Raw genomic sequence first — 72,089 nt, forward strand, 5'->3', positions numbered from 1 at the left:
TCTGCAGACGCGGGTCGGGCTGTGCGGCGCTACAATTGCCCCTGGATCTCACGAGCACTTGATGTGTGTTGTGTCATGTTTTGTATTACGTGAGCCCTAAAAGCAATCCACACTTCAGCCCCATTCTGCAGAGGCTGTTATTGCTGGCAGGAGACTCTCCGAAACATGTCAATACCGCTCTTTAATAGCCTATTCCCACCAAGCGTGGAGAAGGAAATGAAATCATTTTTATGAATATGAAATTTACAAGTTTGCCTACTAGGTTTGGCAGGAAGTCTTTGTTTAATAGGATTGCCAGAATAAATGTTTCAGGATTTTTTTTTTTGATTGATGACCAGCTGCTAATAGGCGGAACCTTGACTTGTTCCTCATCCAGGACTCATTAGATATTCTTCAGCTTCTAAAATTAACTTAATGCCAGGGAGCTGACGTAGGCAGAGAGCTGACACCGAGGTCTGCGCCACCGGGACCAGGAGCCAGAGTTACGGCAAATAAACCAGCACTCCCTCCCTCTGGTGACACAACGTGGTCTCATGAACTGGACTGAACCTGGACCGCATGTGTTCTGTATCATTCTCTGATGGGTTCCATGTGTGTCCGGATTCAAGCCTGAACTCCAGAGGACGGAAAGGGGGAGGCACAAAAACCCTCATCCCATCAGCCCCGTGAGAGGTGGCAGAGAGAACCGTTGATTTCCCTGAACAAATTTACCCATAAATCCTTGTTCTCATAAGTCCTCAAATCTAGGATAACATCAGTGAACAACTCAATGACAGTTCTGTCTAATAATTCATTATGCTCAACCGTATGAGTTGAAAAAAAGAAAAAAGAACAATAAGATCTTTAATGGCGGAATTTCTGCTTCTATTTAATAATTACAAGTGCAAATTTAATTAAAATCAATTTATATTAAACCTTTCAACATCAAAAATAATAAATAAACCACCCCTCATTATATTTGTATAGATCATTGGTGCATAGCCCTTTTTCATTGCTTTGCGCATTAAAAATAAAATAATAGAGGCAGAAGTTCAAGTTTCAAGGTAAAATGTGTGTTCTGTCATTTACTTTGCCTTTGCGATGAAGCTTGAAAATTTCACAAGTGTATTAGTTGGGTTGGGGATGCGGTGGCGCAGTGGGTTGGACCAAAATCCTGTTCTTCAGTGGGTCTGGGGTTCAAGTCCCCCTTGGGGTGCCTTGTGAAGGACTGGCATCCCGTCCTGGGTGTGTCCCCTCCCCCTCCGGCCTTACGCCCTGGGTTAGGCTCCGGTTCCATGGGACAAGTGGTTCTGAAAATGTGTGTGTGTGTGTGTATTAGTTGGGAAGAAAAAAAACAATAATTAATCAGAGTGGTATATTTTGCATTATTAATCCATATGTTTATTCTTTCACAGTGACATTTCCATCTGTTCTCATTTGAGGTTATTTCCTGGAAAAGGGTGAATATTAAGGCTAAATATCGACATGACCTTCACTCACAAAAGCGTGCTGTTCAGTGTGATGTCGACACATGCTGAAGAATACACAGAGTCTCTTGGCTGTTTTTTTTCTGTGGTCACTCTTTGTAGAAGCGGAGGACCGGGGCATAAAGAGGAAGGTGGGGAGCCCTCGCGTGAGTCCAAATCTCCACATCTGTCCCTGTCACACACACCCGTGACAGGAATGGAACCAATGCGAATGCCAAAAGTGCCAGGCCCGTTGCCCGGCGGGCTGGAGACAGCATCCATGTGGGGAGCGCACCTGGGCGTACACGTGTTCATCTGCGCGAGCACACACAAACACACACATTCATGCATGCATGCACTGATCCTCTCTGCTCTCCCACCCCGTACCGAGGGTTGGCAGATTACAGCGACAGATTCGGAGGAGGGGTCCAGACGAAAAATGGAGGGGGGGAGGGGGGGCATTCAGCTCTTGTGGCACCAGTGCTGGTCACATGGATCTACATGACAGCATCTGCCCTTGCAGGTCCATTATTATACCCCCTACCTGATATTCCACCCTCACATTTTATTCTTATTTGAAAGCTGCTCATTGAAAAAGACAAGAAGACCAATAAACTGAGAGTGCAGATGCAGGTGCATTTACATATTGGTCTGTTCTGAAGGATGTGCTGTGGCAGTACATCCTAATGATGAAGGAAGCAGAAAGCGGCATTGCTGTTGCTATGCGGAATCTCTAGAACTGAGACCAGCTGCCGTCAGGATGCAAATACCAGCCAGGATGCTTAGTTGATCTTTCGATCTTTAACAGACAAGAAGACATTCAGCTAAAGGCTGTTTTCGAGCACATCTTCAGAGAATGTCTGTGTCTTGAGCTGGCATTTTTTACTCTGCAAATGTTGTGAAAAGTAAGCGTATGAAGGGCCTATAGAGTGTGCCACTTCAGTTGCTTCTGGAATGTTCTGGGCAAAGCTCCTACTCAACAAGTGAAACGTGAGAGAGAAAAGTTTTGTCCACAACTTAATAAAGGTTCATTTCAAGTTGAGCCAATGATCTTCCCAACTCAGTAATGGATAGAGAAACCAAATCATCTCATCATATCAGGTGATCAGTGAATGAGGATCTGATGGAATGGACTGTTGGAGGATCCTTGGAAAATGTAGCCTATTGAAAACTGGCAAGGATGGAAACCCATATATAGGAAGCATCAGGTCCTAACTTCTTTGTACTCCAGAGTTCCATAACATCTGGGAAAGTGTTTGTTTGTCCCTTCCCACCCAGGAACTCTGTCACATATGCTGAGGGTTGGATCAAATGAAACACAGCCCAACAAAATTACAAGAGCAGGCCAGTCGCCAGGGCTGTGTTTAAGCAGGCTGATCGCACGACAAACAACGCGAAAACGATCAAATCGATAAGGAGCCAAAAAATGTAAGAAGGTGGCGTAGGTCACGTCCACTTCTATGTGCAAAGCAGGAATTGGCCAACCCAGAGCCCATACTCTGCTCTGCGGATTTGAGAGGAGGTTATCAGTGCTCTTCAATGACTGATGAATACAGGTTGAGCGTCATTAACCTGTGGTAATGAGGTGGGGGGGGGTAGGCTGGATTCAGAGGCAACATGTGCTCCTCAGTGTGCTCTATGCTGTGCAACAATTAAGTGCTGCCATTTAACACGGCATTAATGTTGTAATGTGAAAATAAATAAACAACTCAAAGTTCAGAAGAGTTTTACCTCCCTACAGTGTAATCTGCTCATCTCAGATCAAAGATCAAATATTCTTACCCATGTCCTTGTGTCTGAAGGTCAGCATCCAGAAATGAGGGCAATGTGTCTTCCTCTTTAGAAGCAGCAGATGGTATGAACAAAGATTTCACACTTATTACTTTAGATGACTCCTTTCTCCAGTGCAGCTTACAGTGTTTACTATGCTACTTACAATTTTTCACCCTTGTATACAGCTAGGTAATTTTTATTGGAGAAATTTAGGGTAACTATCTTGCTCAAGTGTACTGCAGCAGGAGTCCTTTAACTGCAAGGCAGTGGATGCTAATCATCATAGTACTACCTGCTGCCCCAAATCAAATGAGGTCCCATAAAGGGTCAAACTCATGACCCCTGGTTTTTAAAATTAGTAAACAATGAGCTACTGAGCCGATGTTGTTGACAGATGTGGTCCACCCATGAAGTGGGATCGTCTCCAGTCTCAACAACTGGACTCTTACAAAAACTGCTGGGCCTTGGTTGTGCAGATAGCAGGATCTCAAGTCATGCAAAGTGTCAAGCATGGGTTTAGGAGAAGGGCACAGATCTCCATAACACCTGAGGACTCAGAGAGAAGTTTCTTTACAGTTCTTTACTTTTCTTTACTCTTTTCCTCAAAGCAATTCCATACCCACTGTTTTCTGTGAAACTTGTGTCAGTGCTTTGAACTTGAAACTGATAAAACGAAACACCTTTGTTGTCGAGAAGCGTTACTCCACATCTTCTGGTGGAAGAGAGCTCCAGATCTTCTGTTGTGATGGAAGCGAGGGTGTCTACTGTTACTTTCGCAATAAATACAGTCATGTTTCACTCTTGAGAAGATGCAGATGTGTCCACCAAGTTATTACAGAACAGCATTGCACAGAACCAGTGGACTGTTCAGAATCAGGCTTTTTGTTTTGGACACAAGAATGCAAGCAGGAAATATCTTGATTCTTTCCAGGCCCCCGCCTGTAATAAAAATAAAGATCCATAAAAACATCCAAGACTTGAAGCACATGGGATTGTTTGTACCTCGATTGTGTTACTATTGTTTAATCTGCAGCGAGAGATTAGCCGCCGGCACACTTGAGCAGCTTAGGCCTGCATCCGTCATGCTGTGTGCAGGCAGGCCTACGGGACTGGCTCATAGCAAACCCATGATGGACGTGTGTAAGGCTGAAGAGGTGGCCAGACAAGGTCAGCAGAAGTAAGCTCTGATGCAGAACTATGTCATCAGCCGGTGTCATTCCTCTAGGGCTGGGGAAGTGGAAATTCTCGACTGTCGACAGCAGAAGCACCCCATAGTCCTAACGGCAGATACCAGAGAGTCCGACCTTCAATGTGCATCGCAGAAACCGTCCAGAAGATGCTGAAGGAGAGAGACAACGTGTTTCCCAAGAGCCAGGAAGGTGGCAAAATGAGAGGTAAACACACTCAACTCAGGCAGTGAGTAAAGCAAGCTGTGACAGTGGTGGTACTCCTGTCCCGACACTGGCATGAGCCACATTGATGAGAGGAAGGCAGAAGAACATGCGACTCTTAGCTTCTGGAACAGTCTGGCACATTGCAAGAAACGACATCGACTTGACCATGAATTGGAGACATTGATAATGAATGGCTTTGTCACTGACAGGTTTCAGATACAACATAAATTAAATACATATACATCCTCATACAGGTACCATGTCAAATGCGTCAGTGGCAGTAAGGAAAAAACAGGATTTCGTTTGTTTGGCATCGGACTCAAAATGCCCTCAGAGTTGCCAAATGTGCCATGAACTGAACATTTACTCGCTGAGCTGATGTTTTTCTCCAAAGCGTCTTATAGCTACTTACCCATTCAGGAAGCTGGGTAGTTTTCCTGGAGCAATTTAGGGTAAGTACCTTGCTGAAGGGTACTAGAGCTGGAGGTGGGATTTAAACCTGCAGCCGCTGGATCCAAAGGCAGCAGATCTAACCACCTGGATCTCTCTCTAATCGGTCGGCGTGCAGTTATTTGTCCCAGGTACTTAGGTGTACGATCCACCCTGTATGGACACTGGCATTAAGGTAGCTGCACCTCCCGTCAAACCCGAGCGCAGCCCTCTTCGAGGGTGGGCTATTATTCGCCCACACCATGCCCCCCATCCTCTCTGACCGGCTTCGGTCTTGCTCAAGAACACTCTGCATAGCTTGCGGTTCACTTCACAATCTGCTTTGGCGGCAGAGGAAAAACACAATTACATAACCCGTACGTGCGAGCGTAGAACTGCTTGACGGTTCAGCCCCGCATGTGCCGTGGCGTCCTTCGCAGGGCTACGTGTGTGCTTCGACTGTCCGTGTGTGTGCGTGTGAGCTCCTGCACACGTGTGCCATTTCTTTCCTATTGACTAACACACCTGTCCTTGAGACTCCTGTTTGCTCAAGTTCCACTCCGAGGGTTTCCATGGGAACCATCCTGAAGGCACTATGCTTATGTGTGTTTGTGGTGTGTGCGTGGTGTAACAGGTAAGACTAAATTATCACCTTTACAGAAAAACGAAACCCTCACTTGTTCCCCCATAATACACTTCTTCTCTTCAAGCACAGCACACACACACACACACACACACACACACACACACTCAGACACAGACCGAGAGAGAAAGAGAGCCACGCACACATACACACTTCTGCACATTCCCCAGACAGTAGGATACTCATTAGAAGAATAATGCAGTCACACTGCCGTATCAGATGCTTCTCGTGGTAAAAAATAAGAAGTTACTCTGATAATACACAGAATGTTGTGGTACTTCTCTTTTGTCATAAGACACACCAACTATTTTATAACACCTTCCCAAGAGTACAAGATATGCGGAATTTGAAAACGAGTGATATTTCCTTGTCATGTTTATATATTGCACGGTAATTCATTTCAAAGATTCAAAAGACAACTCTCATTTTTAGGTGCAATTTCACTCAGCGATGCACAGAAGAGCCACACTCATTTACAAAAAAAAAGGGGAAATTATTCAACAGATCTGAAAATGCCTTTTTAACAAGCATTTTCAGGTTTTGCAATGTATTATTTCAAGTTGTGATTAAAAAACAACACCTTCAGTCAGATCAGCATAGACCGTTAAATGTTACAAAGTAAGGTGAATGCATGGCTCACGGCACATTAATAGAGTTTGTGGAAGAGGAATTAAATTATTTCTATTTTTTAGAAATATTTATTGGAGCAGCTGGTAATGTAGTGGGTAACAGAGCTGCCATTGATCCTACAGGTTGTAGGTTCGAAGCCCACCCCCAGCTGTAGTACTATTAAGTTAGGTACTCACCGTACTGTGAATTACTCCATTAAAATTACCCAGCTGTATAAATGGGTAAATCATTGTAAGCTGCTTTGGAGAAAAGCATCAGCTGACTGAATAAAAGCAGATTTTCTTGAACAAAAAGGAAATTCAACCTTGGAAGATGGTAACAGCAACCTCTTTGTAGCACAATGATATAAACTCCCTTTTGGCTCATGAGAGGTATGGATCCTGCACAGGACTCACAGATTTAACCTCTGGCACTTATTGCTGGATAGTAAAGTACAGATTCACATACTTAATTGGATGCTTTAGGCCTTCTTCTCCTGCTGAACATATACTGCTAGTCAATACCAGTGTAGCGGTTGGTGCTCTTGCATGTAGACCCAAAGGTTGCAGGTTCAAATACCCCATCCAGCTCTAGTATTCTTGAGCAATGTACTTACCCTAAATCACTCCAATGAATTACCCAGCTGTCTAAATGGGTAGAGTTATAAGCTGCTCCAGGGAAAAAAAAAAGTTAACTAAATTAATGAATGTAATTTATTAATCTACTTCTGTAGAAAAGTCCAGATTCACATGCTAAAGTGGGGAACTCTTTAGTCCTCTTTGAGGCTAAAGTTGCCCCGTGTCTGGACAAACACTAAGTTTGCGCCTTGGTCATCTTTCCTCAACTCTGATAGTTGGCTGGCCCCCCGCCAGCACCCGAAAGGACAATTCCAAAGGTTTGTTTTAGACAAACACACAAGTAGCCCGTAAATATTTCATGAACAGAGTGTTTGAAATCTTGAATGAGCTAAAATTGATTCATTACTTTTTAATGTTGTCTGGGCAAGTGCTAACATTTAGAATAATTTCTTGGCATTGTGGCCTGGGCCTGTGTGCTGTTAGGTTTTATGCAGAAATAACTTGCAAAGAGAGGCGCCCGCTTCTTTCGAGGTGTACTGCTCCGGATGAATACGACAGCTAGGATTTTGGTGTTTACACATGAATTAAACAATCCTCCGGAGACCGTTTGCATCTGACTGGATTTGGTTTCACGTTAAATCATTTCAGGTACCGGAAGTAATTAATTAAAATGGCTAAATCTGAATTGCATTGTAAACTAGCTAACTCTATGCAAAGACTAACTTGCAAGATGAAAGGACCTTTGGATAGAAGTATTGGTTCAGCTGTCGAACGACGTGCTGTTATTTCTTTTCTTGCGTCAACACTTTGACGTCCACAAGGAAGCCGACACTCATGGAGAAGAGCCCCAGGAATCTCCTGTCCTCATCCTTACCTTTGATCACACGAACACAAGCCAGATGAAATGTGATTTTCATCTCAGTTTGGTGACGCAAAGCGGTTCTAGGTGACATGGCTCCGGGGGGCGCCGAGATTAATGGGACGCCAACCCATGACGATTACAACACGGGTTGATTACACCACCCCGACTCTGAAGCGGTGCTTCCGCTATGTTGGTCCTGGTCCAGAATACACAAAGTGAGAAGTGTGTGCCTCCTGCTCCTTGGTGCGTCCCAGAATGCTCTAGTTTAACATGCCAGATCTATAAAGCGAATAGCGATGACCAGAAACGCAGTGACCCCGAATGATGATAATAGCAGCTTATTGCCTTTGGAAATTGCGCACATTAGTGTTGGAAGAGCCACAAAAAGTTGAAAGCCAACCCACCGTGAAACAGACCCTCCAACCCCACAGAAAAACGTTCTGACAGAAAGGAAACCGTAAGCGTGCAGGCAATATGGAGCAGGGTTTTAGTTTAGTCACATGTCACATTTTGTAGCCATGTTCTCCCTGAGACTGCTGACCTACATCATCTGAGACTCCATGGTGCTGTCTGGTAGGTCACAGTGAAAGGTTTCTTCAGCCTGCTAGCTCGTGATCTCCACCATTGTTAGCGTGGAGCTCAGCATCACTTTGTTCACTTGTCACCCCCCCGCCTTGTTCCCTGTGGTTTCAACAGGATTCTCACATTATATCTTCTTATTTAGCTGACACCTTTGTCCAAGACCATTTACAACATTAGTTTTAGGGTGGCAGTAAGGGTGGCACAATGTCTGCGCTGTGCAATTGGACATAAATTCAGTGCCTTCCCACTGGGGAGATCATCTGGGTTTCCTTCAGGTGCTCTGCTCTCCTCCCACAGGGCAAAGACATGTTCATTGGTGGTTCCAGTTTGCTCGTAATGCGTATGTGCGTTTTAACTGGCTCTTGCATACAGACTGAAAATATAGTGCAAGATTGTAGGGAGCGTAGGGTATCTATGTCACCTTGGAAAAAATGTGCCGGCTAAATATTACTCAGTGATCTTTGTCTGCTAGATGAATAAATGTTTCTATACCGAGTGGCAGTAGGTAGAATTATTTACCAATTTATAGAACTGTATAATTTCTGCTTTATCAGTTCAGGGTTCGTATCTTAATCAGAGGTACTACCTCAGGAGCGGGGTGCAAGGCAACGGCTCTAACCGCAACACCGCAAACGTCACCCGACCAAAAAAATCACAATCTCACAAATGCTGAACGGATGTTCTTCGAAAGGACTGGCAGCCATCAGAAGGTATGAAAACACTGCAGCGCTGGTGGACTTCGTTAAAACAGCACAGTGGATACGAGAGAATAACATGTAAGGTCACTACACCCCCCAGCTGTGTCGACAGCTTAACCCAGAGCCTGCCACAATTACGAATTAGGATTTTGGCTTGGAATTCCTAGACTGAACATTCCATGGAAAACAGCAGTTGGATCCAATTATGTGGGTAGTATTATCAGACGGTGATGCTTTATGTAAGTCTCGGAGACTTATGTAAAGCAGTGGTTTCTGTCCGATAATGCTGCCCACATTAATTGGATTCAACTGTTATTCTCCGTAGATGTTTTTTGACTTAGGCAGGGCAGTTGTACAACATGAAACATCTATGTTCGCATCCATCTTGGATGCTACGTTGGACAGCACTTTGAAATGCAAATGAATGTGCCGAGCTTCATCCAGAAGCTCGGCGCACGCAGGCCACCCGCGTGGGTTCGCTTCTGCGAGAACACGCGGTTCAAACAGAGGAGGGAGCTCGGCGCACGAAGCAGGGCCGACCACCCCCCCCCCCCCACCACACACACACACACACACACACACACACACACCTCGCCGCACCCCGGAGACGGCCACTGGAAACTCTTCCAATTCAAAAGGGCCCTTCTGATTTTTGAAGGTCACGTCTTCATAATCGTGCGTTTACATTCACGCGATAGGTCCTGAGATGACTCCACATAAAGAAGCCAAGCATCTTCTGAGAGGACGTCGGAGAACAAGAGGCACCACGCATTCTGAGAGACCAGAACCAAGTGGAGCATTGTTCCCGGTTTGCAAACCGCGACTAAAGGAAGCTCGCCGGGCATTCTGAAACGCTCTTTAAATGCCACCGCGTGCCTTTGTTTCTCACCACAGCGGAGTCCGACGGGCGCCTCGACCTTGGAGCAGACGCAGCCGCGTGCGCTGGAAACGGTTACATAAGGGAGCCGCTGCACGTAATTAAAAAATAGGCCCCTGCTTTTGTTTTCCTGGCGCGGCGCGACCCGCCGGGCCCTAGCCTTAAAGCAGGTCGGCTAATGCAGACGCAAAGCTGCTCCTCAGACACACGCTCAGCTGCCGAAGCTGAAAAAAAAACTATAAAATGTTTATGGTGGACCCAGGTAGACGGGCTAACTCAGCCCAGTACGAGACATTCATTAGTGGAGTGAAGCCTGTCTGACGGTGGAGCTTAAGTCTTTCATTTCAGCCACTGGAGATGGACTCGGGAACATTTCCATGCAAAACACTCCAGGCAACAGATGAAAAAGAAGGAAAAAAAAAAAAAAAAAAAGAGAAAAACTCACACATGCACGTTTGAATTTTCTGGCATTATTTGAGTGAAGCAACAATGGTGTTCGATTTATATCAAACAGTGAGATCGAGGAATGGAACCACCCCTTGTAATTCTGCACAGCGAGGACTGAGCTCTGAGTGAACGTGAAGGAGTGGCCTTGGGTGGGCAGACACCCGGAAGCCATGTTTGTAATAGTCTCCAGTTGAGCTAACCAGCTGGCAACTGGAGTGACAGATGCAGTAGATGGGCACAGATGCGTGGCCTTTGGAACAAGATTCAGGAAGAGTGGATAGACCCCCATCGCAGCAGTGGCAGCGAGCCCCTTGGACAAGGTGATGGTGGTGTTTTAGGCCAGGATGGTGAGAACCTCAACAGCAGAGGACATACACTGGTCTCTAGTGGACCGTTTAGGGAGGAAGACTATTGATGAAGACAACTAGTCTGGTGGTTACCTTAACGACGTCACATACCTTCAGAAACTTGGGTCGCCCAACAATTTCTGGACCTTGCACTGTAATTTTTCCTTACGTATTTGCAGCAGATTGTTAGGGTTCACTTACCCTAAGGTAACTTCAGAAACCAGGTCCAGGTTTGGAATAGAGAAGAGACCAGGACCTCATGTTCACAGTAAGACCTGTAGCTGCTCTATGGGGCTCAGTGGGTGTAATGACCATCTCCTATAGCTCCTATAGTGCATGAACAAAGCCAGGATCCCCCAGCTGTGGCATTTTACTTTTTACCAGACAAATAAAAAAAATATTAAGTGTATTTACCCTTCCATCTGGTCATGGTCCTGTGTGCACACTCCATCCCCCAGCTGCCAACTGTGGAGTGTCACCTACTTTGAGAAGACAGGAAACACATGACTTGGATGCAGAAGGGAACTCGAATAAATGTTTATTGAGAGTAAAACAAAGGGAATCCAAATCTAAAGATCGGTGTGCAGAAGATCAGCTACGCTTCACGAAGCCACGTAACACGGAAGAGAACAAAGGCAGACAGAGCAAAGGGAAGCAGCCGACACCCTTCCCAGCCACTTTGATGAGTCCTATCGCCTCCGTATCTCTTCTCCTCTCCTCGTCTCCACTCTCTCCTCCTCTGGCAGCGTCGCTGCTCCTTCTCGATGCTCCCTCTCATTAGTGAGACCAAAGCCAGCTGTGCTACATTCGCACAGGTCTGGGTTCTGGAGTTTAAAAGGTGAAGACAAAGGGAGACAACCCAGCTCAGTTGAGAAGATATTTCTTCGGCGTCCGTTGCTCACCCAGTTTATCTCAGTACATGTATGGATTTCATAATGATGCCGTGACTCCTTGTTCCCATTATAATATGACTCAGAGACTACATGCTCAGAGGACACTGTCCATCTGCTCCCTTGGACACAGGTTATTGTGAACAATGTCATTTCCTCTGCTGAGGGAGCTTGCTACGTTGAGGAAACAGGACAATGTGGTTGAGCACCATCAGGAAAGTTATCCCACTGGCCCCTTTACCCATCCACTGGAGTGAGAGGCTATGGCCCGAGGGGCAGGAGGCTACCCTGAGCCAGGCCGTAGACCCCGGTCCCTTATCACACAGCCATGTCTTTGATTGCTCCAAAACCTATTAGATTGCTTATGAACCTTAGAGAACATGTCCCCCATTTGCCCCTATAGCTGTACCTGGCCTCATACACTGCAACACGTTTCAATATGACCACAGTTTCTTTGAAATGAATATACTGCTCTTAAAGTTTGACATATTACGTTAAATATATTCAAATGAGGTGTGAATACAGCGTATTGCATATTTTCTTTCACGCATTTTTGAGTGATTCTAGAATTGTTGAATAGATCCAGGCAGTATTGTATCACTTCAGTGCAGGGATAAGGGTGAAGAGTTTCTTTAATCCATGTTTTAAAAAATAAACAAAATGTTTAACCATAATAGGCTGCTTTTGTAAGACTGCTGCACAGAGAAGCTGTTTGGGATGTAAAACTATACCATTCCAATCGGGTGAGCGCATCAGGCGCCGAGATGGTCGCAGCTTGTCGGAAATGCCTTGGTCGTGAATGCGCTGCACCTGGATGTTCAGCGTCCAGAGAAACGATCTGGCCTGGGTCCTGAGATGTTAAATTTCACGTGTGCCCTTCTGAAGTGTGGTAAGGCTTGCGGGTTTTGCTGGAGTAAAAGAATGTTATATCCTCACATTCAAAGGGGAACTGAAAAAAACTCTCAGAACTCTGAAGGTTGCCACTATTATTTGCAGCCTGCTTGACAGATTCTGACAATGTAATGTATTTTCCTGTTTGTTGGAAAAAATAACAACACCAAGTAAAATGAATAAAAATAACTAGAAGCACAGGCAAGGAATGAAATCCTCAGCTGCATTCAAGCCAAATGAATGGATCAAACCCAACATATTTCTCTCCATCAAATGCAAAGAGATTTTGCAGAACCAGTCAGACCCAACATGTTTCTCCCGGTCTGGACCTATGAGGAATCCATTATGTCTTGCCTCTATCTGAACTGCATTCCTCTAAGAAACACCAACATCTGCTACAGATGAAATGTTGGGATCTCTGGGATGCTAGGAGAACAGTCGTGACAGATACAGGTCCCATTGCAAGGTATAGTACTGTGCAAAAGTCTTAGGCACTTAGATGTTTCAGAAAAATATTTGTTTTATATGGTTACTCAATGTCTTTTGCATTAGTGTCAATGGAAAAGAGCATATTTTAGATTTCCAAGCATTCCTTTTGCAAAAAGTTGCAGTATTACAGTAAGGACTTTTATGTTGTTAAAGAAAGTAGACACACACAGTCTGAGACTACTCGTTCTGAGCGGGGTCGCAGCGAACCAGAGCCTAACCTAGCAGCATAGGGTGCAAGGCTGGGGGTGGAAGGGACACATCTAGGACGGGACGCCAGTCCATCGCAAGGCACCCCAAGCAGGACTTGAACCCTAGACCCACCAGAGAGCAGGACTCGGCCAAGCCCGCCACGACCCCGCTCGGGACCAGTGGTTGCTGACGATAGATGGTTACTAAACTTTGTAGAAAGTTTATGACTTAAGAGCATTAGTTTTGGAAGCATTCTCACTTTAGAGCTTTTGCCCCCCCAGTGCCTAAAACTTTTGCACAGTACTGTAGCTCATAACCCGAGAGAGGCAGTTCCCACCATTTGGGAAGGGGTTAGTGGCTTCCGTACTGCGTAGAGCCGTCACCTTTCAATCGAAGGACCCAGATTTGAATCCCACTTCCCACCATAATACCCTTTATCAGGGTACTTTTCCTGAATCGCTCCAGGAAAATCTAGCCTGATCTACAGACTAGTAGAGAATTGTAATACATTTTTTCAAACCTGACGCTGAAAGTCTCATAACTATTACTTAGAAGAAACCCTTTCCCAAGGTATCAGCTAAAGTACGGTTCATAATTTGCCACACAACATCAACTACAAAACAGGATGCGTGTTAATTAGAGGGCTCCAAAACACTACCACTTTCTCTCCTTCTCAATGTTGAAGCCTTCAACTTCTGAACCAGCACACACCGTCAGCTCCGCTGTCATGGCATCCTGTCACAAAAAAAAGATCCCAGCAGTACTTCAGTTCCGCCTCCCGAACATGAATGGTTTCTTGGCCACCAAACATCTTCTCTCCCGAGGCATAGACTCATCTTTTCCGCAAACTCTTGCCCAGTACAAGATCACCTAACAGACAGCTTGGTGAAGGAATGAATATAGATGTGAGACGCCGACGATACTGTGGGCACGGCCCTATTGGCCAGTCGTACCCGCCAACATCTCCTGACTATTTCACCTACCAGACACCTTCGCAACCTCATTTGTTAGCATCAGCAGCAGGAATAGAGATTCAGAGCATTAATTTTTGTACAGGGAGCATAAACAGGAGGCACAACATGTGACCGTCTTACTGTTGTATAAAATCTGTACCAGTTGTAAATATATAAACAGTAGCTTAGACAGATTATAGCCAAAATGGATGTGAAAGCAGTGGCATGGGGTACATTTGGCCTAAATCCACAGAGCTCATGTGGATACTGAAGTAGTGAAGGTACACTTGACCCAGGAGCAGGGCTGAATTTAGGTGGAGGAAAAGGGTGAGACGGGATGCCAAACGCAAAATGCGGAAAGATTAAGTTTTGTGGAGGTACGGAATTTTGTAAACATTTACGAACGCTAACAAAGCACCAAGCAACAACCGCCATCTGGATTTCTTCTCTGAAGAGCTGTGGACATAAGGACAGGAGCGCAGTGCATTCATCCAGACCCAACACTTCAGCCAGCAAAGCCAGGCCTTTTCTCCATACTCTACAAGAGTTCATGTCCTAAATATGAATATAAACATTCCAGGGATTAACATAACAATCCTGAATTCTGCTGTTGTCTCTTTTGCCCCAGTACACTCCTCAACTTCTGTGTACATCTGTTGTGTGTGTGTGTGTGTGTGTGTGTGTGTGTGTGCGTGTCTCAGTGTGTCATATGGAGGGCTTTCCAGGCTTCGCTCCTCTCATGCAGGCACACTGTAGTTCCATGGGTCTCCCGCCTTCATTGGACTGGGCACCAACACCAGGCCTGTGCTGCTAACGCTAACAGATCATTGATCATTCAGAGTTTATTGAACACAGTGTATTTTTGCAAGAACACTTCCAGAAAGTACTTCACTGAACTTAACTGGTTGGTTTGCTGTAAATGCAGAACTTTGGGGCTGGATTCAGAGAGCTGGATCAAAAGGTTCGACTAGACTTCGTTCCTCCCTCTGTGTATAGGCTGCTGCCGCAAGCTCAGTGTTTGGGTTTTGGAGATGATGAAGGAAGAAAGAGCAAAAACAAAAGTTCTCATCTTTCGAGTGTATCTGGCAGCAGCAGAAGTAGCCAAGTCCAGTTGGTGCACCCCCGATGAGCTCAACTATGACAGCTTAATGGAATAATATGCAAAGAAGATAGAGATCCAACATCCAAGGGAAACATTGAAAAGATGGACTTTCACAATGTGGACCTTTACAAGAGGACAGTGTTATACAGACACAGCTCGCTTCTTACCTGGCACGGAGGCTCCCGTCAAATCAGAAACGGGAGCCTTCAGCCTCCGTGTCGGTGTCTATCAGCACTGCAGTATCTCCTGCCCGTGACTTCCTGGGGTTTCCATTTTTTCCAGTATATTCCAGTGATAGTGGACAACAAATGTGTAAACAGGAAGCACCTTTTCAGGTTCCCTCCAAAATCTCGTTATTTATCAACCTGAAAAGAACGTGTCAACTAATCTGCAGCAGGTTAAGTAACGGTCATTGAAGCAGTGGTTTTACAAGTGGATTTTCCTATTCCATGTACCTTAAAATGTAGTATAACGGTTGGAAAACACATCTAGTTTGTCACCATCTTTACACCTTTCCGTTTGAATAGTAATTTCCTCTCACGTGTTACATATACCGGATAGCACAGATTATTTTAGATGGCAAATGTCTGTTTCCTGTTAAATGTAGTACTTGAACATTTTTATGGATTTCATGCAATACTAATTCATGTTTTTTTTTCTTTTAAATATAACAAAGGAAATGTTTATTACATTTCCTTAGTTGTATTCTGATACCCATACTTGGCAGAGACACTTAGCTCAGTTGACAGCATTATCTCATCCAGCGCTTGACCAGTCAGCACTTTACACTTACATTCTTGTTTTTGTGTTCATAAAGAACACAACACAGCACAAACACTTTTTTATAGTGCTAGGTCCTGAAGAAAGACTCGGAGCACATTCAAGAGGATACAGATAAAACAGATGACAAAGCATCACATGTAACAGTCATTTGCAGAAGATATTTCACATTAAAGTAACAAATACAACTAAGATAATAGGAAGAAAAGTAAACAACTAAAGGCAACGAAACAAAAACTCCAGACTAAGGTGAAAGTGAAGAAAAACCTTTCGAGAGCCACAGTGTAGTTGCACAGAGGTCAGCAAGTGGGGACAGCTGGTCATGTAGTGGTTTGAGTTCATGCCTTTGGATCCAAAGATCACAGGTTTGGTTCCTGCCTAAGGCTATAGTACCCTTGAGCAAGGTACTTACCCTAAATTGCTCAAGTAAAATTACCCAGTGGTGTAAATAGGTAAATAATTGTAAGTACCTTAACATTGTAGGTTGCTTTGCAGAAATGCATCAGCTAAATGAATAAATGTTGGTCGAAGTAACAGGCCAACTGGCCACCCATCCCCAGGCACCGAGACTGTTGGTAGTGTCATGAGTGGTGAAAATGGTAACGTTGCTTCTGATGAAATTCACGTGTGGATTACAGAAGAGCTGGAAGAAATGCAGTTATTTAGGTGGGTATCACTGTGTACTCCGTGTCGCAATGTTGAGAAATGAAGACCAGCTTGGTCAGGAGCGATTTGGCGCCAAGCAGCAACCGCTGTTCATTTTCCTCAACTGCTGTTCGCTGACTCACAGGATCTGCCAAAGAGCCTTTCACTTCTAATTTACTGCAGTTTTTCATTCCTTAACTGATTCCTCACAGAGTTTTATCCAAAGCAACACACAACTTTAGCCATTTCTGAAGAGTGCTTGAGTTGGGTGCAAGAACAGGGTCACTGACAGCTCCAGCCTACAAGCCCATGTCCCGAAACAGTGTTCACCGACTTTGTAACACTGCGAATCCTAGCGAATCCTAAATGCCAACTACCAGTTCTAGACTTTTCTTGACACAATTACATTCAAAGTATTAATGACAGGGGGTGTGGCAGCACAGCAGGTTTGGCTGGGTCCTGCTCTCTGGTGGGTCTGGGGTTCGAGTCTCGCTTGGGGTGCCTTGCAACGAACTGGCATCCCGTTCTGGGTGTGTCCCCTCCCCCTCCGGCCCTACGCCCTGTGTTGCCGGATTAGGCTCCAGCTCACCGCAACCCTGCTTGGGAGAAGTGGTTTCTGTCAGTGTGTGTTAATGACACAAAGTAGCAGCATGTTGTTAGCATACATCTCACAGCACTACAATGCTACCACTGCTTACTGGAGGCTATATTTCAAAAGGCAAATTTAAAATAAAAAGTTTGGCAGGAGACTGGAGAGCAGTAAAAATTTACTAATGGTCCAGCAGGACAAGTCTTGATGGAAAGTCTGTGGAAGGTTTGTAATGTAATTACTATCCAGGACTCTTTGATGGTTAAGGAGTCCATTCGGGTCAAATACTGCGGTGACCCAGTCCGGATTGTGAACGCAAACTGGAATACAACGTGTCATTTCTGCTGGCCGGTGGAGCTCGCATGAACATCAGGAGAGCAGTACACCTCGAAGCAACGTGGAGCGAGATGCGTTGCATGTCTGACCGCTAACTGAAGCCGTTGTCTCGGCGAGCGTCCCAAAATTGCCGACTGCAGCTAAGGCGCACCTATAAATACGTGTTGGCCTGGACGGCGTAAACAAAGGGACGCCTCAAAGGCCCAAGTCCCACACAGCCATGGACACGGTGATGGTGCAGTCAAAAGGGCGGAGAAGACAGATCACCTATACTTAAGACAGGGTTGGAGAACAAACACAAGCTAGTGAAGAATGCCATGCGGTCAAACCACAATTTAGCTTGAAGAGGCATCTAAATGTGGTCAGTGTGAGACTTTATGGGCACTGGGAGACAGGTTCACTAGAGGAACTAGAGGAAAGAGCTCAGACTTTCATGACAGGTTGGTCTACAGGTGTCGGGGAAAACGTCATGGGCACAGAGGCAACGCGGTACGTTCGGTAAGGGATACAGCTCACACATATAATGAAAGGAGGCTATGGGGATGGAGGGCACCACACTCAACCTGACACAGGAAGAAAGGAGACTATAAGCACCGGGTTTGTGATGAAAATTGAAGTTCAGCAGCGATAGCCAAAATACATCAACTACGCCTGCAGCTTTTCATGTCCGTCCACAGCGGAATGGCAGTCCTACTCTCTCTTCTCACACTTACCATGCGGCAAGAATTGTGGGGCCACTTGCCTCCGTAGTGGTCAAGACCTGGAAAGCCACCCTGGAAGCTTCTCTCAGACTCTGGCAGTACAAGCGAGGCATCCTCGCAGCCACCGATGCCGAGATCCGTGCCGTTAGTCCTTGCGAGCCCCATCGTTCCAGACACCCCCCTCCCCGGCGAAATGCTCGCATGTCATACCCGAATTCGCCGTTTCTGTGGAGAGAGGCTTTCTTCTTGCCCCCCTCCCCGCTCACCCTTGACAACGAGTAATCCTCGCGCTTCGGAGCCTGTTCACGGCGCCGAGACAGCGACACACCGACACACCAGCCGTCGCCACCCAAGGTGGCAGTCTGGCCCGTTCTGCCAAGCCACTTATAATTACCTATTATTAAAAAAAAACAGGCCCCAGTGTCAGGCTGACATTCATTAGTTCCGCTGATATAATGGTGAGGTTTGCCGACAGAGACCCATGTCTTTATATAGCAGGCAGACGCCGCATTCCGGCCAATGTTAAACCGGTAACGAGGGGTTTCGTGCCCGCTGGCCTTTTGTAAAGCAGCGGCGACTTTGAAAGTGAATCTTGAACTTTGGTTTTGAACACACGACAGGTTTCACCAGAAGCCCCCCCCTTTCCATCCTGACTTTATTTCCCTTGATTGTGAGTCTCAGTGAGAGGGGAGTTCTTCAAAACAGACGTTTAACAACACACACACACACACACACACACACACACACACACACACACACACAGTTTGAAACTGCTTGTCCTGATGAACCAGAGCCTAACCCACCAACACAGGGCACAAGGCTGGAGAGGGAGAGGACATATCCAGGACGGGATGTCAGTCCTCCACAAGGCACCCGAAGCGGGACTCGAACCCCAGACCCATCAGAGAGCAGGCACAGGCCAAACCCACTGCGTCGCCACGCCCCCCCTATGTTTAATAACAGGACCGTTTAATAAATGCATCAAGTGCCTTCATCGTTGCGATTGAGATTAGGGTAAATGCTAAAGGAGCAGCGGTTCATGAGTCGCCACATCTCCAGCTGCTTTCATACTGGTTTTTCCTCCTGCTGTTTTGGAGACTTTGATTCTCTTCTAAGGTTAATTTTTTTTTTTTTTTTTTTTTTTTTTTAAAAAAAGTTGTTAGATACCCAAGACTAAATACATGGAGAGTACAAAGGCGGCAACACTGACTAAATGTTGAAAAGTCGTCGTTTCCAATGCATCTAGGAAAAAACAAGAAACTTTCCTGACTGGGGGAATTTTGTTTCATAAATAATCAAAACAGCAGACAAAAACATCCTTATTACAGCACAGTGAAATTTTGGACACTAAGCAAGTCTGAGCTTTTCGCATCCTGTTGCATGACTTGAAGTGTGTATGCAAGCATTTTTCTAGGGTGTTTTACTGCTTTTGCGTGTGAAATAATACTGCTTAAAGTCATTTAATTGACTTATTTCCAGTGCTGTGCTAAATGAACGGTGGTTGGGTTTTTTTTTTTTTTTTTTAAATAGGCATTATCTTCATCAAACAACAATCTGGGCTATAATATGCAGCACAACAAACAAATCTGTCGACCGAGCCTCTGTGTTTTCCTTTCTTAAGGTATACAAACATGGTTAATTGACGCAGAAGTCCATGAACTAAACAGCAACATTCACATTAAAATAAGACTTGGCAAAACATGCATTGTGGTGTGAGTTCATACATTTGTGCCCTGGGCATCAAAGAACTGGACACAAACCCACACATTACAGCTGCTCTGCAGATGGTTGTAATTATTTTAACACAAAAAAAAAAAAAAAAAAAAATCACATCCTGCTGTATATGTCTTTAAAGTTACTTATCCCACATGGGACAGCAGGTGGCATAGTGTTGAAGAGCCATGGCCTCACACCCAGGTTTAAATCCCCCTTCTGCTCCAACACTGTTGAACAGACATAGGAGTAATAATAATACAGAATGTCTTTCAGGATAAACAGTTCTCATTCAATAAGAAGGCCATTTAGTTTTTATACCTAACATGCTATACAATATGTGTAAGAAATATTCTACTGCTTTGCTGTATTGAGGAGCGGGGGGTTTGTAGGGCTCCTTGACAAGCAAGTGGAGTCAAAGGTCAAACAGATGCCTTGGAGTAAACAGCTGGCAATTACCCTGAAAAATGAACTGTGGTTTACACTGTACAAATGTATAATTACCAACATGCGGAAGATACGGTGCTATTTGGTTTGCTTCAAAGTAAAATCACTGAAAAAAATGTGAGCTTTGAGAATTTCCAGAACACCTCATGTGGCCACTAAAGTACTGCCATAAGTACTGATTTAAAAAAATAAATTGCTGTATATATTATATAGTAGTTGAAGCATGCAAGAAAAAAAAATCCCTGCTACAGTAACAGTAATTCTTCAGCAAAATTGGTTTTTCAATTATCAGTGCAAAACGGAATCACTTTTGCAGAGGGAAAACATTTTGAAACTGGTGCTTGGAGAAGCATGAAATATGTCTACAACAGGTAAAGACTAAGACAGTACTATGGATTTACCACTTCTTTGCAAAGATGATAGCATCTGTTCACGTGTCAGGAAAAATATGCAATGCAGAAAAACCTCTGGTTTCCTATCAATTTATTGCTGTTGCCTGAAACCCAAAAGAATGCATTGCTTGTTATTGCTACCCCACACTGTCCTCAACCACTTTTTACACCCCGAAAGCTCATATACCGTTTTTACTGCATCCAGCGCATCTTAAATTGGTTTGTTCTGCATTGCTGAGGCTTGTTTGTATAAGGAAAATAAGATGCTCCCCAGTAAGTCCAGGTAATACATTCCAAACACCCTCCACCTCAAGAGCCACCCCAGTGTGCAGAGGCACTGGAAAAACACACTGCTCAAACACAAAGCTGTGTGTCTGTCTGTCTCTGGGTTGGAAACTGCTGGGCTTGGGTAGAAGCAGGTGTTCTCATACACACTTACCCATTCCCACCTTGTAATGTGGGAGCATCCAAACCTCTCCCCTCTACCGAAAGGGTCATTTTGCCTCCGAGTGAGTTGTGCGACAGGTCACTGCCACCTCTCAATGGGTTCGTATTCTGTAAATGACCATTGACGTTTACCGGACTGATCCCGGGTACCCCTCTTGGGGTTCCTGGTCATCACGTCCAGAAGCACTGTTGCGAAGTGCAGCCGTGAGCTGCAGACTGGCTCAGCGAGCAGCTTGCGTCATCACGAAGCAACGCGAGGCATGTAAAGATGGCGGGACACCGAGTGCGGTGGACTAGGTTCTTCGGTCTCGAAGAGCACAGCTCCACACTCCTGGGCTACTTTTGAATTTCTCTAGGAGCAAAAGGCAGTTACTCTTACACTTTATGCTTCCAAAAGAAGAGCGCACACTCAAAAAGCATTCCACATGTGGCGCAGAACTTCTCCAGGTGAGAAGGTAGACCTGCCAAAGATTTAGCATCAATCACACCCTTTCCAAGGAGGGAAGCAGAAGCAAAACTGTTCCTGCTTTTATTATGTGGGGTCAATGGTCTTCATCTGGATGTGTGGAAACATTGTGAACAGCAAACTGGTGCTTGAAGCAGCACACGCTATCCAGTAGTGTTAACCTCTCCAACTACATGAGACCAGCATCCACGGAATCCACCACAACCTGTCACCGATTGCTGCTGTAAACCAGCTGTTGCTATAGGCCAGAGTGCTAAAGACTAGTCCGGCATGGAAACCATCTCCATTGGGTCATGAGACAATGCAACGCACACAAAAACGCTCCTCCAACAAACCATAGCCATGGAATGGAATGCTGCAACACGGGGCCATCCGGAGGAGGAGGAGAGCGTTGGAGGCGTTAGCGGGCCGACCGAGTGGGAGAGCGAGCGAGGCAGACGGAGCAGTACATCTGCTATCGTTTTACGGGCTTCCAGCTGCACTGTGCCACGTCAACACAGAACGGCCTGCAAGCGCTCAAGTGTGCTGACACTCTGTGTGTGTGTGTGTGTCTCTCTCTCTCTCTTTACGTGGGGGGGTAGGGAAGAGAAAAGAAAATCCTGTAAACTCCCAAACAAATACCACAGTGGAAAAGAACTGGATCATGACCTGATTAACCTCAATGGAGCAAAACAGAATCAAGCTCTGCCTTTATATCACAGCAGTTTATTGCTGGGGAACGAAAAGCCATATTTTCTGTATGAATCCAACAGCAGCTCTGGCGTGGAGCAATGGACGAGTTGTTGAGATGGCAGAAGACACTTGGGGGGGGGATCCTTTTCTTTGTTCAGCAGGAAACTCTTGGTCTTTGTTTTGGCTTCTTGACCTGAACCTCTGAATTCTTTTGAGTTGTTAAAAATGCAGGGGCTACAGCTAACATAGTGGTTCAGGGATCGCCACCTGGATTCAGATCCTACCCTATTCTGCAGCATCTTCAAAGTACTAACTCTGAATGATTTCGGTAAAAATGACCTAGTGGTTTAAATGCCTACATGACTACATTTCTTTCAACTGTAATTAGATTTTTTTTGGGGGGGGGGGGGGGGAATCCAATAATGAGTTTTGCTTCTTGTTTCAGTTCATACCAGATCCCCCCCCCCCAACATCTAGAAGTGAGCAGTAGTCAGTATGTGGCACAGAACCCAGATGTCAGGAGACAGACTTTTCTACTCAACAAATTGGTGGTGTTTTGACTCTGTGCTGCCACATTTTCTTTCCACGATGGACATTGGGGCCATGGACTCTATGGGGGAGGAAACCAACATTTCTTGTGTCGCAAAAAGCTCAATTCCATCCACGGCAAAGAGATGGAGTACTCTTTACATCACACACTTGCACAGCGTGCACATCGCTCCACCCATAGCCAGGTGTAATTCCATGGTTCCCTGTGACACAGATTGGCCAAGATCTTTGAAATCAACCTTTTGTCACAGCCTTGTTCTTGTAGCACCGAGTTGAAACAATGCTCTTAATTACGTGGGAAGTGGTGTTGAAAGTACGTTTCCATTTACACATCGAAAAGACATGAAACACGTGTTCAATTCTGCAAAACCACAATCGCACTTCTCAAGTACAGGGCTGTGGATGCGAAGAGCTCCAGCAGAATGAGAGGCTTTCCATCTTTCAAGGACAGCACTGGGTAACTGCTCTGTCACTGCAGAATTCCTTACTCTGTGTGTGTGTGTGTGTGTGTGTGTGTGTGTGTGTGTGTGTGTGTGTGTGTATAGCTCCATCTAGTGGTTCACACTGAAACACACACTTCACAATAGTCCTATGGCTGTAAAGAAAGTCATCACTCCCCAGCCTCTTACTACCTCACACACACTTAAAACTCATTCTAGCCCTACAAAGCTCCAAAACACTTTTTCCCCATTTTCATCCCTTTTCCCTCCGACACACACCCACAGTCCCAGTACAGCAGTTATCACCAGACACCAAATTATAACCAGTTAGTGGAAACAATGTTCATTGCCAGAATAAAGACATATTGCTGGCAAATGCCAGCAATGGATCTGGAAGTAAGTTACATTACCTGGGTGATTATGTAACTTGTTTATGTACCGATAACGTGAGCTGTACAAGGAGAGGTCAGGATGTACCGATGCTGAACAAGACAAGCACCATGGGTTCACCAACAATTCACAGCAGGAAGGATGTACAGCACACCGTGGCTGAAACAGATATAGAATTTATTGTCAACCATAAGTAGGAAAATACATAGGTGTAAAGGAAACAAGCTGACCCTGTCATTAACATAAAACTAGTCCAAAGAACTAAGAAGACTGCTAAGGATAAAACAAGTGCCTTGTTTACCATTCGGCCTTTTTACAATTCCTAATAACGATTTTAAAAACAGCTGCCATTTTTTGTATTAACATTCTTTTTTTTTTTTTTTTTCTTAAAACTTTGTGCAAGTGTTTTGCTGGTATTACACGAATGGTAAACAAGAGTTGGTCCAGTGCATTACATAGTGACACATATATATCAATATATGTACTTGGCCAGCTACAAATAGACAATCCTGATCATCAAATAACTACTGCTACTGGCAGGAAGGAGGAAAACAGGTACAACACAAGGGTGAAGGCGGGGTTCGGATTGTGTACGGGGAGAGGTGCGGGTGTCAAAAGAAGTGGACTAAAGTGTTTCTCCTAAATGTTCTACAATATCAAAAATTATGTGCTAACAAATGTAAAAGAGGAAAAAAAATTGCTATTATTGCCAAGTTCAAGGACTCTTCTGGTCTACATGGGCAAAAAAAAAAAAAAAAAAAAAAAAAAAAAAAAAAAAAAAAAAAATTTTGCAAGCCATTAACTGACACCGACATGGTCGCTCACCATTTTAATTGCCATTTTTATAAAAAATGAAAAAAAAGCCTACAATATTAATAACTGGGGCCACAGCTATGATCTTTGACACACCATGAATGCAACTGGTGTAGCTGTGTGTGCACGCATGCCCCTCCCTTCCCATCCTGCACTGCAAGGGGCTGTGAGCAGGTGGGGTGTGAGGTGTCATTCATTTACTTTAAACAGCAGAGAACTAACTAGTCAGAAAAGTAACTCACCATTGAGAAGAAACAACACAGACACTGAGAGGGTGCAATAGTAGATTCACGTTACAATAATCTCTACCTGCTGCGCTGTGTTCAAAATGTACACACTTCACACCACATAAACAAAGTGCTCTACTAAAGCATCGACCAGTGTGGAAAGCATGGCTCACCCTGGCCCAAGAATTCTCTCTGCCAGGTCATGGTGACCATCCAAATTAAGTTGGAGAAACAGGAGAAAGACTCAAGTTTGGCTACGGCCATTACTACTACTCATTCTCACTCTAAAATTTTTTTTCTGCAATAAAGGGGGGGGGGATAAAAAAAGTCTTGTATCTCAGCAACCATAAAAGTCCACCTTTAGCTTGCTAAGGTTTCAAATATAAAAATATTTGGTCTGAATAGTATGCCATAAGAATGGGTAAATGCAGAATGGGGGGGAGCAAAAAAAAAAAAAAAAAAAAAAACAAGCAATCAATACAATTGATCCCATGATATATGCAACAACAACAAATCCATTTTTTAGAAAGGAAACAAGTTACACCTTTTATTCACACTTTACAAAAAGCTATTTTTAAATCTACTACAACAATATCAGCAATTCAAGATAATTATGAACTGGAAATATTCGTTTCTTCAGAGGAAACAAAAAGCAATGGGATGGGAATGGGGAGGTGGTACAGAAAATGAGAGTTCCTGGTCAAAAGAGAACATTTAACCTTTTCCCATTTTCCTTTCCTCAGTAAAAGTCTTTATACAAAATAAAAAAAAAATAAAAAAAAAAAAAACCCAACCTTTAGCTTTTGCATAAAGACAAAATTACAAAGAAAATTTAAGGTGTGGCCACATTAAAGATCTACCTTAAGTGCTTGCCATTTAATTTCTGATTAAAAACAAATCCCAGACCTTTAAAGATGTCTGTAGTAGATGTATTTCTTAAGTTCAAATGGCCTTCACAGCTGTTCAATCCACTAGACAAAACACTGCAAGACCGCAGAGGTGGTCAGGCTCCAAGGACAGACCAGGTGCAGTTGAGCTTACAGTCAAGCTTACAGTCAAACGTGCCACCATACTCTGAATTCATGACAAAGATTCCGATCAGTACATTGGCTTCATGGTAGTACAGATGAATGGCACATTGACAACAGACAAGTGACAGGTCATACTGTAGAGAAATACAAAGATCCACATAAGAGGGGGGCTAGGAAAGGGCTGGTATGAGTGAGACAGGGTGTATCTTTACAGGGGCTGAGATGGAAACCTCAGAGAAACCTGATGGGTGCAACGATGACAGCATGGGAAAACCACAAACACCCCTGCATCATGTTCTCTTCTGTAGTTTTTAAAAAAAAAAAAAAAAAAAAAAAACAGAAATGTTTCCTTTTCCCATTTTCTAGCTTCTTACTGAAGTGCAAACCATCCATGAGAATGAAACAAATGTGAAGGCTAACATCAAAAATAATGCAAAATGACAAAAAGACCTAAAAATCTTCACAAATGTCTGACAGTAAAAATTAAAAAAAAATAATAAAATAGGAAAGAGAAGCAGTGCAGGTGTTCACCATCAGCATGGACAGTGTGAGTTGAGAACTGCAGTGATGAGGCACAATGATCCTCTTTCTGCACTTGTATAAATTCCACAGAAAACACTGGGGGAGGAAGAACTTACAGGTGCTGCCCAAGTGCTATGCCCCGGGTTTGCCGGAGGCTGGAAATCAGCAAAAACTGAACCTGCTTTATTCAGGGACAGGGCCTTGTCCCCATCTCACACTGGCAGGCAGCAGACTCTAGTTAAGTGGATGCAAGCAGGCACTAAGGGAAGCTCAGCCTGCTCACATGATGTATCCTTAGGGGAGTAGGGCTTTGTTAAAAGCGGCTGCCTTCCAAAACTATTTCCTACTTACCCAGAGTTCAGTCGGGGAGGGGCTAAGTGCTCACCTGCTGGGAATCACTCAAAGACCAGTGTTGCCAAAGAGACTGGGCCTGTTTACCTGAAGAGGTCTTTGCTCAAGAACTCCTTCCTTCTCTGACTACAGCCAATTCAGAAGGAACAAGGCAGCTAAAGAGAGAATAAATATCAGTTTTATATTGTAATTCCTCCTCTTGTCCTGAACAAATGCCAGCTGCCTCCATGAATGGCTTGCTTTTGGATGAAGATTACAAAGTAACGGTGCAAATAAAAAGGGATGGGGGACAAAGCACTGGTATATACAGAAACTGTAATCCAAAAGAATGAAAAAGTACCAGTGAAAACCTTGCACAACTTCTCTTTCAGTCTTTTGTACAAGCTGGTCATTTTAATTTATCTTTTAACAATAATAAATGGATAAAAATTTAGCCTTAATTTACAATACAATCATTTTTCATCCAAATCTAGTCATAATTTAAGTACAAAAATGCCATAAATCATGCTTTATACAATCATGTAAAGGCTAAATCCAAATTTCTATTTTATACAAACACTCGTTTGGAAAAAACCCCTGGAGTGAAGTATGGAACTTGTAGCCAGGGAAGGTCACTACTGGCTTCTAAGATAACATTACTGGTGTGTAACTGTGTGCAATTGTGTGTGTGTGTGTGTGTGTAGCTGGTGCCTCACAAAAGAAGTGACCCCACCAACCAGGGGGTGAAAAGTCTGTCCTTTGCTCACTTCAAAAACCTGTAACGCTCTTAATGACCTGGAAACCCACATTATTACAGCACCATGAGGTGTATGCAGGGTTTCAGACAGGTGCACACAGAGGAGTTTCTAACTTGCTCACCCCGGCATGAGGCCACAAACGTGATGCTGGTTCAGGCATGCTCCCTGTATACCTCTGCTGCAAAATTTAGGCAAAATGCACATCTGAAAGTGGTTCATTTTCTTTCTCACTTCATCAGAAAACCCTCCCCCTACCAATCTGCATTAGCCTCCACATTGTCTGACCTGAAACTCTGCCATGAATAACAAATGAGGCAAAACTGCTCTGTATTTCAGAATGTAAGGACACAGAAGAGATTCCCCTCATATCCACCTAAAGCAGAACTAGGGACCATGGAGATCAGTCTTTTAAAAAAAAAAAAAAAAAAAATTCTCCACTTCAATGTTATATAAAGTCTGATTACCACAATAGGCAATTATGAGCAGAGATAGTACTATATTTGACTCTTGTGGGAACAAGGTAGCCACAGTTAGTGACAGAAATAATTTAAAATTCATACAAGCTTGTTTAAGGTAGAAAAGCATCTGCTGCTTTAAGAAGCTGGTCCTCAGATTAAATGACATCAAAAGCAATATAGCAACTCTTTTACAGACAAGACTTTAGCATAGATGCTGCTTACTGTGCTTAAGCTACACACTAAAATATGCTGTTTTGTAGAGACACCTCTACCAAGACTGGTAGCTTCAAGGGAACTGATTTCAGCACCAGTGAGTGTCAAAGTGGGATTTGGCTGACACTCTATAAAACTCAGTGGTCTACCAAGGGGTGACAGTTGAAAATGTTGTGAAGGACAGAGACCGTCTACATGTTCTATGCTAACGAAGAAAAGAACTCTTCTAATCAGGCTATAGGACTGGAGGGACTTACTTCCCTGCTCACAGATGGTACTTGGTCCACAACACTGCCATGTGTGTCAAGGCAACCTCCTCTGTGTCCCGTTGTCATGTAACTGTGCAAAACCTGCAATACTCTAAGCCATGACCACACACCTTTAAAAGCTTAAATTGAACTATAGTTATTTTTAAAAGGATGAAGAGTCCAAAGTTTACAAACAGAAGGGAAAAATGAAATCTTGAACTATCATTTGTGATCCATCAGAATAACAAAAACACAGGGAGGAAAGGAGGTTCTGTACTAATATAGACTTCTGACAAAGACTGACTTTAGCTTCTTCAATTAAAATGCTTGAAAACAATTAGAAAAACCCATCCAAAACTAGATATACCAAAATAATATATATCCCTGCTGGCCATACCTCACTCCTATTATTGTATGACTTGATTTTCTTTTTATAGGTTAAAGGTCATGTTCTTCTCTCTGCACAGATCAACAGAAAAGAGTGAGGGAGGTGAATCAGCAGCTCCCCCTGGTGGCTCAGGAGACTACCTGCGACCTGGCAGGTGAATTCCATTGACAGGTGGCAGGTAGGGCAGGAGCAGCTCCAGTTGTGCAAACAGGGAGAAATGATCGGAGGGGATATGAGGGTGTGGACACCCTCTGATATTGTTCTCAATAAGCCAGTGGGGATCAAGGGGACCCAAGATCCCCAAAACGTTGAGGTGAGGCTTGGAGTAGAAGATGTAATCAATCACACCCTGGAAAATGGGAAAAATATATTAAGAAAAAAAGGCAATTTAGTATTTCACTGTTTTTACTAATGATTCAGGCTTCACGCAACCAACTAAACAAAAAGCCACCAATCTGCCATTATGGAAAGTTTTTTTTTTTTTTTTTTTTTTAAAAACTACCCCCAAACACACACCATCTTCTGACAAATTGTCCTTCCTCTAATAAAAAAAACCTACCAGAAATCAAAACTAAACACTAGCAATGTCTGTACACTGGTATACTAAATACAAACCACAGCTCACCTTGAAGTCGGAGGTGTAGTTGGTGTAAGGCATCAGACCATTCTCATAGGCGCTCTTCAACTTAAATCCGTGTGTAATCCTACTGCTGGATGTGCCATTCTTTCCATTGCTGTTAAACTTTGTCAAGCTGTCGCTGTATCGCAACTCCTTGAAGTCCTTATGTGTGCAGTCAACCCCACCTGTACTGAGGTACTCCACTACTCCTGTTGGTATACAAACAGTCAAGGGTTCAACAGTCACATGTCCACTGGCAATACCCACTCTTCAAATGCAGAATTCCTATTAGACTGCAAAGCTGCACACCCGCACTAAGCGGACTGCAAGAGCAAAAAGGCGGTGCTGGGATTACATGAATCCACTTTTATTCTAAAGCCTGTTGGTATGTGTTGGAAAAGGGTCCTCGAAAATGAAAACTGCACAAGACACTACAGCACACCATGTCAGTGCTTTCTAGCAGGCACAAAAATTTATTTGAAGTTTTGACAATGTGTAGGCAACTGAAGGGATAAAAAGCATATATGGAAGTGACAACCAGATGTGGATAGGGTGCTGTAAAAGACAATGTAAATGCACAACCTCTTAAAACATACATGCCACAACACAATTACTGCCAACTGAAATGACAACTTGGTTACCAATTTGAACATTTCCCCTCCATTTAATGTTGCAGTGCCAAGGCCTTCCTGCCCAAAACTGCAGCAAGTGCCTGGTGCTCACCTGAGTCAGGCAGAGAGTTCAAATCAGCACACAATACAAGTGGGATGGCATTGGTCTCCCCGGAGACAGAGGACAGTTTGAGACTCCGTGTGGCCTTGTCCATGATATTCTTGACTTCTGACAGAAACATCATGGTCTGTACTAGCTTGACATCTGAGTACTCAGGGTCCCAGTGCATATGAGCATTGGCCACCAAGAGGAGCTGTTTCTCCATGCCATGAAGAGACTTGCCCGCTGCAGATGGGAGACATCACAATCTTGGCTATGAGAAAATCCCTTGTAGCAATACACCATGCTTCCTTTAAGACTCAGAAAGTCATGTGACACACCTTGTGGCCATTCAGACAGTGAAACGAATTACTTCAGATTCTGGTGCAAGGGATCTAGGATCTAATCTAGAACAAACTAATATTATGCAGATACTCAATATTTCATTAATTACAGTTTGCCTTGACAAAAGACCTCATCACCTGGCTTTTCAAGTGTGAATCATTAAAACTAGTTTGGTTTCTGTTTCTAGTTAGGAGACATGTTTTCCCTGCAAAGTCCAGGTGATGTAGTTTTGTGCAGCGCATGAAACAAGACTTCACCCATTCTGTATAATACATGTTTCTATTAGCGTCTGCAAAGGTGGACTTACAGGACATCTCCATCATCTCCTTTCGCAGCTCCAGCAGAACGGCCACACCAATGTTATCCTTGGTCATGACCCGGTTTAGCATGGCCTCTGACCCCTCTGAGTTGGCCATGGCCAGCTGGTTGAACTCCACTGTGTGTTTTTGCACCAGGCTGAACCTGCACGGAATGAGGGACAAATGAGTGTCACATACAGGGCAACAGGGGTGGCTGAAAAAGCTGGCTAGACTGAAAACAATGCCATGAAGGAGCTCATCTTATTTTAATGAACTTCAAACTACATTTACACATTCAGCAGTTACTTTTCTGCAAAGCAATATACATCTCAAACATTTCAAGCGCTTTAACAGTCAAACAACCATTTGAATACAAAGAAACATGAATATTATGCTTCAAACAAACTGCTAGAACACAATGTTTATTTAAAGTGAACGCACTTCTCTGTCTTGTAGAATATTGCACATCCATCTACGTGTTTTCGATCTGATTCCGACATAGTTCTGGCTCGGGACTTGGGACTGAAGAACCCATCGTATCCCTGTTCCTTCAGCTCAACCAGAAAATAATTATAGTACTGTTCTGTTTCCACTTCCTGCAAAATATAGAAAACATGCAGAGTACCTAAGAAATAACAGCTACTTTTCTCTATTTGTACCTTAGCTTGCTGCTATTCGTGCAAATGTGTACACGTTACTCATGTTTTCAAAGCAGATTAGCATTTTTTTGTAAATGCCATAGTTTGTTCTTGGATAGCTCAGAATTCTTCAGTAGTATTTGTGTGGACATACAACTGCAGAAGAGCAAAACAGAAGATTGTAACAGAACTCAGAACTTGTGCCAATGCCTAGGCTCACCTGCAGACTAATGATGTCTGCATTGCAGCTCAGGATCTCCTGCATGATGGACTTCTTCCTGTACTCCCAGTTAAGTGCCCATTGGGGGCAGTAGCCATAGAGCTGCCGTGTAGCATACTTGTCACAGAGCACATTATAGCACATGACTGAGAACAAGGCTGTGGGGGGAGGGGGAATGGTAGGTGTTACAATTCACATTTCAACTGAAAAACTGATAATTTTATATTGAATCAACATTGAGGGGTATAAAAATATGCATTCCTGATTGCACTTGAGTTTGAAATACAAAACAAGGAGTTATATGTATTTCTACATTACCAATACTGGTGCCTATGTGTGTGTTCAATATGCAAAACAGCAGAAAATAGGGGAACAATAAGAAAGAAAACGAGAGTGGGGGACTCACCTGTTGGTCGGGCCCGGTCAGGCTCCTGTAGGACAATCCAGGACCTGGAGGGAGGCTGCTCTGTAGGGACTAAAGGAAGTGAGTAAAACCAAAACATGGGATTAAAAACCAACAGCTGAGCCCACTTGGAGGTACCACTCCACTCCCCAAAGAGAGACATGTCTCATTACCCATAAAATCAAATCCTGATTTACTGATTCATAGCTAAACAGGCATAAAACTTGGCATTGCATTGCACAGCTTAAAGTAGTGTGGATGTAGATGCTGCCTGACACTCCTCTTTTATTTACATTTTCAATAACTCAGTAAGTCCATCCTGTATGATTTTATGCCTGGTTGCTCCCTGAACCAGGAATGCTCAGGGTGCCACATTAGCATAGCAAAAAAAAGGCAACAAATGTGTTCAACTTTTTATGACCAACATAATATGTATCATTTTCCTAAAAACTTATTTTACATACAAGTTAATGAGGTACCTGCCCAAAGGCTAGAGTTTTTAACCACTTAAAAAATTACAATTACACAAAAGGCACAAAGAAAACCGTAAAGACAACAGAATGGGCTAGCAGGGGTTGCAGCTATCAATCACTTTGTAACATCCTTTTGTCACACACCTAACCAAAATGAGAGATTGAGCACTCACTGCGCTTGATGGTACCAGCAAGATTGTCCAAAAGGTAGTTGAGCAGTCTTCGTGTTCCATCTGGTTCCTGATAAAGATTCAAAATTTCCTGTGCAAGCGGGTTTCCTGCAGAAGGGGGAACAGAGTAAGGGTTTCTTCTAGCAAAAGGTCTTGCCAAGCTGATTGGGAGAGGGGGCTTTAAAAGGACACTGAGTTGCAACAACCAAAACTCACCTTTCAACCCCAGTGTTTGTAACTGAAACAGTTTTCCCAGCTCGAAAGGCAGAACCCGCAACAGGTTGTTATTTAAAAGCAGTTCCCTGGGGAAAACACAGGGAAATACATTTTATAAACCTACCATCCGGTCAGAAAAGTAGCTATCACCTCACTAAAACTACTTAGTTGCTTAATTTAGGTAACAGCTTAATTTGGTTCCATTAAAAATGCTGCAATCCATTATATAAACAGAGTAAGAGTTGTTGGAGAACACTGCCACAGAGCTGGATTACCCTGCCAAATTAGCAAGAACTTTTAGCTCTGCTACTACCTCAAGCTGTCTTGTTAGTCTCATATTCCTCATTTTAATCTTTTTTAATCACAAAGTCATCCCCTTACATGTCCCGCATTTCCAGAATAGTTCACCCACAGTCAGTGGATAACAAAAACATGCAAAATGAAAAGACAACTTAAAGCAACACTGGAGGCACTGTTTTTTTTTTTTTTCTCCCCGAGTTCACATCAACTAAACCATTTTTTTTTTTCCAGAGGCGTCTAAAATAGTCGTTTGAAAAAGCGTTTTTCAGACAGATGACTGACAGCAGATGATTCTATGTACATGTACGAAAGCACCTACCACATTCATTTTGTCATATATACTCACTGTATTTGTATTGTCTGAACTCCTAAGTCACTTTGGATGAAAGTGTCTGCCACATAAAAGAACGTCAATGTAAATGAATACCAACTATGATCAGCTGTAACATGTCTAATCCATTATTGACAGCCAGGCTACCACTTTGTAATGTATGAGAGAATGAATCAGTACTCTTTGGCGATACTAGATAAGTATGTACGTCAAGAACACAAGATTCTTTGTTCACTTACAGTCTGCCTCAAACAATTATGGTGTTGTAAGGACAGCACAATAGAGGGAAAAATAGTGTGCCAAGGGAGATACATAAAGAAAACTGGGTACAAGTGCCCTACCTGAGAGAAACCATGTTGCCAAGCTCAGCTGGCAGGCTCCTGATCTTATTGGACGACAGGTCCAAGTACACCAGGTTGTGCAGTTTGGCAATGTCGGGAGGAATGCGTGACAGAGAGTTGTCACTGAGGTGCAGGGCAGTCAGATGGGTCAGAGTCCACAAAGCTGAACTAAGGCTTCTCACTTTACCTGCGGTCAGAGACATATGTACATTGTCTTCATTACACAAGTTCAACTTGAGTAGAGACAGATCTCAATTCTGTCTTCTGCTAGCAAAAATGTTCTCTACTAAATATTCCCAAAACTTTGCAAAATCCCCTCCCTTTAAATCCTTTAGTTCCCTAAGCATTTTTAATTAAGCTCTTTGCAAATGCGTTGGAGATTTTGCTGAATGATACATTAAGGCCCTGTTACACTTTGACCATGCTGAAGGGTGGGATTTAGGTCTCTAACTGATTGGCCTAACAGTCCTTAAAACTTCTCTGATCTCAGACCTTGCCTAGCTGCTGAAAAATCAAAGCAAAGCACTCCTCTCATGAGCCATAAACACCAAAATCCATTGGGAACCTTCAATGTTGTTAGAAGGCCTTCGGTGTTACTCTAGCAAATGTTTAACCCCCCCCAGAAAAAAAAAAAAAAAAAAACCTGACTGCACACAAAGGAGTTCTGTGCTTTGTCTCCCTGCAAAACATCTGCTCTGTTCCCCAATGCCACCGTAAGCTCTGTTCCCTCACCACTGATCTCCAGCTCAGCCCAGTAAGACTTCTTCCCGTTGGCTGCCTCCTCGCTTGACATTATTGTGTACATCCGCCTTGGGTCCGGCGGTTCATATTTTTCTTTGGGCATTCCTCTTAATCTGCAGAAAAAACAGGAAAACAATGAATGCACACATATACAGCAGACTATTTTTCAGATGTGCAGTTCAACTTCATCTTTTATTTTTAAATTTGGATTAAAGGAAAAGAAATACTACAACATACATAAGCCATTTTTTTCTGGAGTGGGACCACTTCCTGACATAAATGCAGTCCTCATTAATGAACATATTCAGGATGCAGACTTTGACAGAATTACATATGCGCATCAGCATGCGCCATGCTGCAAACAGCATTCAGTCTACCCAGGCCTGTGAAGCCCAAAACAGGTAAACACCTAATACAACTAATACTCAGGGTCAGCTTCATCTTCCCACTTTTTCTGACTACTGGACAAAAAAAAATATCTGACTTCTGATGATAAACTATTCATAAATACACCCATGTTCAAAGGAAAATCAACTCCCTGGAATGCCCCAAACATGAACATGCAAAAGGGAAGAGTGAGCACAATTACCAGGAAACACTGGTACAATTATCTGATTTGCACTGCAAGAAAAAAGTCAGAACTCAGAGCCAACTTGCCAAAGAGTCTGGAAAATGTTCTTCTGCCCTCAACTCAGAACAGAGCAGGTAAACCCTACATTGGCAGGATCTCCATAGCTTTGATCATTACCCACATCATTGTGATGAAACGTGTTGACAAAATATAATGCCCTACAGACAGAACCATTAGAGTGGTACCATGCATCTCAAACTGAATGCCGAGTAATGCACAGAAGGCCACAAAAGGGGTAACCTGTACATCGTGATAAGAACTACACAGAACAAGCCAATGATAAGGAGTAGCAAAATAATGGTTTACACAAGATGACCCAACAGCACCCAAAATGATCCCAAACAGACCACCTTGGCAGACTGACTCACCTTGTAAATTCTGCAACACTTCAGTAACTCCTCAAAGTTCACAGATTTCCAAAAATAAAATACCAGGAACTATTTGTACAGAAAGCAGATACCGAATGTCTGATTCTGTTGACATACAAAATCCTGCAAACTGCCAAGAAGGTAGCTGAGCAGAAAACATCAGACAGACACTTTAAATGTTAAGCAACACACACACACACACACACACACACATTTTCAGAACCGCTTGTCCCTTACGGGGTCACGGGGAACCGGAGCCTACCCGGCAACACAGGGCGCAAGGCTGGAGGGGGAGGGGACACACCCAGGACGGGACGCCAGTCCGCCACAAGGCACCCCAAGCGGGACTTGAACCCCAGACCCACCGGAGAGCAGGACTGCGGTCCAACCCACTGCGCCACCGCACCCCCTGTTAAGCAACACCCTTTAAAAAAAAAAAAAAAAAAAAAAGACATCTACTACATACTAACCCAATCAGGTGATGTATAAGAGTGTACAATAGCTCCCCCAAAGATTCTACCAAAAGTATCAAAGTTTTAACTCAGTTGTACAGCTGGCTGACTTACTGGAACTCAGGGTAAACACCCTGACTTGTGGCACAGCACAGCCTGTCCTACAACCTGAAACTGCAACTTTCAGGTTCATGCCCATTTCCTTGATCATGCTCCCTGCTGCCACAAATAATGTGCCAAACACTTACTTACAGATGAGAAGACAGCAATAACATGAGGTAAACATTAACTTGAGGTTTTTCAGGTTTCTGTCCCCCTGACAATGTTATGGTCATTTGTTTGCTTATGAAAAGCAATCAACCAGCTTGTTACCGTCTTCTGTGGCCGATGCAGAATTCTATCACTAAACTTTGTGAGGGACGATGACTATTCATATAAACCCGCTGGATTTTTTAACCAATTTGTGTCCTTGACCAAGTAAGAAATAAGTAAAATCACATCTCTTCATTCACAAGGAGGTGGCATCTCAAAAACTGAAATTTCACATGAGGTGTGTACTCATTGGTTTCCCTATGCAATGAAAAGTTGTAATGAAGACCATTCAGATCAGAAAGTGCTGTCAATTAAAGTAAGGAAGGTTACTTTTTCAGCAGCCAGTACAGTTGCCTTCATCCATTGTTTCCTATAATCCCAAGATAGGACCAGAGAATACTATTAATATTACGTTGCATATTTTAGGCTTTTTACCACATCCAAATCCTTTCTTCTAAAGAGTATAACAATTACTCTATGCGAATTTTCTACATAATTAAATTCAAATCAAACTAAAATCACTGCCTGTTTTTACTTAACATTTCATAAATATACTTCAAGTACATATAAGCAGTTGTCCATCTGTGAACTGTTAAGAGTACATAAAAAAAAAAGCACCTACCAAAAACAAAAATACATTTTAAGTTTCCGGTGAAAAACACCAAGCTCCCCATAATTTAACAGGTTTCAAAGGTAAAGATCAAAAAATGTCACTCCCCTCCATATTGACTACCTTCCATTTTTACAGTTATCTTATTGGTGGTTATAAACTAAGTTTGCACAAAAATCTTCCATAGCCTTTACTTGCCCTCCCACATTGTTGACATTCATGCTCAAAGCAGAGAACATCTATTTGGGGCCCAAAAATTATACAGCACTGTCACTGTGGGATTGTGTGGCCCAGTATTACCAAATACCAGTGCAACCCTAGCTGGGCACTAATAGGTTCAGGGCAAACAAGCACTGCCCTTTAAGGTAGGAAAAATTTTCATAGTCATCTTCTGGAATACAACTCATGGATGTTGCATTAACTGTAGCTTATTTCAAAAACAAAAGAGAATGAACTTACAACAAACATGCATGTATCCTCAGAGTTGGGGGGGGGGGGAAGAGATAATGCATTTCTGTACCCAGAGGGCTTTTTTTTAAGACACTTTCAGTATCTCAGATGCTGTTTTCAGTGCCTTTTGGTGACACCCAAAAAAATTAATTTACATCCTCAAGAATGATGTAAATCCCAAGGAAGGGGTAGAATTATTAGAGGGCTTGTCATCCAAATAAGCAGCAAAGGAATAAAATTTAGGCACTAAAATTTTCCAGGTCAGATCACAGACATAACTCAGTATCAGTCCTGAACTGACCCTGCAACATCTTAAACTTTCTCAGGTCAGACAGGATGGCAGTACTTCCGACTCTCAATCCCAGTTACTTTTCGCAAAGGATATACCACTGTCACAGCTTTGTCAACACATGAAGTGGCAATCAGTCTTGTGTAATCTCATCTCAGCAAGAACATCTGGACTTGGAACAAAATATGCAGCCAGTCCTGTACTTGCATTTTTCCTGAAGCCCAGTGGCAGATTTAGGCATGGGCGACATAGGCAGCCGCCCAGGGCGGCATCTTACCGGGGGCGGCACAGGGCGCCCGCGGAAAAAGAAAAAGTGTGATCAGGTTTTTACCGCTCATTTGCACATCACGTCTGCGCAGACCATTCGGCGTATGACATCAAAGTACCGCAGGAGCGTCTCACGAGCAGACTGAACCTCCATATGCTTTCGAATCGCTCTTGCAGTACTTTGATGTCATACGCAGCTCTGACTACGCAGCACAGACACTCTATGAAGTCGAACACACACCTGTACTCTTACTAAGAAATACGAGAAGGAGGGGCGGGGTTAGTTGACATCACCTCAGGGCATCCAATGGCAACACCTGAAGTAACATTTGCAAGGAGAACAGGAGGGGAGGGGGAGCAAGCGAGCGAGCGAGAGAGGTTTTCTGGGGGGAGTGGGGGCGCTGAGCGGGGGGTTTGCCCAGGCCACCATACAAGGTAGAACCGCCACTGCTGAAGCCACCCTCCCTCTCCTCCAAAGTGGCAGTAATTTTGTGTTCTATCCGCTTGACCTTTGATGAACTGTACCTGGGCTATTCCTTCCATCTCCTTTGAGCAAAATTAAGGGCTTGCCATGTTATTAGGTAAGACTAAAAATAGTGGAATTAGCAAAATATGGACTGTAAGAACCGAGCTGGTTACATAAGGTAGGTGGGTGGAGAAGAACAGAATACTAGCAAGTTTGAGTCTGTTTGACTCTGTATTGTGCAAGTCTGTTCCAGAAAGATGTCTGTGCTAAAACAACACATTTACAGTCCACTTAGACAACCCATCAAAATGTCTGAGCTCCCCGCTTTACTGGTACCCCTCTTTGTTACTGGTGTCATGTAAAAGACCACACAAAGAAGGTGGTTTGGCAAAAAAAAAAGTGACAGGAAGCACACAAAACAAAACCAGTACTGAAAAGCACATATAGCAAAAAGACAGCCAGATGAACCCTCCAGAATGTAGGAAGAGGTAACAGGTCTGCACAGAGATCCCAAAAATCAATGGTGAGGGGAAAACAGGAAGAGGCCACAGCTATCTAAATGTGAAACACTAACGAAAACATTTTAAATATCGCTCTTAAATGTTTAAATCCAGGTGTACTCTCTCAAAGCCATAAATTACACTACATTTACTCAGTACTGACATATGAAACTGACTGCAGTTTTACAAGTGGTACAGGAGAAAAATATGGTTACAGGAATAGGCCTTTTTCTTATTCACCCATCAGCAGATAAGCAACCTTTGAATTGTTTCTGCAGAGACAGCTGTTCAGATGTGTTTATTAAGCCTGTCCCCATCCACCACCATACAAAACATTCTTTTGGCTTGCAGTTCTTATGCTGAAAAATGCTTAGGAATTGCTTGTAAATCTGAAAATAAATACACACACACACACACACACACACACACACACACACACACACACACACACACACACACACACACAAAATATAGGCAGGGATATTGCTCACTTGACAATATGTGTCAAAGCAGATAATATTCTTATTTACTTCTGAATTGGAACATAATACCAAATTCCAGCTAAAAAAAAGTTACCTGGCTTAAGAATAGAATTTACTTAGGGAAATAAAACTTGCGCATGATATTGCAAAGGTATGCACAGCAGAGGGAAACAATGTCCTTCAAAAACATCCATATTTTTGCAATGTTTCTCATGTCATTCAAGATTTTCAGAAAAGTATTCATTATTGAAACTAACTTAAGCCATCTGAGAAAGAAACTTGCTCCCATAAAGCTACTGTGATTATTTTATCTTCTGGGGTCACCAAACACTACTGGCTCAAAAATTAAATACACAGTTAATATTGACCTTCTGAAGTACATCCAGTAAGCACTTTCTAGAACAAGTTCCCTGGCAACATTTAAAATAAAATAAAAAAAAAAAAAAAATTGGAAAAGCGGCTTCAGACAATGTGTGTGTGGAAAACGAGCCAAGGCAAGGAAGGTGACTATATGCATGATGCAGGTGCAATTCAGACAGTTGGTAGAAGCTGGCTGATGAATGTACAGTAAGCAAACTAAGCACTTGAGACCTTCGATTTCAAAGTTCTAATGCCTATCTTTTAAAAGCATACTTAATTAGGCCAAAAGGAACATGCGGTGGCCTATGTGCTGTTCCCAAGTACTTAAACGCAGTGCAGTTTCTTGAAGCACGGTTTAATCAAACACAGACACATAAAGAGCAGAGTAATAAACCTCACGCATGCTGTGTCGCGGCAAACAGCTGACTTAAGCAGGGCCTTCCATTTGAGTGACTGAGCACTGTCCTCTACAGCCTTCACACGGCCACTTTAACAGAGCTCTGGAGCACTTGTAGATGCTGTGAGCCAAGCACAGCGCTTTGCTCACTTCCTGGCAGGCAAAAACGTAGGCCTATTGTGACGCACTCCAAGCGTCTGGCACCAGACTTTGTTACCCAACAGGTAATCACCAAGACACCTGGCAAGCAGGACTTGGAGCAAGCGCTTCAGCATACACTTTAGGTTACCCTGTCAAAATGCTCCTGAGCATCAAGACGATCCAGTATTTCAGCCAGAGAAAACTTGCTTTTGCAGCATGAACCGTGGAAGGATCAGAAAGAGTCGGCCACTGCAGTTTATAATTTCATGTCAATAGGCAAATGTTCACACTGATTTCCAGGCTCACATAGAAAAATCATTCAGGGTCTTATTAAAGTGCACAATGCCCTTTCATTTTCATTGAAATAAAGATGTATGTACAGATTTTGTTCTGGTAGGTATCCTTTACTCTTCCTGAAAGTGCTTTTGAAAGACATTGTGGAACTCAGGTACAACAGTGATGTAAAGAGCCCCTATAAGGCATGCATCAAAGCAGCGCTAAAGAACACTTCAGTTTTCAGACCACACGGATTCTGAGCACAAAAACTTACAATCCCTTTTCATAGGAGCGAAACACCATTTCAGTAAAGATAATACATCAACTTGAGTCATATCTCCTACTGTAAAAGAGAACCACCAAACTTTAGTGCATACATTTAAACAATGAACTCAATATACAAACAACAAAAAAAAGTCAAAATAATAAAACTAAAGATTTGAAACTCAATTTGTCAATATTTCTTGCAAGTTTAATCGGTACAGTAAAAAGTTAATGTTCACATCTAAGACCTGAATCTCTCCATTGAACTTTATTATGCAATAAATGTCAAATATTTCAACGTCAGTGAAAGTTGTTTAGGAATAAACATCAGTGAACGGTGATTACAAATAAAAGTGCAGTGAAGTACAGCCATCAGAACTGTAGGGTTGCTGGTTCAAAAGCAACTCTTGCTGTAGTGTACTTGATCACAATACTTACCCTGAATTAAAACTGTAAGAAAATGTTTCACCCATTTGTACGGTAACACTGATAATGCAACATTTTAAAGTCTCCTTTCACAGACACCAGCAAATTAAAGGTTGCACAAAAAAGAGAAAGGGATGCTGATAGAGAGACTCAGTCAGTGCAACTTCAGCTGACCACTCTTATAATCCACATTTTAATTGGAAATAAAACTGATATCTTGCAGCATCACATTCAGTGGCCAACACGTTAGTGTTCTGTAACTGATGCATGAAGGATCACAAGTTGCATGTTGCTGGATACGATCAAGGCAGCCTTTTACTTTCTTCTGGTAAATATAGCCGAAGAAAAAGTTCAGGGAGGGAAAAACAGTGGCCTATTACTTAGTGCTTCTCTCTGCTCGAGAGTCGTGTGGCGATTTACCTCTCAATTCCCTGGGTGCTGGTACAGGTACAACAAACGTAACAATTGCAATAACAAACACATACGCGTGCGAGTAGATGATGTGACCATCATAACATAAGCCTGATTGCCCAACACCTCCGCTTTGAGATGCGGAACAGAAACACGCATTTGTTTATTTACGACACAGACCTCGTCTATTTACACACAACTTCCCCAATAACAACTGAGAAAAGGCCGTTCAGACACCCGCTGCTCAGCTAGGGCTCCCTCTCTCCATAAGTCGACGAAGTAAACAAAATAACTAAGGCAACTTTTAGGCCACGTAATTAGTTTTACATATGGTAATGGTTACTTTTTTTTTAATCCGTAAAGCTAGTAGCAATTCTTAGACGCACTGAATTTGCCAGTCATAACATAAATAAGCAAAACAGGAAGGGAACAAGAAAAATGTAGAGGCTGACGACAGAACGTCGCCGTCTGGATGGTATGCAACAATATAAACGCTATTTTGTGAGAAAGGTGGTGTTTTTGTGTTTTTATCCATCAAAGACGACAGTCCGGACGGCCAGTTCAGTCTTCGTTAGCAAATCTTTAGCTACTGAGTACCTCAGAAAGAAAAAAAAAAAAAAAAACAGCGAAAAGGCGCCGAATTTCATACGACCCCGAAACCAGTCTTCTCTTTTTAATATTCCGTTGCATCGATCTGTTGGTTTTTTTTAGGCAGTTTTTACCTGAAAACGCATACCAGTCCCGAAAAGCGAGCGCCTCTCCGTCCTCTTTGTTTCCGCCTCACCGAGAGCAAACAGGAATCATGGCGGCCACCGAACGCGCGGATCCCTCATAGCGGCGCGCGACACGCCATTGGCTCGGCTCGGCTCGGCTCGGGCGCTCGCTCTCCCTGGCGCGCGCACAGGTGGCGCGAGGCCTCCGCGCACTTCGCTGGGCGAAGAAGCGAAACGAAATAAAATGAAACGAAACAGTCTGCGGTTGACTTTCTCGAAGGGGTTTTAGACGACTGAACCACACAGATGCATCGTAGCTCCACCGTCTAATAATATGTCCTGACAAAATGTTAGAATATTTTCGCAGTAAAAAAAAAAACAAAAATAACAAAAAAAACTTTTTGATAACGTTGCCGTGTTGTTTGGTCATTTCGTGCCCGATTGTCCTCGCTCGTTTTGTAAAAGCGTTTTAAGCTATAGGTAAATGCATGACGCATATTATATTGAATATTTTAAGAAAAGGTTTTAAGGTCCGAAACGATACGGTTTCTACGTATTTTTAAGATATTTCGTCACAATTTTTCTTCAGGCTGTCTATAATTTGTATATTTTGCAATACACGCTGTACTGCAAACAAAGTCCACTGATACAGAAAGGAGGGGAAACAACCATCAATGGTCCTATCGGGGGGGGGGACACCAAGGCGTGCTGGGGTACTTTGAGAGAGAATTCATAGTAAAAAGGCATAAATATAACAAGCAAGATGTCACACAACACCCCCCCGCCCCCCAATGATCTTCAACACTCTTCAGGCTTGAAGTTGACCATACCAGTTGAGCTCTCAGTTGCAGTGACCATTGACCAGTAGTAATGCTGTTTTCTCAATGCCTATAACTGTAGTAGAGAAGCTTGGCCTGCCAGTGTGAGCCTCATGTGTCTCCCCTATAACTGAAAGAGGGGAAATGTACCCTGCTATTTGGTGGCATCATGTCCAGGGTGTATTCCACCACACACACCTAACAGTGATGGAACAAACACTAAGCAGACAATTCTTTATACTGTTATAACTCATATACTATTTGAAATGGGCATTTTTTTTTTTTTCTTCCAATGCAATTTGAACTTAGTCATGAGGATAGCCTAGCTATACTTTCTTCAGGTCTTGTTCATATGATGGGTGGGGTGAACACAGTGTACTGCAGGAAGACATTTAAACACCCACACAAACTATGGTGTAGGGTGACAGGAAATCCCTAGCAGCCAGCAAAGTAATCACAGCAGACTCTGGAGTGCCTAAAATATTAATACATGCGTTTTAGTCAGAAGTCTGCTGATATTTAGAGCACATATGCAATGCAGGATGTGTAGTGCTAGTTGTGTATAACCAAATTATAGTGGCAGAGGGAAAATAGAACTGATCACAACAATGGTGCAACAGTGATTTGTGATTCAATTGTAGAACATATAGATGCATTGTATTACTAACATGAGAAATTGCATTTAGTACAGAATATCAAAAAAATTATTCAGAAAGTGTAGTGACTGACACTTTGCCAAGTTATTTTTTTTTGTTGAAAACATGGTAGTACATACATCTATATGCAAGTGAACAATTTAATTGTAAATATTTAATTTAGAACAAAGAATTAAAAAATATAAATAGAACACCTATAAATGCAAAGAACAATAGAGGTGTTAGAAGTTTTTCCACCTCTATGATTAATTTCCAGGCATTTTAGCAACACTACGAAAGTTGTAAACTCAGTTCTTACCTCCCCGTGATAGTTATTCAATTTGCATATAATTTTCAGGTTTAATTTTCAAAGAAGTGAAAGTGAAATAGAATAATTGCAATCTTTTCTCTTGGCCCATCCTATAGATGACAAAATTCTTGTTTCATACAACCATGAAATAGCAGTCATTAAAATGTGCATGTTTACAAAAAAAAAAAAAAAAAAAAAAAAAATTTCATCCGTACTAATGCAAGTACTTTAAAATGGATGATTATCACACCCACAACATGTGGTTTCATGTTTTGTGAAGTACATGGGCTTGTTTTTCTTTCCAGTTACTGCTGAATTCAAATATTGAATACTAGACATTAAAAGTTAATCTTTCACACAGTGAAAAGTTTAAAAAAAAAAAGTCTCACTTTCCTTCGCTTTGGTGTAATATTAAAAATGTCATACAGCATTTTTGCACAAATAAATATTTCAAAACTAACACTATAAAACAGGCTTTAAAAACAAGAACATCAGTGCTGACAGGCTTCCAACAGGTTATCCTTCAGATAAGAGAAGGACTGTTGTAATTGTGGGGGCAGGGAAGAGCCAAGGTCGGCTGATGCCCGAGACAGAAAGGCATCTGCTACTTCCTGCACCACCTCCCGTGTAATCTCGTCATGTAGCGTCTGGATCGGGATACGATTGGACCTAAAGCGGTCGGAGATAGACAGTCGCAGATGACCTGTTGTAGGGAATGGAATAAGGAAATGACAATCAAGGTTGAAATTCAAGACTCTCGTGATAACTTTCACCAGGGTAATGATTAAGGAGAATCTTAACAGTTAATGCAACTCATGCAGTTAACGGATTTATACAGTACTGCTTGAAAGTATGTGAACCCTTTGTGTCCCTTAATTTTACCAGGAAATTATTTCATCAGAATGAGTCTCATCTGGCATGAGGTGTGCATTACCAATTCCATATGCTGCTTTAGAAGAGAAACAGAAGTAGTGCAGGTGCGAAAATGAACCCAAGTTGCATTGGTTAAACCAAGTAGATAAGTAGAATTAGGTATGGAAATCATAACTTACTCATTTTATAAGTTTAAGATTTACTTTTAATATTTTATACAAGAGTAATAACCATCCCTATTGGGTTCACATCCTTTCAAACAGTGCTGTATCCCAGTAATAATGACGGACTGGTTCCCCTTACCCTCCTTCACCTCCTCATAGCTGAGCAGCAGCATCCAAAGCAGCTGGATGAGGTCACTCCACTTTTGTTGTGTTTCAGCCCCATCCTGGATTGAAAAACAGTTAGTTTCTACTCTGTCTCCAGTGTTTTCTAGGTTTCTGGCTAGCCAAGACCCTTCAATTACCCCAAGCATGTTCCAGTGGAATTTGAGAAAACTCTTCCTATCTGTTTTGGCAAAAGTACTTACAGAAATGGCAGGCACTCACCATGGGTTGAGAGTAGCGGACAAAATGCAATATGAGGCTTAGTGACATGGGCAGCTTGGTCTTTTGCTGACAAGTGTGCTCCAAAAGCAGCTCCAGAATCTTGCACCTCAGCAATTTGTTCTCTATGGTCTCCAGCAAAAGCATCCTGGCAAGTTAATAGGAAAATCTGAGTGAGCGGGACTGGGGGACTGGTAAGGAACAGGAAGAGATACCTGGGAGTGTTGCTCTATCAACAGTCTGCTTCCACTGGAACCCAAACTAGCAGGCTACACTTCAGACCAACTGTTGAGGGCTTGCTGAGATTATTTTTATATTGCTCCATGATACCTGATCATACTACTGCAGCCTTCAGGTTACATTCACAGGACCTGTTGCCCTGTAAGAAATTTATGAATGTGAAAACTGATGCTTTTGTACCTCACAGCACTAGGGACTGCTTAAAGCAGTGGTCCACCCTGTCCACTTGCTATCGTTCAAAAGGTAGCAACTTCACCTCCACAAAAGCTTCACAGTAACTTCCATTTGTCCATAGATTATTTGCGTCTGCCCCACCAACCGACCCTTTCCTCTAACCTGTGTTGTCGGAGGGGTACAGTGCTGACCAGTGTCTGGAACAGTTCTCGGGACAGCTTGTTGCAGCTGAGGGTAGGAAAGCGGTCCGCCTCCACAACCAGAGTCAGCACTTTCTGCAAGAGGAACACTATCCTATAGAGAGGAAACCAAGGTGTTGACATAGCATAAGAACATCCAGGAAATAAAGACCCATGACCAGGCCTGTAAATACTGAGCCTTTCACAGACCAGAGTACCCCCGCCCCCCAAAAAAAAAAAAAACACCACACAATTCACAGCAGATAACAAAATTACAAGAAAAATCAGCTACAGAATAAAACTCTCAAAGGATAAGTGACACATGAGAGATATATCAACATTTGAGACAGGAGACTTCTCAGAAAGAAGATTACACATAAATCAACTAAATTGGGCAGTTTCAGTATTGTGGATGTAATGCTAAATTACATTTTTATTCATTTAGCAGACACTGTTCTCCAGAGCAATGCACAGTGAATACTATTGAGAATTTAGCTAACACCTTTGTCTAAGGAATTCTTAATCTAAGAAATCACAAGTTCTGCTTATATAGTCACGTTCATAAACCCATAAAACAAATTTGTTGGTGTCCCATGCAACACTTACTGAAGATTTTCATCCCTGTCCATTTTTTCCTCAGCAGTTTCAGCTTCAGCAGCAGCAGGGTCAACTGTTGAATTCTTCACTGCACAAATCAGCCAACCAATGACATCTCTACAATGACAAATCATACCAGACTTACTCCTTAACATTTTGTCAAAACAAAAAGTGAGCTAATCAGTTTCAAGGAAAGCAGGCTTGTTCAAAACATCTATTCATCTATCCATTACAAAAAAAAAAAAAACAGCTTGTGTAGTGAGGGTCACAATGGTCTGGAGCCTATCCCACAAGTATAGGAAATGAGGGTGGGTACACCTTGGCTGAGATGCCAGTCCATCACATTGCAATTACAGTCAGTCACTCATACACAAAGACAGACAATTTAGTCACCAATTCTAGTTAAAACACAGGCCTTTGGAATGTAAGGACAAACCAGAGAACCCAAAGAAAACCAAACACAGACATAGGCAGAACATGCAAACTCAGCACAAACTGAGTCATTACCAAATTTATGCCCAAACTCACAGCCCAGGAGCTTTTAGGTGCAATGAAAATAACACTTAAACTAAAAGATCTGACATGAACTACTTGACAATGGCTTCTAGTAGTCTTTCTGTTAAACTTCTTTGGTGTTATCCAGCAGACTTGCTGACTCACCTGACATTGCTGAACTTCCCGTCACATGACAGCACAGCCCTAACAATGGAGGGTTGCAGCATGTATAAATTTGCCCAGAAGTCATCTTCCAGTGTCTGCAGTATGTACTGTAGCAGCATGCACTGAACTGAGCTTCGGTGCTTCCTGGAATTATCCTTGTGAGAAAGAGAGGCATTTAGAATACTTACAATACCTGCATGAATTAAAAGTATGGCTAATGAAGCTGCGATAAATCATTTATGAGAAAACCTCTGATTTTCATGGCAAAGGATTTTGCCTAAAACTGTTGACAAGATTCTTCCAGACATGTGTAAAACACTTAAAGAATTTTGCCTCGAAGCAATGAGTACTTCACATTTTTACAAAGTTGATATGGCTACAACCTAAAACCCACAGCTCATCTGTAAATAATGCTCAAAACAGCTACAACAAAATGTGCAAGGAAGCTTCTTTGATACCTGAGTGCCCATGACAGAGGTCAGCAACTCCCAGTCCCATTGAAATGTAGACTGGTTTGCTGGGTGGTACCTACAGAACAAAAAAGACAGTTATCAATTCACCTAGCCAAAACTGAAATAGCTTTAACAATGATAATGAGTACAAAAACTGTGAGATGTTGCTTTATCTTGACATACATCAAAAAACCTCATAAACACTAAACTGGCCTACATGTAGACACATTACATCATTTTGGCCACAAAAGAATCATAAACTTGCTTACAAGCGTACCCTACAAAAAGAACCATACACAGAGCTTCCAGCTTAGACTTAAAATCAGAATCTGAGGAACTCTGCCAACTGTGACTTTAACAAAATTCTTTTTAGAGTATGCAGGTCACCTTTTACAAACCTAACACTGTAAACCCCCTAACATAAAGCAATCAGTTAACTGAATAAATAAGACTGTTGCAACAGAAAAACTGAGTGACTTTTTAACAAGAATGTCACTGGACTCCAGTCTGTCTAGAAATACATGCCACCAACTCACTTTTGTATTCTCATCAGAAGGTTGTAGGCCTCGGTGACAAGGGTGATGGGGCACTGGGTGTCCAGCAGGATTCCCCGTATCAGGTGGTTCATCACTTCAGAGGGGGGATAGAAACGGGGATGGAGGAAATCTGACAGCAGCTGCAGTGTGCCTTCTGGGTAGTTCTCTTCTATTGTGCTATTTACCAAGCTCAGGCTTTGCCGACAAAGCTGTTCCCGAGGACCAAAATCCTCTTCCTTGTCCTCATCTTCAACCTCAACCAATGTCTGAAGTTTATGGACAACAGCAACAATTAGCTGGGTTACGTGATTAATTAGCTCTATGTATATAGACACACACACACACACACACACACACACACACACACACACACACACACACATTTTTGACAGTGAGAGAATAGTCATGTGGACAATTTTTCTTACCTGGTCTTGAGGTAGCCTTCTGCTTAAAGGCTTGAGCTTCCTGAAGTGGGCTTTGGACACGTAACAACGGTCCTGGGAAGTGCAGTCTAGACCAGATTCGTGGTCAGACTCCTCACCAACCTCCTTCTCCATTTCCTCACCAGCATTCTGAATGAAACTGGGCACGTGCCTGTTGGGACTTGCATCCCTGTCCAATTGTACTTTGCTGATATCACCAAAGGTAAGCATGCAGGGGTCATTGATGGGGCTTGGTTTGTTATCACTAAGTGAGCTATCACTGGGCAGCTCAGCATCATCAGCCACCCAATCAGGAGAGTCACCAGCAAGAATATCAGTGGAGGTTGGGCTGCTGGGTCTTGTGGCATGGGGCATGCTGGGGCTGGGGGCAAGGCCGAAGCCAAGCCCAATCCTGGTATCAACCAACGTCTGAGAGTCAGAGCTGGCATTTAACTGGGTGACACTGGGAAACTGGGAGGGGGTTTCAGCTGTCCCTCCAGCCTTGCTTTCATAGGACCCAGATGTCTGAGCTAAACTTCCTACTAGAAGACTGCCTTGACTCTGGCCAGAACCTATTGGCGATGAGGAATAGGTGTCTGTAGAGATACTGTCCAACAATGCCTCACATGTGCTGTAATTGTGTACGTCAACTGGGTCTATCTCACTAGGACAGTAATATGAGCCATAGGAGCTCACAGGGGAGAGAGCAACAGCATCATTTTGAAAGCTATTTCCCCCAGACTCTTCACAATTTTTTCTCTCCAACTCCAGTGGAATATGTTCTGCAACACTTTCCACTTTTCCACCCTTTTTCAACCCTACCTCCACAGAGCTGCCCTGCTGTGGCAGTGAAGACATGTGGGGAGATGGTGGCTGACCTGTAATGTAAGAAGCATTAACTGTACTGTTTAAAGAGTCTGTAGTAAAGCCATATTTATCATGCATGTCACTGGGAAATTGACTATGTAAACTCTGTGAGGAGATAATGTTAGAAGGTTCAATATAAGATGAACCACATAAATCATGTGGCATCCACAAATGTCTCCATCTGACATCATTTTCACATCCATCAGTTGTTTTTGTAATCCATGTTTTACCAGGAAAGCGATCGTTGGCAGACAGCAGCTCTGGAGCTGTCCGATCTTTTTTTCTTAGTGGGTTTCCTGAAGACTGACATGGAAACTGAGGGTTGTTTGGCAGAGTGAAAGTGTACCCTGTCAGCCTTTCAACTCCTGGAAATGCAAGTCCTTGTTTTGGACTTTGGGAACTCATATTAGAACCGAGCTGCTTGCCATCACACAAATTACCAAGAGCTGGGACAGGTGGGCTGGGACTTTCTCCACTGCATATCTGCTGTGAATAAGTCCATCTGCAATCTTTGTGGTTATTCAATTCCTGATGCAAACAGAAAGGAATGAAAGCAGAAAGAATCATCTAATTTAATAAAACATTTACTCATTTCTTGCCTTCATTTCACTACTTCTCACACCATTAATTTTGCTGCCACCTGTGTATAGGATTTCTCACATGCAAACTGAGATAAAACCTTTCAACATGTATATAAAAAAGCAACACGCACACAAATTTCACTCTCACTTTATGTTTACAGTTAGAGATGCCTTATTTTAACACAGCACATGCCAAACACATAAGCAAAACATTTAGGTCTACCTTACATATGTATTTGAATAGCATATGCAAAACTTATTTCATCAGACTATATTTTTATAAAGGAACAAATGCAAATAGGAAACAGAAATATTTTCAACTTGGATACAAATCTGAGGGCCCCCAAATCCACATAACTGGGAAAAAAAACCACTGTTGGTGGTGCATTTGTAAAAGCTTTGCTTTCAACAAAGGCTGTTGAAATGACACAGGAAGTCACCCCCCCCCTTCCTCTTGGCAACAGCTTCCTTGATATCAGACATGGACTTTGAGGAAGTAATAGAAATAGAAGCGTGCGAGAAGCTCCACAGCCTTCTTCGCAGAAACATCATGTTTTCCCTAACTTTTCTCCACCTCAACGAACGTTAGAATAATAGAAATAAATAATGAGAGTTTACAGTCAACCTCGCAGCTTGAAATTCTTTTCATTTACTTACTTAACCGACGCTTTTCTTTAAAACAATGTTGAATTACCACCTACAATTATTTAGCTATAGTATTTATATAATTATACAGCTGCTGGGCAGTTTTACCGGAGCAACCGAATTTAAAAACCTTACTGAACTGAAGGTACTAGTCTAGAGCAAGAAGAGGTGGGATTCGAACCTCACCTCACCCTGCAACCCAAGCGGCAGTTCTGACCTCTACGCAACCTTACCTTTTCGGAGTGGAGGGGGGGGGGGAAGAAGAAAAAGAAACAAAAAAAAAAAAAAGAACGCGCCTGACAAATTAACTGGCGCTGGCTTAGACAATATTTACCAATTACTTACGATATATGCATTGCTAACGCTATCTTCGTCATCTCTTACCCTTGCCTGCGAAGCCTTGTGCGGCGCGCGCGACTGCCACCACACGCCTCGAGTCACTTAAGAGTCGCGAGCCCCGGTGGGTGGAGCCTAGGGCGTTCTCGGATTTACATAGAAACAGGTCAAGCCGCGGACGCGAAACACAAACTTAAAGAAGTCGAATTACCGAGGTTTACTGATTCTGGAAAAGCTCTCTGAAGTTAGTTCGCGCTTGTTAAACCAAGACCTCCATTTATGCGGAATTTTACTGCGTATAGTAAGAGCGTGATGAATATTGAAAAAAAAAAGCCACTTACAGGTGAATACCTCGAATATTCAGTTTTAAGAGACGAGCCGGTCTTGCTTTCCCCATTCGTGTAAACGCCCAACAACTCTGCATCCGAATCTTCGTCGCTCCCGGAGCTAATTAATATGATATCTTCCATGATTTTGAATTCAATTCGCGCGTTAGCAGCGGTGTGCGCTAACACATCTTAAGAACAAGCATATTGTTAAGTAAAATTAAAAATCAAATGAAATTTCATTTCCTCTGGGAGTTTAAAAGTAGTAACTATGCAAACTTCTGCAAACGGCAGAAAAAATTAATACTAATTTAGCTAAAAATTGCTCCACACCTTCGTCAGACATGTTGAGTCGCATTCTTTTGCCGTCGCTCCAGCGCGCGCTTCCGATCAACGACATGTTGTTTTTAAAGTCATCAAATGGTCAGCGCATTACTTTCTGATAGGCTCGCTGCTCAGCAGTTAGACGTTGTTTTTTTAAACCGTGAGTCTCCCAGTGGGTTACACTTCGAACACAGCGCTTCTACTAAAAGGGGCGAAGTCGGACCTGTAAAACTATTTTAATTGGCTGAAAGTGTCAACCAATTACAATCTGAATGGTGCGCTTCGGATCACATGGACGTTGTTCTGAATTTTAGCAATCTCTCACCGCAGTACGTTTCGATTCGTGTACTTGACAGCAAGAGAATGTTGTTTTTTTAATCTAACCGTTCAACGCATTACATTCTGATTGGTACAGACAGGTTTTTTTTTTTTTTTTTTTTTTTTTTTTTGTTCCGTATAAAAACAACAGGAAGTAAACTGTACTTTCTCTTTGTTTCCTAACGACCTTTTCCTGTCTGCGAAATAAAATCTGGCAAGAGCAGTCGCGCTGCATATGGCTGGCGAAATTATTTATAAAGTATTCTAGCTAGTGTTTAGTTGACGCATTTGTTCATGGTTTCTAATGCTAGAGACACTTCTCTATACAGTCATTTACCTATAATATTTTTCACATTATGACATACAAATAAAATAAAGATTCATTTTTTTTAATGATTCTCTCAATACAATCAAACAGAAGCTTGGTCAACTATAGATAAACGAAGGCAAAATGATGATTAATGTCAATATAAAACTCTAAACATTTATTTTCCCAGTAGTGTCCAGCAGAGGTTGCCACAATACAGCAAATCTGGAATATCTTTTCAAATCCACGAAAGGCAGGATTACGCTGCTCATTTCCTACCGAAAAAATCTTGAAAACAGAAGTCCGCTTAAATTGCCCATTCAGTTCCATCTAAATTTTTTCAAAGATATTTGTCAGTACGCAAGAAATTGTATATCCCTCTTTTCTTGCTGTGTAAATCCATTAAAAAAAAAAAAAAAACACTTTTTTTGTGAATACATCTGAATGTGCCCTGCTTTACAAATATTTATTGATAAACCGATCTGTAAATGTAACTTCACCATCGTGTTTCGGTCCTTTCCCAATGGCTGACTTCTTGATGATAAGGATGCTTTCACACCAGAAATTATGGACCATATTATATTATACACTTAATCACCTAAAAGGCACACGTAGAGTTTAGCAGTCACCTCTGGCTACAGCCTTCACTTACTAAGGTTTAAGTCTTACATTTATCCAACACTTTTCTCCAAAGCAACTTATGATGTTAAGGTTACAATTATTTACCCAGCTAGGTAATTTTACTAGAGTAGTTTTGGGTAAGCACCTTGCTCATGGGTACTACAGCTATAGGGGGGGATTGAACCTGTAACCTGTGGATCCAACAGTAGAAGCACTAACCACTACACTACCAGCTGTATCCTACTGGTAGATATATGCCAAGACTGCATGGATACTATGTTGTCTTGTCAGCATGGCCATAAAGCGTTTGACAGTTGTCAAACTGAGCGAGAGGGGATGGATGCTACCAGATACGGTTAAAGCACGATTTTTCTAAAGCTTATGTATTTTTGATTTTCTTGTGACATGTTTGGAACACAGCTGCCAACCTAAAATGTAAGCCTCTGAGTTTTCTTTTTCTGAGCCTTGCAAGTGCCCATGATGTCTTTCCGAGCCGAACGTCTGCGGAGGCAGGACCGATGTCACTCTGGCACACGGCTCAGAGCAGCTGGGAGGTCTCACAAACAGGTGGAGTGAGATCAGGATGGAAAGGGGGATTAAATATTTTGTGTTGCCCAGTCATGTGTTGTACCTGACTCTTTTTGTATGTAGTTATGCATGCACAAACATGATATGCATGCTCACTTTACCTCTCTGCCCTTTGGCATCAGCTGAGTCAATATTTTAATGATGGATTTGGCAACTGCCATTGCTTCTGCTGAAGAACAGTCCAAATGCTGCAATTGGTTAACACTCAGAAATTAAGTAGAAATCCTTTCTCCCACTTAAAAATATAGATTGAACTGTGGGTGGTTGCATGCAGAAGCAAACTGTACTTGTGTAGCCAAAAAAGGCCTAATATAGCTGATCGAAGTTGCTGGTTTTACATGATAAGTAAGAGAAATATATTATTAACTGTATTTGCACCTGCAGTAATTGATGTAACTGGGAATTTTTAAAGGAGCAACTGAAGTTTCCTTCCTGGAACTTGTACCAGCAACCTGCAGGTCACAAATGGATGTTTCGCAATACCACAAGCTTCATATACATTTACATTACTTTTACACGTATGAATTAGGCAGACGCATTTCTCCGAAGCAACATACAACTGAGAGAAAACAAAAGGCCTTTCATGTCAGACAGAGGGCTTTCAGACAAACGCTGTTATTGAAACACAAGTTGTTTGTTGTTTGTCAACCATCATTTCCTTAGCGCACATATACAAGTAGCCAAAGTAACCGTAGCAGTGACATACAAATAGAAAACTGCTTAAAAATAACAGATGGCGAAGGACTTACCTAAGAGGCTCAGCAGGGAATTGGTCCAAAAGAGATGAGTTTTGAGACCCTTCTTAGGTTTACATTTATTTATTACACTTATGCATTCGGCAGATGCTTTTCTTCAGGGAAACAATCAGCTCAGAGTAAACAAATATGATACCAGGCAGAAGGCTTTGATACGTGTGCCCAGTTATTGAAGCAGAGCTTCTTTAATGCTTGGAAGGGTTTCAGCAGTTCTGAGGGGAACAGGAAGTTTGTTCCACCACATCAGGGCCAAAAGTGAACAGTAAATTAATAAATATAAATTCTGAATAAAGATACATTTAGTAAACAAAGCCAATTCTTCATTCTCTGTGCTTGTGGAAGAAAGATGGAGACTCTGAGTCAGTCATCCTTCCATCCACACAGCACTGTGAGGGGCACCAAAATTAAGGAGCACGTTAAGCAAGCCATCTTCATGAAAATGAATCCCACGAAGCCCCAATTTGAGACGCCACCAGCGACACCCTCCTCCAATCTCGGTATGTGATCAAAGGGCCCAATTATCAGTGGCATTCGAACTCTGAGGCCATATTAACATGCATGTTATGTGAGGGGGAAACAGGAAACAGCTGCAATTAGCATAGTAACGATGGCCCATCCGGGTGACGACCTCACTAAATGAACCACCACAAGGCTTATCAGTGAGGCACCATGCGGCTCAACAGCAGCTACTCTGAGTATTGGTACAGTGCCTCTCCCTGATAGACACAAACAAGGCTCTGGCTCTCATTGACATGCATTATCATAATAAAAAGGGTACATTTATTTATAGAAGAGATGTAAATGTTGGTAAATGGACAGATCAACTTATTCCAAAAAAATGTATTCTTTCAATATATCATTAGGTTTTTCAATGTAAAAAATATATATGGTGATTGCATGTTCTGTGTATTATGTTATGTATTTCATATTTTCCCTTTTACTGGTTCTGAGCTGCTTAAATAAGTTGAAAAAAATTATTTAGTTATGTGTACTTTTACTGTGAAGGACAATGAGTGGTGTTTTAATCTTCTAGAAATAGGTCTTAGAAGAGATCGCTGTAATATGTTACGGCTCTAAGCCCCCGGTCGGGTGGTAAATGCTGGATTTCTGCTCTGAAGCTGCTACGTGCATTATTGTTGTATTTCTGGAAGGAAGGACAGGAGACCGAGAGCTGTGCCGTGGACTTGTCAGCAGTGTAATAGTACATGGCTCTCTGTGGTGCCCAACGTCCGTTTTAGGAGAGCGGATCCTGATGTTCTTGCTTTGGCAGGAGAGTTGCCCATCCTCCACAGAGCAAAGATTTTGATTTTCCCCGGGATGTGTGGTTACGGCTCTCCTCAAGGCAATTTATACCATAAGCTTTTGCACACTAAGCTACTTACAACGATTTATGCCTTTTTACAGCTGGGTAATTTTTACTGTAATTCAGGGTAAGTTCCTTGAGCAATACTATTGCAGAGGGGACTTCCAGAGTAGAAAGTACAGCCTGTTGGTCACAAGTGCAGTTCCTAATCCACTCCTCTAGTGTTGCTTGTTCCATGTTTTAAAGATGTGTTTGTTTTTTTTTTTACATTCTAGCATCAGGCTAGAAGCTCCCTGCAAGCTCTGGAATTCAGCTATAAGAAGAACTTACGTGGCTGACAAAGTTTTTCTTTCCTTCCTTTTTTCTGTATTCACTCCAAACCTCAGCGGAACCTGCAGCTCAACTACCTGCAGGCTAATGATCCCATACATGGAAAAATCCAGAGCGCTTGACTCGCGGTGCGCACAGTACAGACTGCTCAGTTTTTACATCTTATTTATTTTCTTGAGTGTTAAGTGGAGCCATTAGTTACAATAAATGCTCTAACTGGGACTTGGGAGACGATGAACTCGGAGAGATGGGTGCCAACATGGCTGTGATTTAAAAAGCATTGTAAAGTCATGTTTTATTTCAAAGAACTGTAGGCACAACACACACGCGGTGCAATAAAAGCTAAGCAACTATAACTTTTTTCAGCTGTTACCCGAAATAACCCCCTTCATTTTTCTCACTGCCGACATCACCAACTACCAGTTTATTTATTCACGTGCGCCACCCTACATATTACTGTCTGTAAATACAAATTGTCTGGTGCTCTTCCCAAAAATTTGCCCTCCGTGTTCATGTGCAGCGTAGTGCTCGGTGATGTTTCAGATTCTTAATGACATTAAAATGCTGTACTGCATACTTAAAAGAAATAAGTACGGCACCCTCAGAGCTTGTGAATTAAATGACTGGAGATAGCCTGTAATTACGGATCTATAATAGTGGACAGCGTGTCGGAAGAATGAGACCACTTTTATACCACGCATTGTAAAGGAATCAGTTTTGCACTTTTCACTCAGGAACATCAGTCTTGCATGAAATGTTCAAAAATTACTGCTACAAATCTGAATTTCTCCTCCTGAAAGCAAGCGCTCTAATGCCCGTTGAAATATCGGCTTCTTTCCAAGGTTTTCTACTGCTTCGTTTCTCGTTCAGCTGAAATCGCAGACGTTGTGTCTTAAATGGCTATGAAACGGTTCCCATGTTTCAGTGTGGAGAAATTTCACTATTTCCCACTGGGAACAGTGGCAACGGAACAGATGCATTAGATGAGTTTTTTCCTCAAAGAGACAACAATTGTTGTCCTTCTGTTCTGCTGTGTTCCGGCATATTGGCGTGCTCGGGTTATTAATTTGTGATGAATTAAGCCACCAGTGTAAGTACAACTGCACAAACAGGTGCACGCGTCCATGGATGCAGACGGAGAAGATACCGCAAAAGATCATTGGTGCGGCTTTCAGGCAGGGTGCCACCCGGTGCACTGCTCTGGACAACGGAAAAGCCTCTTTTCTGGAGATGGTCCCGGGAGGCTGTGTGCTCTGCGCTTTTCCTTCACGCTCCAATCGCCTTGAGAAACTACTCAGTCTGTCAATGAGTAAAGTGAGGAAGCTAAGCAACTGCAGCCTGTGGCATTGACTAGCTGAGCTGTTTCACATGGAACATAAAAGCCATCGGCGTCATTTAGCGCTGTATGGGGGACGTGTTCACGGTCCAGCAGTTAGCAATGAATGCCCTGATGGGTGGGGCGGGGTGGGGGGTGCTCCCACATGAAGGTGCTGCCATTGATTTTGGGTCCATCGAACAAACGTCGTACACAATCAGGTGCTTGTGGTTTCCTTCCTGCGCAGAGATTTCGAGCGGGTGGCAGCTGGAGGATTCGGGGGATGGGGTCAGTGTGTGTCTGCAGGTGGGCATTGTGGGTAAACATACGCCTGAGATCCAACGGAGCTGGGGATGGAGTGTTTGGAGCCATCGCCTTGCAATCGCTCCTGCTCTTGTACCCGTGCTTCACGTACTTACCCTAAATTGATACAGTAAGAGTACTCTGCTGTATAAATGGGTAAATCATCACGTGGCTTCGTATACAGATACAAAACTGTGAGTGTTTTGGAGAAAAGAGATGAAAGCTAAATTAATAAATAATAACAGATACATTCCTGGCCAATTCTTAACCCTAACTGTACGAACGTGTGCTGTCCTGCTGGTGTTTTCTCATGCCTGTAATCCGCAGCCCGGGGTGTTACGTGTTGCCTCTAGTTGTTACCATGGTTTTGGATGTGAGGAGTGTTGCGGAGCGCGTCTGTGTGAAAACAGCCCTCCCCAAAAAACAAAGAATAGGATCGATGCAGAGAACTGCAGGAGACTTTGCATCGCTTGGGCACCGAGGCCTGCGAGGAGCGGGGTGTTCCCTCTCGCCGCGTCCTTGAGCGGCGGTTCTCCAAGCGTGTGGGCCGGCTCCACGTTATCGTGCAAACGAATGCTTCCGCGAGACAAACGCCCGGTCGCTTATCGCTCGAGGTCGGCGTCTGATTCCTGGGGCAGGAGCAGAGCGGCGCTCCCTTGTCCCCATCCATCCCACTCGCGAACCACCGAGTTCACCCTGCACGCCAGAGGACCGTGTGTGCTGATAACTTGCAGCCACGCATCCCTTTTTGCCCCAGGAGAGGCCTGAAGGCTTCCTCTCACCAGACCATATCGCCCGAGCAGCACATGGTGCCGGCAGAGTCGGGCAACAAAACGCGGAGGCGGGCCGAGCTCCTCTTTTGTATAAGAGGCTGAGGTGCAGAAATAACTTTTAAGCACATTCATCCCAGTTTCAACCCCCCGCCCACCTCACCCCCCAAGCTGCTGATCCTGCTCGAATTGTCCTGGGAGAGAAGATAAGACAGAGAAAGAGACGCGTCATCCCGGAGACCGCTGCTATTACAGTGGGAAAAAAAAAAAGTCACATGCGTATGTGGATCCGCAAACGCTAAACTCGCAAATGAGATTAGCAGCTCAGGACGTCTGCTGTCGGAAGCTGCATTTTATTTATTTCATTACTTATTTTTTTCTGCGGATCTCCCCGTGTCATCCATCAGACGTGACAGCCGCCGCACTCTGGTTAAGTGAGCTGTAAACGGCTACTTTTGAAGCAGAAGTGTTTTGACAGACAGAACCTTCAACCTCTTTGTGAATTAAAAAGCATGTGTCCTGAAAAGGTCGGGAGCCTAAAGGGGCGGTTTGTGCTGGATTCCCAGGGCATGGGTGCAGGTTGTGATTTATTTCTTCCAGCCACCATACAAAGGATGGTGTTATTATTTTCTAGGGCAGTGTGTAATGAGCAGGGCAGTGTGGTCCCAGTGACCGCTAATGCCTTTCATACACTAAGGGAGGATATCCCCTATGGGGGTCCAGACAAAACCCTCTTAGGACAAAGTCCTAAGCCCGCTTGGGGTGCCCTGTGATGGACTGGCATCCTGTCCTGGGTGTGTCCCCTCCCCCTCCAGCCCTGCACCCTGTGTTGTTGGGTTAGGCTCTGGTTCACCGCAACCCTGCTTGGGACAAGCACTGTGTATGTGTGTGTGTGTGTGTGTGTGTGTGTGTCTGTGGGGGGGGGTGTCCTACACTCACTCTCAGTGAGCCATTAAGCCACAGGGGTCTGCAGTGCTGCTTGGCAGTATGTGAGCCCTATCAAGATGGTCATTATTCTTGTATAAAATATTAAAATACACTGTTCAAATCTAAATGTTAAACCTTAAAATAAACTTATAACATGAATAAATGATTATGGGGGGTGTGGTGGCGCAGTGGGTTGGACCGGGTCCTGTTCTCTGGTGGGTCTAGGGTTCGAGTCCCGCTTAGGGTGCCTTGTGACGGACTGGTGTCCCATCCTAGGTGTGTCCCCTCCCCTCCAGCCTTCTGCCCTGTGTTGCTGGGTTAGGCTCCGGCTCCCTGCGACCCCATATGGGACAAGCGGTTCAGATGATGTGTGTGTAAATGATTATGACTTGCACACCTGATTCTACTCACCTACTTGGTGTGCACTTATTTTTGCACCTGCACTACTTCTGTTTTTCTACGACATGCTTGATTTCCTCAAAACCAGCACATGGAATTGTTAATCCAGCACCTATTTTGTCACATGAGAAAGATTGCTTCTCATCGAATAACCATTTCAAGGTAAAAGTAAGCCACACAAGGGGTTCATGTACTTTGAAGCGGCACTGTAGAGCTACCCTTTCACAGGTACAATGGTAGGCTCCACTCTGTTGTGTGGTCCTTAAACTCTTCCAACATGCCAACAGCAGCTTCATTACTATTCATTTCTATACCGTGGCATAGTGTCAATAGCGGCCTGTATACACTCATCACTTTCCAAGAGTGGACACTTGAAATATTTATTCCTGTCAAAATAAAAACAGAAGGAAAAAAAAAAACACAACTGACATTCGAATGAAATATTATTTACGTGTATTTTCTCAATACCTTGCAAAAATTCTTCGTTGCATAAACAAGCAAGCATGTTAGTCTGTCATTTTTTGGTTGCTCAGAGGTTTGCACACATCCTCATCTATCCTACGAATAACATTTATGAATACTGCTATATAAAGCCTGTCTTTCGAGCTAGTCTCCTGTGTCTCTATTATGACTCCAGAAAACACTTTCACATGCATAAAATGCACAGTTAATTTCCATTTGACAAATTAGTGCCACTTTGTACAATAGAAGATTTACTTGAACAGTTTCATAACATTTGTTTCAAATATCATTCACCGAACGTGAAGGACAGACATCATCCCCCAGCTGTCCACAGTTCCGGTTCTGCAGGCACATCTGGGTTTACTACAATTCATTCCTGAACAGCCTCATATGGGCCATTGGTGAATGACCCAGTCTTGCCTGTTCTACTGGGCCTTCTCTGTTAAATTCTCTCAGGCAGAGAGACCCTTAGCCTCACGGGTGCCATCCAAGAGCTGTCCGGCATACTCTTGCTATAACATGGAGCCTTGTTTTCAAGATGGGTCCATGATCATCATTCAGCTGTTTGTCTGTCTATACACTACCAGTGAAGGGTCTGAGTTGTCCTTCACTCTTCTTCTTTGCCAGACAGTTCTTACACAGCTTTGAAGGGTGTATCAGGTTGTTCTCTTGCTCAGCAATGAAAGTCCATCTGGCCATAACCATGAAGGAGCAGCACGCTTGCTTGTGAAGTATCATGGCTGAGGTTTCCCTGGACTTGGTATAGACCACCAACCCTTTCACCAGCAAATCAACCCCAGACACTGACACTGCCACCTCCATGCTGGACAGTAGCAACAACACAGCCACAACCCATCCGCTCGTACTCTCTGGGTTTTACAAATTCTGAGCTGCTTATCACAGATACCGCAAATGTCAATCCATAAGCCCCAGTTCCACTCCTCGGATGTCCCGTTTTTGTGTTTCCTGGCACAGGCAAGTCTGGTTCTAATCAATTGTACTCAAACTTTATTCATTTAGCTGACACTTTTTTTTTTCCCCAAAACAGCTTACAATAATTAGCTAGGTACAATTATTTAACCTATTTATGCAGCTGGGTAATTTTTACTGGAGCAATTAAGGTAAGTACTTTACTCAAGAGAACCATTGCAGTAGGTGGGATTAAAACCCACAACCTTTGGATCCAAAGGCAGCAGCACTAACCACCATGATATCAACTGCCCCTGATTATTGGTATAATCTAACAACTGGAAAAGGGTGAAATGAAAAAAGGGAGATTACATGCTTAAAAAGGCATGTGCAGAAATTTTTATGAATTCAATTAATACTGGAGATATGATTAAAAGGCTTATGCAAGCTTGTTAAACCCTCGAGTGTTCATTTGCAGGACAATGGAGTGTGGCTCCTGTGTTTGCCAACGGCACAGAATGGAAGTCAGAGCTGAGGTTTGGGACAAAAAAATAGGAAAACTTTGTTTGGGGAAGGAAAGCAAAAATCAGATCCTCTAGGGGTTTGCCACCATCCTGATCTCTTTCTATCTTTGAAAAGATTTTAGAGGAGTTTATTTCCAGGCAGGAAAAAAAAAAGCAATGTCAATGTAAATCAGCCACAGAAATTTCTCCTGCGACAGAAACCCACCAAGCAGCCTTTATATGATTTGTATCTGTAAACATCTGAGTGGCTAAAGATGCTATCAGGCTGACAGACCACACACACACAGAAAGAAATGATAATGTGAGAAAGTGTTGTCAGTGATCACAAAGAGAGTAATCCGTAGCATCACACTTACAAGCTGAAATGAAAAGGGACAGGGGTCAGCCCTGAATACTTGAGAAATATGAGCACTTCAGATCACAAGTCACACAAGGGACTGCAATCCTACGGGATCCCTCGTTTTCATTTGCTCTCTTGGGATTGACCACTCTAGGAACATAATAGTCTGGGACAACTCACAAAAAGTCATGCATACCCACAAACATGCACACACTTGCATAAATAGTACAAATGATCAGGAACCAAGAAATTCTCCGCGCTCGGTTTTTCCTAAACAAGCACATGCGCCGTAAAAACTGCATCACAAACCAGCACAAAGGCATCCGCAAAGACTATAATTACTTTTTAAAAGACATTGATGAGGACAGAATTAGCGGCCTCGTGAGAGGTGCAATGCGCTTGAGGAGGAAACTGTTGTTGGCACACAGTGACTCATGCCTGAGTCACCCTAGTTGACAGAGAAACTCATAAAAATTTCCTCGCCTCTCGACTTTAAAATTGATCACAGAAAAATTGTCCCACCTCATCACTTGCGTCCAATGGCCAAAGGATACAATTGTCCCTAATTCCTGGTTATGATGACTGAGACACGCGGCTGGAGGTTTAATAGTGTAGCGCAAGCTATTTACAAATAGGTGCTATTTTTCTGTTTTTGTTAATGTTGGCTTCAAAACTGACCTGTTTAACATCACTGCAACAACATAGGAAGCTATTTTTGTTCAAAAAACTTGGTGAAATCCTCAGTAAGTGATATTTAAATTTTACATTTACATTATTCATTTTACATTTACATTACAATTTTCATTTATTCATTTCGACCACACATGTAAAAGCATTAAAATTTTGTTTAAAAAACTAAGGTTTTTCTTAGATTTTAAACTCTTGGTGGTTGGTTTTGAAAAGGAGCACGAAAAAATGTGTGTTAAAGCAATGAGTGTTAAAATGTGTCCCCAAAAATTGCGTGGTATTTTACACACACAAACATAAATGCCTGGTTTATATACAGACATCAGACATACATATCTTGAGATCAGAAGCATCCCTTTCTCATGTCACATACATCTTTTTTTTTGGGGGGGGCATGGGAAATAAGAGTTTCTCACTAGAAAGTGGAATAGTATTGCATGCAGAAGCACTGCAGCCTTACAGTATTTGCATGTTCTCAATATGTCCATGAGCGTTTCTTCCCATAGTCAAAAGATATGGAAGACAGGTATATTTATATTCATATTCATTTATATATACACACACACACACACACACACACACACCATCTGAAACCACTTGTCCCATATGGGGTTGCAGGGAGCCGGAGCCTAACCCATCAACACAAGGTGAAAGTCTCGAGGGGGAGGGGACACACCCAGGGCAGGACGCCAGTCCATCGCAAGGCACCCCAAGCAGGACTTGAGTCCCAGACCCACTGGAGAGCAGGACCTGGTCCAACCCACTGCACCACTGTGCCCCCATTTATGTTTACATTTACACACACACACACACACATTTTCAGAACCGCTTGTCCCATAGGGGGTCACGGGGGACCGGAGCCTACCCGGCAACACAAGGCGTAAGGCCAGAGGGGGAGGGAACACACCCAGGACGGGACGCCAGTCCGCCGCAAGGCACCCCAAGCGGGACTCGAACCCCAGACCCACCGGACAGCAGGACTGCGGTCCAACCCACTGCACCACCGCGCCCCCTCTGTTTACATTTACATTTACATTTATTTATTTAGCAGACGCTTTTATCCAAAGTGACTTCCAGTGAACTCTATGTAGTGTTATCAGCCCACAGACCTTATTCACCAAGGTGACTTACACTGCTAGATACTTTACTTACGCTGAGTCACTCATCCATACACCAGTGGAACACATTATCTCTGGGTCACTCACAAACACACTCTCTCTGTGTCACAGGTACATAGACATTGTCTCTTTTTATGTGAGTGGGTGTCAGTTTGTGCTCCAAAATGACTTACTATCCCTCCAGAGTTGGATGTAGTTTTGTGCCCAGTGTTGCTGTTACCAGGTACAGAACACGAGGACAGCCACCAAGGGAGAGGCTTGTTTGTAACAAGTTCTTTAGCGCAAAACTCAGTCCATAGTCCCTCTGAAGTTGTTTCATTTCAAAAATGACTAAGAGGTGCACTAACCATTAATTTGCTAAGCAAATGCTTGGTCATAATATTGTAATGAGCAAAAAATAAAAAAAAACAGCTGGAAAGTAGAGATGATAAGTCAGAGAGTTCATATGGAACGACAGCAAAATAATATGGTCCAGAGCCTTAAATGAATGTGTGTTGGATACCATCTCAAAACATCATTTCTGGAGAAATGCTTCAGATAATCTTCAGCAATTAGTATTAGTCTTGGTTGTAGAAGTGCACATAACAAGAAATTCTCAACCTAGACCAAAAGCCATATACAGTATATGTATATATGACCATTTTTGAACCTAGAAATGAACTTTGGGAATGCTAGTGCCTTGCACCTTAAGGAATAAGAATTTCTCTGCTTTCTTGAACACAATAGTGGGTTTCAGCTGTGCTAATACAATGACAAAAATTTTTCTGCTATTACGACCATTACCATTTGGGTTTACCATTAGGATACATGGCTGCTGACAATGAGGCTTTGCAGTCATATATGAATAATAAATTATAAATCAGTCATTTCAAGCAGTAGTAGCCATTTGCAAAATTAGTAATGTCTTGGCTATGTTTTTAAATTAGTTTAAGGGTACCTTGAAAATCAATTCTTTCAAAAACATGGACATTTCTGGGAGATTCTAAATTTAGGATTTAGGAGTTATAGTGTATATATACTATTTTTTTTACAGTGATAGTGTAGTGGTAAGATCGCTGCCTTTCACCTGGGAAACTGGGGTTTGAATTCCAGTCATGGCCTACCTCCAGTAGGGGGTCCTTAGGCAAGACCTCCTTATGCTTGGCTCTGCCTACCTCGGATATGAGAGCGAAGCAAACAAAGAGAGTCATGCTGCCTCAGATGTTGCCTGGATTAACAAAGTCTGTGCCAGATGTTGGGGAACCAGGACATACTGATGATAAGTGGGCTACTGGAACTAGAACAAGGCATGCATGGACAAGAGATGAGAATAGGGAACTACAATGCTACTACACAAGTAATCCCAGTGAAAGGGGTTACATGAAGAGGATGTGGGACCTATGGCCTGATAATCTGCCTCTGCACAACATGGAAGCTGCTCTTGGGTATCATAGCAGCTAAGATGAACAGGCATATGGCTCAATACATGAGTGGGGGCCAGAAAGGAATTGGTAGAAACACCAGAGGAGCAAAACACCAGCCACTGGTAGACAGAACAGTCAGTCGAGACTGCAAGACCAGACAGACCAACCTGTGCACCGCCTGGATTGACTACAAAAAAGCCTATGACTCAATGCCTCACTCATGGATCCTGGAATGCTTAGAACTATACAAGATCAACAGGACACTAAGAGCCTTCATCAGGAACTCAATGGGGCAGTGGAAAACAACCCTAGAGGCCAACTCCAAGAAAATTGCACAAGTCACCATCAAGTGCGGCATCTACCAAGGAGATGCATTGTCCCCACTGCTGTTCTGCATAGGCCTGAACCCCCTCAGCCAGATCATCACCAAGACTGGCTACGGATACTGACTACGGAACGGAGTAAACATCAGTCACCTCCTCTACATGGATGACATCAAGCTGTATGCCAAGAGTGAACGAGACATCGATTCCCTGATCTACAGCAATGACATTGGAATGTCATTCGGATTGGATAAGTATAGACGGATGGTAACAAAGAGAGGGAAGGTAGTCAGAACTGAGGGGATTGTACTACCAGAAGGCAACATAGCAGATGTTGAGGACAGCTACAAGTACTTTGGAATCCCGCAGGCGCATGGGAATCATGAAGAGGCTGCAAGGAAAGCAGCAACTGCCAAATACCTGCAGAGAGTAAGGCAAGTCCTGAGAAGTCATCTGAATGGGAAGAACAAAGTCCGGGCTATCAACACCTATGCCCTGCTGGCATAATAAGCTGGCCAAAAGAGGAGATAGAAGCCACTGACATCAAGACAAGGAAGCTCCTGACAATGCATGGAGGGTTTCACCCCAAATCCAGCACCCTGAGGCTATACGCTAAGCGGAAAGAAGGAGGCCGAGGACTAGTGAGCGTCAGAGCCACTATCCAGGATGAAACAACAAAGATCCTTGACTACATCAGGAAGATGGCCCCGACTGATGAGATGCTTAGTGAATACCTCAGGCACCAGAAACCCGAGAAGGAGGACGAGGAAGAACAGGAACTGTCATGGAAGGACAAACCCCTACACGGTATGTACCACCGGCAGATTGAAGAAGTGGCTGATATCGAAAAATCATACCAGTGGCTGGACAAAGCTGGACTGAAAGACAGCACAGAGGCACTAATCATAGCAGCACAGGAACAAGCTCTAAGTACAAGATCAATAGAGGCCGGGGTCTACCTCACCAGGCAGGACCCCAGGTGCAGGCTGTGCAAAGATGCCCCTGAGACAATCCAGCACATAACAGCAGGGTGTAAGATGCTAGCAGGCAAGGCATACATGGAACGCCATAACCAAGTGGCTGGCATAGTGTACAGGAACATCTGTGCCGAGTATGGGCTGGAAGTCCCAGGATCAAAGTGGGATACACCCCCAAGGGTGGTCGAGAATGACCAAGCTAAGATCCTGTGGGACTTCCAGATCCAGACTGAAAAACTGGTAATGGCTAACCAACCGAACATAGTAGTGGTGGACAAACAGAGGAAGAAAGTCGTAGTGATAGATGTCGCCATCCCAAGCGATGGCAACATCAGAAAGAAAGAACATGAGAAGCTTGAGAAATACCAAGGACTGAAAGAGGAGCTAGAAAAGATGTGGAAGGTGAAGGCAACAGTGGTCCCCGTGGTAATCGGAACACTTGGGGCTGTGACCCCTAAGCTGGGAGAGTGGCTCCAGCAGATCCCGGAAACAACATCCGAGATCTCTGTCCAGAAGAGCGCGGTCCTAGGAACAGCTAAGATACTGCGCAGAACCCTCAAGCTCCCAGCCCTCTGGTAGAGGACCCGAGCTTGAAGGAGTAAGACCGCCCGCAAAAAGGGGACAAGTGGGGAATTTTTTTTTTTTTTTACACATATATACTACATGACTACACACACACACACACTGCCTGAAGCCACTTGTCCCAAGGGGGGTCACAGTGAACCAGAGTCTAACCCAGCAACACAGGGTGCAGGGCTGGAGGGGGAGGGGACACACCCAGGATGGGACACCAGTCCCATTGCAAGGCACCCCAAGCAGGACTCAAATCCAGCAGAGAGAAGGACCCAGTCAAACCCCCTGTGCCACCACACCCCCTAACTCATTTGATCAATTTCTAACTCATTTGATCAATTTCATACTCTGAATAACACACAATAACATAATGCATGTTTTGTGTCACAAATGAACAGCACATTATACAATAAATCCAGAATGTATAGATTATAAAATCAAAACTTGTATGTTTTGAAATTAGACTCCTTTTAGGTGTGTGAAATGATTACTTTGACTGCAATGATGCAATTCAATGGTCATTAACCCACCACCACTGCGCTCACAATACAAAGGTTCAAAGCATCTCTTCAAACTGAATATACAACAAAAGCACATATGGTTCAGCACATTCAAACCCTGAGAAGACTGGAAACAAAAAATATGTGAAATTTCACCCTTAAGACCAAATGCAGTGTCCGGGTGAAGGAATACAAATCCGATGAATGATTACAGTTCTCAGGTTCATAAGCAATTACAGTCGTGTTGAAACTCTTCATATTACATTTAAACTTTTAAATTAAGTCTGGTGTGTTAACCAGTATAGTGATGGATGAAAAGATTATTTACCATTGCCTGGAGGGCTGCGGTGGCACAGCTGGCTTTCCCAGGTCCTGCTCTTTGGTGGGACTGGGGTTCAGGTCCTGCTTGGGGTGCCTTGCAATGGACTGGTGTCCTGTCCTGGGTGTGTCCTCTGCACCCTGTGTTGCTGAGTTAGGCTCTGGTTCGCCGTGACCCCTTACTCAGGACAAGCGGTTTCAGCCAGCGTGTGTATAGCTTTGGCTAAGCTTGATCTCCACCCGAGTTTCAGAACAGCAGAGAAATAAATAAATAGAATGAGCTCTAAAAAGAAATGTGTTTTTGAATTCTGTCAACAGTGGCAGGCCACATAAACTTAATGACTGAAATCTAATGCAAAACGGATCATTTTGACTCCTATTTTACCTTACATTATTCTCAGTTAATGAAGAAAAATGACAGAACGTAAGCTCAGTTCTGTTTTTCATGCCGTAGGTGGTAGCTTTCCTTCACCTGAAGGCTCGGAGCAGCGATGAGATAAAGAAGTTGAACACAGTGAGTCCAATGTTTTTTTAATGGAAATCTCTGAAAGGCTTTTCATTTCAGATACAATTTATTAAAAAACGAGTGGCAACTTTTTAATACCCTGGGCATCAACCAGCTGACTGCTTAGGATGCTTTTTGTGTGTCTTTGAGTGACCTGCTAGCACGTTTGTGGATAATCGCATTGGCTGAACATCACAGAGTTGTATAAACAGTGGCTCCCACATGAATGTTCCTTGTATAAACAGAGCCTATTTACATATTAGGCTGTCTGTCATCTGTCTCAGGACAACTGTCAACTCCCGTGTCACGCCACTCTGCTTTGTTGAACTTGTTGGGCTGTCCTGCGAACCTTGTGCTGCGCACATTTTTCAAAGCATGGTACTATTTTTAAAGCGGCTATTATGTGAAGTCCCTTCCCGCTTGCAAGCGGTGACATTTCTAAATCCATGCAGCAGAATACGAAAAGGGTACAAGTGCCTGTGCCTGCTGGTTTGGGATTATGACGTCATTGTGGGCTTGCATCATGTGTCCTACGAGAAGAGATTATGGAAAATCTTACTTCTAAGCAGAGCGGGCTTATTAACTGGCTCTATGACTTCCTTAACAGTTTTAATGCGTTAAGGCGGGCAGATCTACCGGGTAGTAGGGGCATGTAGCCCCAAGGCTGGGTCTTGAGGGGGCTGTCAACAATCTCACAAGGGTACTGCTGGAGCTCCCTTTACCCAACCGCCTGGGAGTTATCCAGGCATGTGTTTAGTGCGCGCCTGACCCCTTGACCCCTTGAGCACGGGCTGTTTTCAAATGCAGCTGGGATCTATGAATAATTTAACACCTCTCTTTGAGTGCCCATGTGTTTGTCAAGCTGTCTTTTTTTAAATTTTATTAACAGCCTGCTGGACAGCTCAAACAACATTAACACGGGTCTGAAGCAGTCGCAGAGCTGTTGGTAACTGCCATCCGCAACACAGATTAATTAGTGTACATGTGAATCCAAGCACTGCCATACCCTTGACATATCACAGTATAATCAAAGTGCTATTTTAATTCTATTGCTTTGGACATCTGTGCAAAAGTCCTCCACGCCTCGGGGGTGGAGATGCCCTCCTCTCAGTGACCTCCGCTGCCAGCGGAGGAGCAGGGATGACCGTGTGGGACCTTAACACCATCCTGTGACACAGCAAACGGCTGAAACCCTGGCACGGAGACCCGCGCTTAGCTAGAAAGCTATAACACATAGCTGCCTCTAGTGACCCTCGTTGGACACTGTGCACATGGCTGTTGGTACCCAGATTCTCAGTTATGTAACTATGGAGGCAAAAGGAATGCTAGAATGATAGTCGCATAATGGATACCTTCCACCTAATAAGCTTGCTTCATTTCATATTTGTCTCATCCTCCTGAACTTTTCTCAAGCAGTTGTCAAACACGGACCTTTGCCTTTTCAAGGGGAAACTGCTCATTTCTGAGCAGGGAAGTGCCTCTGCAGGGACTCTGTGGTGCTCCGTTTTTGTTATGGGCAATCCATTCAGGGACATGGAAAGCCAGAACATGGCTATTCTTCTTCTTCTTTTTCTTCTTCTTCTCCCCCCCTGTGGGCGTCTAGCATTTCATCAGTGTGTCACATTAAGTGGGTAGTTTATCTTACGCTATGTCTCATGTGATAAACAGCTGAAAGTCATTAACACCTTTGCCGCCTCTTCAGGCTATGACGTGGACCAACGGGATGAAAGGAGAAGACATTGTCTGTGTTGAATGGACATTGATTATGGAATCTGTCCTGGGATTTGAGGTGGCACGGTTAGTAGCGCTGCTGTCTCACAGCACCTGGGTGGTGGGAGGGAAAGGACATGGGTTTGATCCCAACTTAGTTTGTATGGAGTTTATATGTTCTCCCCGTGTCTACGTGGGTTTCTTCTGGGTGCTCCAGTTTCCTCCCACACTCCAAAAATGTGCTGTTCAGGTTCCCCCATAGTGTGTGAGTGACAAAGAGAGAGTTTGTGTTCCACTGATGTATGGATGAGTGACCCAGTGTAAGTAGTGTATCTTAGCAGTATAAGTCACTGTGGTGAATAAGGTGTGTGGGCTGATAACACTACATAGAGTTCATTGGAAGTCGCTTTGGAGAAAAGGTTCTGCTAAATAAATAAATGTAAATTTGATCAGTACATGAACAACACTCGAGCACTGACAGTGGATTAATGGATTAAATACACCCAGACATATTCAGAAGGGGCAGGGGTGAGTTGGTGGTGGGGTGCGAGCTTGACATTGTAATAGCTGCTGCTCAGAGTCACAGATGGCCTGTAATTACAGTCCACGCTTAGAGTGTACTCACACTTGGTGTTACCATGGACCTACTTCATGCAGTTTCCTTCACTGGTCAGCTACAGTTGACCTCCTATTGAATGCAGATGATTTCATTTCCTTTTCTTAAACTTAAGCACACAGGAATTCCTTTCATCATTTTACCAGGCCACTATAATAACCCCAGAGCTGACCGAGGATCAATCTTTCCTCAAGACAGACCGGTTATGGATATCCAGGAGCTGAATTTTTCTCATCTGAATCTCATTTCTTTCACTCCTTTGTTTTGTACGTTCAGGCTGTCTGCTTCTTGATACAATTGTAGTCACTATCAATAAGCTCTGTCACTATAAAAAGTTTTTTTCAGCAGTCTGGAGGAATTCAGAGCAGCAACGCTTTCTTATCTTTATGCAGTTTCACCCTCAATGATCTCTTTGTAAACGGTGAGATGCTAAGAAGATATTAGGATATGCTATTGAGAAAGTGGGACATTAAGTTGTAATAAGGACTGAGGATATCTTTTCTGGTAGGGATCTCATGTGGTCTCAAATCTTAACCACAAGGACAAGAATAAGCATTACGAGCTCCTGTCTAGGGCAGAAACAAGGAACGCACACACAAGGCAATCAAAGTCACAGGAAGAGACCTCTGTTCGGAGCTTGGTCAGAACCTGTCAGTGTACAAGAGGAGCACGGCACCAAGGAGAGAAACTGAAAGCAATTTCTCCTTATTAGCTGTACCTGGGAGTGACGTTCACTTCACCGGATGGGAAGCTGCCCCATGAGCTGTTTGATTTGCCATCTATCTGCCAATATTTGTCAGAGGTTAATGAAGGAACAGAGAGTGCAGACTGAGAACGGGGGGTGTGAAAAAGAGCGGGGCTAATGGTGTAGGCTGCCCTCCTACAGGTTGTGATGAGAGAAGAACACTGCCATTGTTCTTCAGCATCAAGCCAAAAAGTGGAAAGTCCTTTGCTCCTGTACTTCAACTTATTCCTTTCATGTCTACCTTTCCATTATGGCAGTCATGAGAAGACATCACTCCTAGACTCTGATCAAGGCACCAACAGCAGAGAAGTCATAACAGCTGAGCAAAGATGCCATTTGTAAAAATGAGTACCATGTACATGAGAAATCCCCGTTAGTCCTATGGACTCTTTGCTAAGGATTCTTTAGAGGTTTTGTACTAAACCATATCGGAAAATGACAATATCCATAGGCAGTGCAGTGACCTCATGGGCTGCTACAGATTCTGAAATGGAGAAATGAACAGCATGCAATTAGACCTAGAAAACAGGACTAGATGTGCGTCTAAA

The 72,089-nt window shown here is 43.2% G+C and overlaps 2 protein-coding genes across 5 annotated transcripts; both read right to left on the bottom strand.

Annotated features, from left to right (window-relative positions):
• Nucleotides 1-26,289: 26,289 nt before the first annotated feature.
• Nucleotides 26,290-42,974, bottom strand: cnot6a (CCR4-NOT transcription complex, subunit 6a). The gene is made up of 12 exons (XM_018756505.2): nt 42,385-42,974; nt 34,552-34,673; nt 33,820-34,006; nt 32,848-32,933; nt 32,635-32,739; nt 31,992-32,060; nt 31,586-31,743; nt 31,169-31,323; nt 30,736-30,890; nt 30,096-30,329; nt 29,379-29,581; nt 26,290-29,102 (listed from the first exon to the last, which is right to left on the bottom strand). The coding sequence occupies exons 2-12, from the start codon at nt 34,661-34,663 to the stop codon at nt 28,890-28,892; spliced, it is 1,677 nt and encodes a 558-aa protein (XP_018612021.1). The 5' UTR covers nt 34,664-34,673; nt 42,385-42,974; the 3' UTR covers nt 26,290-28,889.
• Nucleotides 42,975-44,246: 1,272 nt separating this feature from the next.
• On the bottom strand, nt 44,247-52,196 carry simc1 (SUMO interacting motifs containing 1). Of its 4 annotated transcripts, XM_018756294.2 has the most exons (11): nt 51,905-52,196; nt 51,587-51,692; nt 48,820-50,211; nt 48,395-48,660; nt 47,865-47,934; nt 47,407-47,561; nt 46,756-46,863; nt 46,133-46,264; nt 45,560-45,704; nt 45,315-45,399; nt 44,247-44,841 (listed from the first exon to the last, which is right to left on the bottom strand). In XM_018756294.2, the coding sequence occupies exons 3-11, from the start codon at nt 50,086-50,088 to the stop codon at nt 44,630-44,632; spliced, it is 2,442 nt and encodes an 813-aa protein (XP_018611810.1). In that variant the 5' UTR covers nt 50,089-50,211; nt 51,587-51,692; nt 51,905-52,196; the 3' UTR covers nt 44,247-44,629. The 4 variants fall into 4 exon arrangements, with proteins under 4 accessions (XP_018611810.1, XP_018611809.1, XP_018611811.1 ...); XM_018756293.2 differs by lacking the exon at nt 51,905-52,196 and having other exon boundaries at nt 51,587-51,889; XM_018756295.2 differs by lacking the exons at nt 51,587-51,692; nt 51,905-52,196 and adding an exon at nt 51,294-51,580.
• Nucleotides 52,197-72,089: the final 19,893 nt, after the last annotated feature.

Source organism: Scleropages formosus, chromosome 13 (assembly GCF_900964775.1).
Source record: "Scleropages formosus chromosome 13, fSclFor1.1, whole genome shotgun sequence".
NCBI lineage: Eukaryota > Metazoa > Chordata > Actinopteri > Osteoglossiformes > Osteoglossidae > Scleropages > Scleropages formosus.

Excerpts from the sequence above, each read along its gene's own strand:
- cnot6a (XM_018756505.2), bottom strand. The coding sequence starts at position 34,663 with ATGCCCAAAGAAAAATATGAACCGCCGGACCCAAGGCGGATGTACACA. Across the intron at positions 31,324-31,585 it reads CAGACATCATTAGTCTGCAG|GAAGTGGAAACAGAACAGTA; the intron begins GTGAGCCTAGGC and ends TATATTTTGCAG. Across the intron at positions 29,582-30,095 it reads GAACTCTCTGCCTGACTCAG|GAGTAGTGGAGTACCTCAGT; the intron begins GTGAGCACCAGG and ends GTATACCAACAG.
- simc1 (XM_018756293.2), bottom strand. The coding sequence starts at position 51,715 with ATGGAAGATATCATATTAATTAGCTCCGGGAGCGACGAAGATTCGGAT. Across the intron at positions 45,705-46,132 it reads GTACCCCTCCGACAACACAG|GATGCTTTTGCTGGAGACCA; the intron begins GTTAGAGGAAAG and ends TTAACTTGCCAG. Across the intron at positions 45,400-45,559 it reads TCCGCTACTCTCAACCCATG|GATGGGGCTGAAACACAACA; the intron begins GTGAGTGCCTGC and ends TTTTCAATCCAG.